Source organism: Callospermophilus lateralis, chromosome 9 (genome assembly GCF_048772815.1).
Source record: "Callospermophilus lateralis isolate mCalLat2 chromosome 9, mCalLat2.hap1, whole genome shotgun sequence".
Classification (NCBI taxonomy): Eukaryota; Metazoa; Chordata; class Mammalia; order Rodentia; family Sciuridae; genus Callospermophilus; species Callospermophilus lateralis.
In genome coordinates, this window is record NC_135313.1 from 1,498,965 (window position 1) to 1,567,859 (window position 68,895).

Here is a 68,895-nt window from a genome sequence, read left to right on the forward strand (position 1 = left end):
TGAGCTTGAACCTCTGGCCAAAGATGCTCTGTGTGCAGCACCCAGCAAGCTTCGTCCAGGGTGAGCGAACGCTGGGTGCCCTCTTCAGAAGCCAGCTGCTCTGCCAGCTCCATCCAGGAAGCAGGGAGGCAGAGCCCACAAGATGCACCCACTCTCAGAGCAGGAGGGACCTGGGCAGGACAGGACAGCGGAGGCCAAACATTCCCATGGAGCCAGGAGCACGGTTAAGAGCTACGTGTGCCCCTTGCTGGGAGTGCAGGCCCTGGGGTGGGTGGGAGCCCTCCGCCTGCGGCAGCTGAGCGCAGGGTCCCGAGAGCTCTCTGCACCTCCCCTGCAGCTTCTCCAAGCCCCAGATTATAAAAAACAACAACGACTACAAAACACAGCCATGGTCTAAAGAGCGGGTGACAGAGACAGTGTGCTGCACAGGCTCTGAATCCGTAAATAAACACAGTTTTCATCCAACCAGCCAGCCAGTGTACACCAGCCGACTCATTGTGATCATCACCACTATCCACACAACCAGCCCCATCCAGGGGACACACCGTCCTGGGAGCATGAGACACAGAGCCTCCAGCAAACCCTGTGCACAGGGCAGGACCCCCTGGAGTCCCAGAGTCCTTCCTCAGAATTCCAAAGCCCTCAGTGGCCACTCAGCTGGGAAGAGGACACAGCCACCCAGTGGTCTCTAGAGGGAACACTCAGAGCATGAGCAAGCTATGCTGCCAAGAGACCAAACCATCCCCTCTTTCCATGATGCCCGAGTCCACTAGACACCAGTGAGTCCACAGGCTACTCCACGTCAGGGGCTGCAATTCACCGAGTACTTGTGGGTCACCTGTGGTCACAGCTGGGCAATCACACCTTCTTCCATTCTGCTCTTAATTCCACATCCACACACTCAAGTCACACATCACACTGCACAAGGATGTACAAATAGGTCACAGAAAGACCGAGAAACAGTTAAGATAGCTGTGGGGTCACAGGATGCTGAGCCCAGGGCACAGGCAGAGAGAGGACTGCAGTCGCAGGGCCACTGCAGGTGGTCAGATGAGGGCGATCAAGGCACGGGGTCCTGATGCACAGGAACTTCAGAGTGTCAGCTGAGGTGTCAGCTTGGAGTGGGTCACGCATCACTGTCACAGGAGGAGAAAACGCACAGTGCTGAATCCCAAGGGACAGAACAAGAGTCTGTCATGTGGTGATTTTCCTGGGCAAGACTCGTGACAAGTGAGCAGGTGAAGTGTCAGGGTGCTGCTGTGTTCAATCTTGGGGCTCTTCTTTATATGGGTCTTGAGGGAGAGGGTTGGAACTGTGGAGGTTGATAAGCTCCTGTGTCTGGTGTTCCTACTATGAGTTGGGACGCCCACAGGTCCAGGTGCTCCTTGATAGAGTTTGATAAATTGACACATGTAAGTTAATTATCAGTTCATGCCTTCTGGGAGTGCTGGGAGATGCTGCTTGTTCACTGTACACACAAGGTGCGGCATCACCTGCCTGGGCAACTGTGCTCCATATGGAGAAATGCCTGGGAAACTGTTGCATTACAAACTGGAGGAGCCTGAGAGCTGCTGTTCCACACACCATGGAGTCACCAGGACAGGTGCAGCCTGAGGACTGCTGTCCTACACACCATGGAGTCACTAGAGCAGGTGCAGCCTGAGGACTGCTATTCTACACCATGGAGTCACCAGGACAGGTGCAGCCTGAGGACTGCTGTCCTACACACCATGGAGTCACTAGAGCAGGCGCAGCCTGAGGACTGCTATTCTACACCATGGAGTCACCAGGACAGGTGCAGCCTGAGGACTGCTATTCTACACCATGGAGTCACCAGGACAGGCGCAGCCTGAGGACTGCTATTCTACACCATGGAGTCACCAGGACAGGTGCAGCCTGAGGACTGCTGTCCTACACACCATGGAGTCACTAGAGCAGGCGCAGCCTGAGGACTGCTATTCTACACCATGGAGTCACCAGGGCAGGCGCAGCCTGAGGACTGCTATTCTACACCATGGAGTCACCAGGGCAGGCACAGCCTGAGGACTGCTGTTCTACACACCATGGAGTCACCAGGGCAGGCACAGCCTGAGGACTGCTGTTCTACACACCATGGAGTCACCAGGGCAGGCACAGCCTGAGGACGGCTGTTCTACACACCATGGAGTCACTAGAGCAGGCGCAGCCTGAGGACTGCTATTCTACACCATGGAGTCACCAGGGCAGGCACAGCCTGAGGACTGCTGTTCTACACACCATGGAGTCACCAGGGCAGGCACAGCCTGAGGACTGCTGTTCCACACACCGTGGAGTCACTCAGGGCAGGCGCAGCCTGAGAGCTGCTGTTCCACACACCATGGAGTCACTAGGGCAGGCACAGCCTGAGGACTGCTGTTCCACACACCATGGAGTCACTAGGGCAGGCACAGCCTGAGGACTGCTGTTCTACACACCATGGAGTCACTAGGGCAGGCACAGCCTGAGGACTGCTGTCCTACACACCATGAAGTCACCAGGGCAGGCACAGCCTGAGGACTGCTGTCCTACACACCATGGAGTCACCAGGGCAGGCACAGCCTGAGGACTGCTGTCCTACACACCATGGAGTCACCAGGGCAGGCACAGCCTGAGGACTGCTGTTCTACACACCATGGAGTCACTAGGGCAGGCACAGCCTGAGGACTGCTGTCCTACACACCATGAAGTCACCAGGGCAGGCACAGCCTGAGGACTGCTGTCCTACACACCATGAAGTCACCAGGGCAGGCACAGCCTGAGGACTGCTGTCCTACACACCATGGAGTCACCAGGGCAGGCACAGCCTGAGGACTGCTGTTCCACACACCATGGAGTCACCAGGGCAGGCACAGCCTGAGGACTGCTGTTCTACACACCATGGAGTCACCAGGGCAGGTGCAGCCTGAGGACTGCTGTTCTACACACCATGGAGTCACTAGAGCAGGCGCAGCCTGAGGACTGCTATTCTACACCATGGAGTCACCAGGGCAGGCACAGCCTGAGGACTGCTGTTCTACACACCATGGAGTCACCAGGGCAGGCACAGCCTGAGGACTGCTGTTCCACACACCGTGGAGTCACTCAGGGCAGGCACAGCCTGAGGACTGCTGTTCCACACACCATGGAGTCACCAGGACAGGTGCAGGCACAGCCTGAGGACTGCTGTTCCACACACCGTGGAGTCACCAGGGCAGGCACAGCCTGAGGACTGCTATTCTACACACCATGGAGTCACCAGGGCAGGGGCAGCCTGAGGACTGCTGTTCCGCACACCGTGGAGTCACCAGGGCAGGCACAGCCTGAGAGCTGCTGTTCTACACCATGGAGTCACCAGGGCAGGCACAGCCTGAGGACTGCTGTTCCACACACCATGGAGTCACTAGAGCAGGCACAGCCTGAGGACTGCTGTTCTACACACCATGGAGTCACTAGGGCAGGCGCAGCCTGAGGACTGCTGTTCCACACACCATGGAGTCACCAGGGCAGGTGCAGCCTGAGGACTGCTGTTCTACACACCATGGAGTCACTAGGGCAGGCACAGCCTGAGGACTGCTGTTCTACACACCATGGAGTCACTAGGGCAGGCACAGCCTGAGGACTGCTGTCCTACACACCATGGAGTCACCAGGGCAGGCACAGCCTGAGGACTGCTGTTCTACACACCATGGAGTCACTAGGGCAGGCACAGCCTGAGGACTGCTGTCCTACACACCATGGAGTCACTAGAGCAGGCACAGCCTGAGGACTGCTGTTCTACACACCATGGAGTCACTAGGGCAGGCGCAGCCTGAGGACTGCTGTCCTACACACCATGGAGTCACTAGAGCAGGCACAGCCTGAGGACTGCTGTTCTACACACCATGGAGTCACTAGGGCAGGCGCAGCCTGAGGACTGCTGTCCTACACACCATGGAGTCACTAGAGCAGGCACAGCCTGAGGACTGCTGTTCTACACACCATGGAGTCACTAGGGCAGGCGCAGCCTGAGGACTGCTGTTCCACACACCATGGAGTCACCAGGGCAGGCACAGCCTGAGGACTGCTGTTCTACACACCATGGAGTCACTAGGGCAGGCACAGCCTGAGGACTGCTGTCCTACACACCATGGAGTCACTAGAGCAGGCACAGCCTGAGGACTGCTGTTCTACACACCATGGAGTCACTAGGGCAGGCGCAGCCTGAGGACTGCTGTTCCACACACCATGGAGTCACCAGGGCAGGCGCAGCCTGAGGACTGCTGTTCTACACACCATGGAGTCACCAGGGCAGGCGCAGCCTGAGGACTGCTGTTCTACACACCATGGAGTCACTAGAGCAGGCACAGCCTGAGGACTGCTGTTCCACACACCATGGAGTCACTAGGGCAGACACAGCCTGAGGACTGCTGTTCTACACACCATGGAGTCACTAGGGCAGGCATAGCCTGAGGACTGCTGTTCCACACACCATGGAGTCACTAGAGCAGGCACAGCTTGAGGACTGCTGTTCTACACACCATGGAGTCACTAGGGCAGGTACAGCCTGAGGACTGCTGTTCTGCACACCATGGAGTCACTAGGGCAGGCACAGCCTGAGGACTGCTGTTCTACACACCATGGAGTCACTAGGGCAGGCATAGCCTGAGGACTGCTGTTCCACACACCATGGAGTCACTAGAGCAGGCACAGCTTGAGGACTGCTGTTCTACACACCATGGAGTCACTAGGGCAGGTACAGCCTGAGGACTGCTGTTCTGCACACCATGGAGTCACTAGGGCAGGCGCAGCCTGAGGACTGCTGTTCTGCACACCATGGAGTCACCTGGGCAGGCACAGCCTGAGGACTGCTGTCCTACACACCATGGAGTCACCAGGGCAGGCACAGCCTGAGGACTGCTGTTCCACACACCATGGAGTCACTAGGGCAGGCATAGCCTGAGGACTGCTGTTCCACACACCATGGAGTCACTAGGGCAGACACAGCCTGAGGACTGCTGTTCTACACACCATGGAGTCACTAGGGCAGGCATAGCCTGAGGACTGCTGTTCCACACACCATGGAGTCACTAGGGCAGGCATAGCCTGAGGACTGCTGTTCTACACACCATGGAGTCACTAGGGCAGGCACAGCCTGAGGACTGCTGTCCTACACACCATGGAGTCACCAGGGCAGGTGCAGCCTGAGGACTGCTGTTCTACACACCATGGAGTCACCAGGGCAGGCACAGCCTGAGGACTGCTGTTCTACACACCATGGAGTCACCAGGGCAGGCACAGCCTGAGGACTGCTGTCCTACACACCATGGAGTCACCAGGGCAGGTGCAGCCTGAGGACTGCTGTTCCACACACCATGGAGTCACAGGGCAGGAACAGCCTGAGGACTGCTGTTCTACACCATGGAGTCACCAGGGCAGGCACAGCCTGAGGACTGCTGTTCTACACACCATGGAGTCACCAGGGCAGGCACAGCCTGAGGACTGCTGTTCCACACACCATGGAGTCACCAGGGCAGGCACAGCCTGAGGACCGCTGTTCTACACACCATGGAGTCACTAGAGCAGGCGCAGCCTGAGGACTGCTGTCCTACACACCATGGAGTCACTAGGGCAGGCGCAGCCTGAGGACTGCTGTTCCACACACCATGGAGTCACTAGGGCAGGCATAGCCTGAGGACTGCTGTTCTGCACACCATGGAGTCACTAGAGCAGGCACAGCCTGAGGACTGCTGTTCTACACACCATGGAGTCACTAGGGCAGGCATAGCCTGAGGACTGCTGTTCTGCACACCATGGAGTCACTAGAGCAGGCACAGCCTGAGGACTGCTGTTCTACACACCATGGAGTCACTAGGGCAGGCGCAGCCTGAGGACTGCTGTTCCGCACACCATGGAGTCACCAGGGCAGGCGCAGCCTGAGGACTGCTGTTCCGCACACCATGGAGTCACCAGGGCAGGCGCAGCCTGAGGACTGCTGTTCCGCACACCATGGAGTCACCAGGACAGGTGCAGCCTGAGGACTGCTGTTCCGCACACCATGGAGTCACCAGGACAGGTGCAGGCTGAGGACTGCTGTTCCGCACACCATGGAGTCACCAGGACAGGTGCAGGCTGAGGACTGCTGTTCCACACACCATGGAGTCACCAGGGCAGGCACAGCCTGAGGACTGCTGTTCCACACACCATGGAGTCACCAGGGCAGGCACAGCCTGAGGACCGCTGTTCTACACACCATGGAGTCACCAGGGCAGGCACAGCCTGAGGACCGCTGTTCTACACACCATGGAGTCACTCAGGGCAGGCACAGCCTGAGGACTGCTGTTCCACACACCATGGAGTCACTAGGGCAGGTGCAGGCTGAGGACTGCTGTTCTATACACCATGCAGTCACTAGGGCAGGTACAGCCTGAGAGCTGCTGTTCTACACACCATGGAGTCACCAGGGCAGGCACAGCCTGAGGACTGCTGTTCCACACACCATGGAGTCACCAGGACAGGTGCAAGCTGAGGACTGCTGTTCTACACCATGGAGTCACCAGGGCAGGCACAGCCTGAGGACCGCTGTTCTACACACCATGGAGTCACCAGGGCAGGCACAGCCTGAGGACCGCTGTTCTACACACCATGGAGTCACTCAGGGCAGGCACAGCCTGAGGACTGCTGTTCCACACACCATGGAGTCACTAGGGCAGGTGCAGGCTGAGGACTGCTGTTCTATACACCATGCAGTCACTAGGGCAGGTACAGCCTGAGAGCTGCTGTTCTACACACCATGGAGTCACCAGGGCAGGCACAGCCTGAGGACTGCTGTTCCACACACCATGGAGTCACCAGGACAGGTGCAAGCTGAGGACTGCTGTTCTACACCATGGAGTCACCAGGGCAGGCACAGCCTGAGGACCGCTGTTCTACACACCATGGAGTCACCAGGGCAGGCACAGCCTGAGGACCGCTGTTCTACACACCATGGAGTCACTCAGGGCAGGCACAGCCTGAGGACTGCTGTTCCACACACCATGGAGTCACTAGGGCAGGTGCAGGCTGAGGACTGCTGTTCTACACCCCATGGAGTCACTAGGGCAGGTGCAGGCTGAGGACTGCTGTCCTACACACCATGGAGTCACTCAGGGCAGGTACAGCCTGAGGACTGCTGTTCCACACACCGTGGAGTCATCAGGGCAGGTGCAGCCTGCTCTCCGCACTCAGTATCAGACCCTGGGGCTCCTTGAGTGGCAGGCGGTCATTATCACTGTTGTAAAGGAGGCGGTGGGATGTGCTGGGATGTGCTGCTCTTGACACTGAGCTGCATGCTGGCCTTGTGACAGGGAACTCACTGGGGTGGGTGGTGCCTGTCATGGGTGCTCCTGCTTGAGGGCAGGAGTGTGGGCATGGCCCAAGTCCAACCAGAGCCTGGGTGATTTCCTTTCAGATTTCCTCCTCTATGCAGAACTGCCCCATGAAGTCCAGAGTTACAAGCCAGCCCTAGAGGTGCCATCGGCCCCCAGCAGGCGCTTGCTCCCACCCCCAAGGCCAAACACCCGGCCGTGGGCTCCAGGGACCCTCTCCTGTCCCTGGCACTGTCAGCTGCTCCCCTCTCACCTCTTCCTCCCCCATCAGTGTCTGGGGCCACCGCCTGGGGGCTTGTGATGGCAGCAACTGTCCTCAAGGTTTTGGATGCTGGAAGCTCAAAACAGAGGGATGGCAGGGCCCTGCTCCCTCCTAACCCTAAGGGAGAACCATGCTTTCCTGGTGGCTGCACTGCCTCTGCCCCTAGGGACGTCAGCTCTCAACCCGGGAGCTGACCAAAGGGCCTGGGTGACGCTCTGCCTTGCACGCAGTTCTGCACCTGCCTCAGCCAGAGGGCAGCTGTCTACTGGCCCCTCCCCTGTCTCCATGTGTTCTTTTCTTTCACAAGGACACTGCGGTTGGATATAGGGACGTGGCTGGGGCAGGGAGACAGAGGCCCAGCAACCCTGAGAGTCTGGGGGCTCTCACATCATAGTGCTCCTGGGGCGCTGCCGTCGCTCAGCCGGGAGCTGAGTCCTGATGTTGCTGGAACCTTCTCTGCTCTCCAGCAGCTATCACTTTGGGGATCTGCCCTGGTTAGCCGGAAGCCTGACCCTGTACTGAGGCTGCTGCCCCAACTGCGGGAACCTTGCCAGCTGTGGGGTGGGCACTCAGTGTGGCCTCCCTCTGTGTCTGTGCCGCTTGGACCTCGAGTTCCACCCGACTGGCCTTGGATTGGCGCAGCTCTTGGGTCTCCAAGCTCTGGTGTGCTTGCCTGCAGCACCCTGCCCTGTCTATCACAGCTACCTGGACTCTGACCAGTCCCCTGCCCACCAACCCTGCCCCTGTGTGCTTCCCCTCCAGGGGCCCCAGGCAAGTGACTTCAACTTGCAGGTGGCCACACCCAGCCCTTGGGTTTCTCTGGACGTTTCCCTTTATTGGCTTATCTGTGTTCGCCTTGTTGGCATTTTTTGTGAGTGAGTTACAGTCGTGGGTAATGTCGGGTCATCTTGACTGAGTCCTAAGCGCGAGAAGTATGATTGCACCACTTCAGCCCCCAGGCTCCTGTTCCTCTCCCCTCCCTGCCTTCTCCTGTCCTCCTCTCCCGGTCTTCCTCTGCCCCTTGTTTCCTCTGGCTCACAGGGACCTCACTGTGGTCCTGCATCCCACAGCCTCTCCCCCTCAACCCCTCCCTGGCTCTGCTGATCTCCCTCCTGTTTCCAGGGACCCCTACCCACTCTGCCCTGTCTTGGTCCAGCTCTGTGGCCTGCTTGCAGAGGCTTGCTAACGTCAAAGCACACCCGTCCAACCAGAAGAGCCAAGAACAGGGCCAGTCCTGCTGGGAGGGGCCAGCATCGCTGCACCCCACTGGCCCTGGTTGCACTGTCCCCGCAGCCCCACCCCGACCTGCCCTCACCTCACAGCATGCTCTTGATGCAATGGGACATGGGTCCTCCCTCCTGGGTCTGCCTGGGGCAGCTGTGCACCATCCCTCCCTGTGCCTACCACTGCCTGCCCTTCAGAACTGCAGTGGTGGCCGGGTGGGCACGTCTCGGCCTGCCAGCACCGGCCTCCCACAGTGCTTCTCCCAGCCCTGCTCAGGTCTGCTCTGGCCTCCATCTCCCCATGTTTGACCTGAGCTGCTTCTTGCCACCACTCTAGTCTATGGCCAGAAAGGCAGGGATGTGGTCGTGAGTATGGGCACACGTGTGTGAGCATGTGTGTGAAGGTGCGTGTGATCTCCGATGAGTGTGTGTGCACACCCGCAGCTCAGCCTCTCCCCCTCAGCCCACTTAATTACAACATCCAGACGCAAGCAGGCAGGACTTCCTAGTTGAAGACCTGAGAGACGAATGAGTCACCACTCTGCCCTGTTGCCGGCAAGGGCCAGAGTCCCGTCCTGGGCTGAGGCTCACCCCCAGGCCTGGTTCTGTCCCCTTCTGCTGCCCTTCCACCTGCCGTGCTTCCTCTTGCTCTTTTGCAGGTGGAGAGGATGAGGGGTGAGAACGCCACCAAGGTGGGCACCTTCATCCTGCTGGGCTTCCCCACGGCCCCCAGGCTGCAGTACGTGCTCTTCCTCCTCTTCCTGCTCACCTACCTCTTTGTCCTGGTGGAGAACCTGGCCATCATCCTCACCGTCTGGAGCAGCGCCTCCCTCCACAGGCCCATGTACTTCTTTCTGGGCTCCTTGTCTTTCCTGGAGATCTGGTACGTGTCTGACATCATCCCCAAGATGCTGGACGGCTTCCTCCTGCAGCGGAAGCACATCTCCTTCGTGGGGTGCATGACTCAGCTCTACTTCTTCAGCTCCCTGGTGTGCACCGAGTGTGTGCTCCTGGCCTCCATGGCCTATGACCGCTACGTGGCCATCTGCCACCCACTGCGCTACCAAGTCATCATGACCACGGGACTGTGTGTCCAGCTGGTGGCCTTCTCCTTTGCCAGTGGCTTCACCATCTCTGTGATCAAGGTCTACTTCATCTCCAGCGCCACCTTCTGTGGCTCCAACGTCCTGAACCACTTCTTCTGTGACATCTCGCCCATCCTCAAGCTGGCCTGCACAGACTTCTCCACTGCAGAGCTGGTGGACTTCGTCCTGGCCTTCCTCATCCTGGTGTTCCCACTCCTGGCCACCATCTTCTCCTACGGGCACATCTCGCTGGCCGTCCTGCGCATCCCCTCAGCCACGGGCCGTTGGAGGGCCTTCTCCACCTGTGCCTCCCACCTCACCGTGGTCACCATCTTCTACACGGCCATGATCTTCATGTACGTCCGTCCCCAGGCCATCGACTCCCGGAGCTCCAACAAGCTCATCTCTGCTGTGTACACGGTCCTGACGCCCATGATAAACCCCTTGATCTACTGCCTGAGGAACAAGGAGTTCAAGGAGGCCCTGCGGAAGGCCCTGGGCCGGGGTCGGGGTCTACAGCAGGATAGTCATGTTGCCTAGAAGCTGAACTGTGATGACAAAACGTGTTTCATATGGACTAATGCTCTTTAAATCATCAATGAAATTTGACAAACCTACTCACCTATTCACCATAAAGAGCCTTCTTCTTGGTGTGTGTTCAGAACAGGGCCACACTCTGGCAACCAGCTCCCAAGGGACCAAGAATTAGATGCTTCCTGCCCTGTAGTCATTGTCCCTGCCCCAAGAGAACCACTGCCCTGACTTCTAGTGCCAGATGCTAGTTTGGGTGTTTTGAAGTTTTTATGAGTGGGACCACAAAGCATTCGCACTTATATCCAGCTTCTCGGTTCACCATGACACCTGTGTGAGTCCTTGACGTCCTGCCCTTAGTGAGAATCCATGTACCACACTGCTGTCTAATCATCACAAGGCGTCACAAGGCATGCATGCATTTTACTGTTGATGGGCAGTGTTATGGGTACTGCCTATTATGGAGAGTGCTGCTGGGAGCATTCTGGTTTACATCCACGCAGTTTTGCAAACTACACAAACTACCTAGGAGAGACCTAGTCATACAGGCTGTATCTATGATTGCTGCCATGTGAAGTATACATATGGTCAGGTTTAGCAGAAACTGCAAAACTGTTTTCCAAAGTGGTATACCAAAGTGGCGTCCATTAGGGGTGCTGGAGAATTCTAGTAGCTCCATATCCCTGCCAACACTTAGTAGTACATGTATTTTTCAATTTAGCTATTCTTCTGGGGTGGTGATGGTATCTCACTTCGACTTGAATTTGCCTTTCCCCAGTGACAAGTGCCATTGAGCATCTGTGTAGCACCTAGTGGCTTACAGTCCTTTTGGATACAACCTAGGCGGTACCCATAACACTGTCTATGCCTCTTCATGTCTTCTGCCTACTTTCACATGGGTTTCTTTCACACACGGGGCCACATGCTCTGGGTTCCAGGCCTCTAGTGGCTGCATTTGTGCAGAAATCCCTGTTGGTGGGCTCGCATTTGTGTCCTCCAACGGTGCCTCTAATGAAGAGAGGTTCTGTTACTCCATGTCCAGTGTCTGGATCCCCCTTTATAGTATTTAAGACACGTTTGCCCTCCCCCCCCTCGGGCATGAAGATAGTCTCCTGCTTCATTCTAGAAGGCTTTTTGTCTTGTTTTTCATGTTTGAATGATTTTCCTTTATGGGCTGAGATGACCCACTCGTTGCTCTTGGAGTGACACTGACCTGCTCCCACACTCCTTTCCCTCTGCACTATACCCTGTCAGTAAACCCAGAGTGCATGTCTATGGATCACGGTGCTTGGCCTCTCTCCTGGACCACTGCTAGTGCTGTCCGCTGCAGCACCTGTGCCCCCTGTGGCCATTTCTGTAGTTCTGCCATTGACTTTTGTGTCCCTCAGCATGCTCTCCACCCACGTTCTTTTGATCAAGATTGCCTTGGTCGTTCTTAGCTCCTCCCAAAGAGGTGGATATATATTTTAGAATCTGCTCATCACTGTCAACAAAAGAAAAACTTGCTGGGATTTTACTGGGATTATGTTGAATCTAAAAATCAATCTAGAGATGAGCATCATCATTACAGTATCAAGACCTTCCACCTACGAAGGCACATCCCTCTCTTCGTGCACAGCTTCTTCAGTTTCTCAATGTTACTTTGTAGTTTTTCAGTATAGGGCTCTTTCAGGTCATTCTGGAATTTGAATATTTTAAAATAGTACCTTTAAATTTAAAAATTTATATTATTTTATGCTGGAACATATAATACATGTTTTAAAGCTTTCTTTTGGACATAATGATATATTTACAGGAAGTTGAAAAGAACCACACCGGATGCGCCCTGCCCATTACCAGATCTCCCCAAACGGCATTGTCTTGCAGGATGTGGTACAAGTGCTGCCAGTCCCAGGACATGGACCATGGTACAGCCTGCCGGGCTTGTCCAGGTGCCACCAGTCACACACGCACTCCTGTGTGCACAAGTGTGAGTGCAATTTTACCACCTGCACAGGTCACTTCATGGACATCATTGTAACCGAGATGCAGCGTCTCCATCACCAGCATCTGTCGCACACTATGGCTCTGTAGACGGCCCCCTTCTAGCCTCTGGCCACCATGATTTGTTCTCCTCCACATGTTGTTATTTCAAGGATGTGATGCAGAAGGAACCATGCTCCCGGCCCTTGAGACTGGCCTGTTGTCACTTCACCCATTCAGCTGCATGAATTTGAATTTGTCATCCGTTTTTTTCTGCCGAGCAGCATCCCATAGTGTGGCCTGCCACAGGGTGCTGACCCTCATAGCTGAAGGACAAGGGAGTGGCTCTGGTTTTCCACTGCTGGTGGGGAAGTGCTGGGAACATGGCTGCATATTTCTCAGAGAACCTACATTTTCATTTCTCTGGGGTAAATGCTGACTTGTGTGGTAAATCCGTTCAGATTAAAGGAAACTTGCATATTCTTCACCAGAGCAGCTACCCCATTTCCCATTGTCACGAGGCCTGTGGGGATGAATCATCTTTTCTGCATCTTCCCAGCATCTGATGCTTTGTTTTTATTTTGGCATGTGCTACATTTGTACTAATATCTCCTTGTGGATTCAGCTTACATTTCTCCCACCACCACTGAGGCTGAGGACGTCTTCCTGTGCTTATCTGCCGTCCGAATATCCTCTATGGTGCAGTGCCTGTTCACGTCCTTCCAGGTGTTCTAACTGGACTGCTCATTTCTTCATGTTGCTTGGGGCGCTCTTTACGCACTCCAGATCCAGGTCCTTGGTCAGGTGTGTCTGCAGCGCTTTCTTCCTGTCTGTACCTTGTCTTCTCATCCTCCAAAGAGCATCTCTCAGCAGGAATTTTTTATTTTGATGAGGTCCAATGTTTCCCTTTACAAATCACATTTTTGATGTCAAATCTAGGAAATCTTTCGAAACCGCTACCCTCTCTTTCCCCAGAAGTCTGGTAGTTGGCTTTTGTTGGTTTTAGGAGTGAAGTTCACATCCAGGTACATTTCCCCGTGGCCACCTTTCATTGAACTTCATTTGCACTGTTGTCAAATGTTGGTTGAGAATACATGTGATTTATTTCTAGTTGCTGTGCTCTTTCATTGATCCATGTGTCTATGAGCAGGCGGCCTCTATCAATACATGTTCTTGATGGATGTGGTTATATGGTAAACCTTAACACTGGGCCACCGATTACTCTGACTTCACCTTTTCCCCCAAATTATTGTGGCAAGGCCTTTATACGTCCACATAAATTTTGTAAGTTTGTCTATGCCTATAGAAAACCTTGCCGATGTCAGGATGGTAATCCCATATAACCTACACATAGATGTGGAAAGCACGGACAATGCCTGTGGTCTTGCGACCATTTAGAGAAGTGCAGTCTGAGGTTTTCTCTGAGTCTTTCACCGATGTTTTATACTTCTCAGCAAGCAGGCCCGTGCATTACATTTTATTTGGAGAAATTGTAAATAGTATTCCAACTTTCATTTCCGTGGTTTACAGAATGCTATGCGTGCTGTGTGATTTTGTGTTTATCTTACACCCTTACCGAACTCACCTATTAGCTCTGGGAGGTCTTTTACAGATTCCTTTGGGTTTTCTGTGTAAACAATCGTGTCCTCTACAAACGAAGACAGTTTTTTTTACTTATTTTCCAATATGTGTGCATTTCACGTCTTTTTTCCCCCTTTGGACTTGAGTGTAGATCTGGCAGGACCCTGCGCACCCGGGCCAGGGTCGCAGGGCATGGCCCTTCTCCCTAGTGCTCAGGTAGAACCCGGGCAGCGAGGTGCCACACTCCTCCACAGCTCTACCCCTGCCGAAACCGGCAGCGAGCCCCGGCCTCGGCAGAGAGCCCGCCAGACTTCCCAGCACACCTTTCGCCCGGGCCCCGCCCCTTTCGCCCGGGCCCCGCCCCTTCCGCCTTATGCAGAAGTTCTGACAGGCGCCGCGGGCACCCCTGTTGTGACGTCACTGCGGCGCGCCGGCCTCAGGAGAGGACCCCTATGCGACCGCGTCCCTTCGGTCCTTGAGCCTGGTCCTTGAGCCTGAGTCCAGCGCGCAGCGATGGCCTTGAGGCTGCTGAGACTAGTCCAGGCGTCCGCGTCCGCGCGCGGCCTAGCGGGGGGCGCTCCGCTCGTGGTGAGGCGGCGGGGCAGTGGGCAGCCTGGCGGGACAGTGGGCAGCCCGGCGGGCCGGGTCGGGTCTCTGCGCGGCGGCTCCGGGACCGCTCTCCGGTGGGGTCCTGCTGCCCGCGGCGTCCTCCGTGGCGGTCCCCAGCGCGGCCAGCCTGGTCGCAGCCGCCGGCGGAGCGCCGCGGCAGACGCGCGGCCCGGAGGCGGCGGCTCGCCGGGTCCTGAGCTCACCAGCAGCTTTGCCGGGGGCCTTGGGAAGGGTCAGGTCCCGGGCGGGGCGCCGGACACGGGGCCGTCACGAAGAGGACAGCTGGGTGAGATTCGGAAGCACGAGGGAAACTTCCCACGGTGGGGGTCAGGGAGGTGACCTCGCACGTGGAGAGGACAGGGGCAAAGGAACCGTGGCTGCAGACGCAGGAAACCTTTGGTGGACTTTGGGTGCCGGAGGCTCTGGGCCATGGCTTTAAAGGGGCTTGGCCGCGAGCTGAGGGATTGAGCGTGAGCAGAGAGGGTGCCGGTCTGATCAGGAGGAGAGAGGCGCTGGCTGTCCTGCTGTTGTGGGCCTGTGAGGGGGAGCCAGACTCCCAGAGAACCCGGACCCTCACTGTAACCTGGGCCCGGTGCCCGGCTGTGGCGGCGCGTTCTCTGGGGCGCTTCAGATTGAAGCGGTGTAGGGTATCCTCAGTGGTTAGGAGGACGTGTGCAAGGGGAAAAGGAGGTCTGTGTTGGGCTTGAGGGATAATTAATGGAATCGAAAACGGTTCATGAAAAGTCGGTTATTTGTGTTATTCTGGGCAGCAGGAGAATGGAGTCAAGGATGCTTGTCAACCTAGTCTCCTGTGCGTGGACCGGAGGTGGCCAGGTTTTGCTGTAGAGGCATTACTCCAGTGAACGTCTTTGATGTATATAATCCTCTTCCCATTTTGCTGCTGTGAATGTGTGTCTATGTGTAACTTACAAAATAGTGCATACTTTCTTTTAATTAACTAAAGCTAGGCTTTATTCAGACTTCATGAGTTTTTCCCCAGTCCATTTTCTGTCCCAAGATCCCATCCAGTGTGTCCTGTAACATCTACTGTGTCTTGGTTGTGTGGATTTCTCAGACTCTTGTTTCTGGTAACCTTGATGGTTCTGAGAAGTGCTAAGCAGGTGTTTGATTCTCAGAAACCTAGAGGGTTTGTCATGGTTGAACTTGGCTGGGAAGAGGACTGCAGAGGTGAAGGGCTACTGGCATCTCGCCAGCACACTAGGAATATGACTGTTGGTTGATGTTGACGTAGGTCAACTGACTGCTGTGCTGAGGATGATTCTCCACTGTGAGGCTGTTCTTCCCCTGCACCCTGCGTTCTTAGGAGGGAGCCCCTTTGTGCCATGCTTATGGAGCAGAGTTGTGCTCCTTCCCATGTAGAGTGTCAAGGTTGGCAATTTGGACCTCTCCTCCCTGGGTGTGTGAGGAATCATGGTTAGTCACTGCTGCATGTATTGCCCACGTTGTCCTGACTGTGTCCCTATTGGCTTCTTGTTCCTGTGACTTACCGGGTTGTGTGAATACTGCCTGACTTTTTGACACTACCTTTTTGCATATCAAAAGATGTGTAGATGGCAGGTAAGCACAAGAAAAGATGACCAAGGCATCTGTCATCTGGGAATCACAAGTGAAAGGACAGAGGAGACAAAAGCATACTTTTAATAGAGTGGTAAAAAGCCAAGTGACTGAAGCCGGAGCAGCTGGCAGGACTGATGCAAGGCAGGAATGCCTGCACAACCTCTGGGTTGTTGCTGTGCCTTCTTTTGTAACCTGTGTCCCCCCGCATCCTTCAATATTCAAGTAAATCAAGTGTGAAAAACATCTGTTTTATGTAAATTTTTTTGTGTGTTTGGTACTGGGGATTGGACTTGGGGGTCATGTTCTCACTGAGCTACATCTCCAGCCCTTTCCTTATTGAGACAGGGTCTCACTAAGTTGGCCTCAAATTTGTAATCCTCCTGCCTCAGCCTCCTGAGTAGCAGTGGCACACCCACTATTCTTAATATTTTAAATTCTCCTGTATTCTTTTTTATAATAAAGTATTTTATTATTTAATTAAGTAAGTGATTAATATTTTGTGGTAAGGGTATACCTTGAATTTTTAAGCTCCCCCTCTGTTGTTGGATAATTACATTTGCCATTATGAACAATGTTTCATCAAGCATCCTTATAGGGGATTCTTTGCACAGATGAGTGTCCCCTTAAGGTCAGGTTTCTGGTGCTAGGCTCAGTAGCCTAGGTTTAAGCACCATTAGCTGTTTATGAGGGAACTCATTGTCTTGTCCTAAAAAATCAAGTATTTCCTGTTTCGATGCATGAAAAAGTGTTTTCTCCTTTGTTGTTGTCTCTTCCAGACATTTGAATGTGTGGTTATCTCCATACCTAACACTTTAAAAATGAGCTGTGCAGCTGGGCGTGGTGGACATATCTGTAGTCTCGCTGACTCAAGGCTGAGGCAGGAGGATCACAAGTACAAGGCCAGCCTGGGCAACTTAGTGAGACCCTGTCTCAAAATAAAAAATAAGAAGGGTTGGGGGTGCAGCTCAGTAGTAAAGTGATCCCTGGGCCGAATCTCTAGTGCCAAAAGGAGCAAGCTGCGAGGTCACCCTTCATCTCTCTTACTGATGTGTAGAATGTCCTTGTATCGAGGCACATGCTGCTTGGTGTTTTTATTTGGTGGGAGATTATTTTGACTTCAGTGTGGAGGGCAGATGGAAAACGCTGGAGACAGTAGGTGAGGTGTCTCACCCTGTGCATGAGAGCCATGAGGATGTCTGCAGAATCAGGGCAGCAGGGGAGCAAAGTGACACTTTGGCCAGAGGTGGAGGGTCAGGAGTCAGAGTGGTGGTGGGGCTGGAGGAAGGAGGAGGGGAGTAAAGGGGATGCTCGTGTTTGCTGTTAGGTAGGGGATGAGTGAAAGCAGATTTATGGATTGGGGTTGGAGGTTGTGCTTTGGTTTAGGTCTGCTATCTCACAGGGGCCTTTAGGAACTGCTTTCACAGGTGTAGGGGACCAGGCTGCAGCTTGGGATGAGCCCAGAGATGCTTTTCTGGAAAGAGGAGGTGCCTTCTCTGTCTCCCCAGCCGCTTTCCTCCTGCCTTTCTCCCTCCCGCCTGCCAGTCTTCTGCCCTCCATTTTCATTGAACATGGCAAGCATACTGCAGGCTCCATACTGTAGGCTCCATTCTGGCCCTGTGCACCCTGGGGTGAGGAGGGTGAAGGCAGGCTCTGTGCACTCTGGGGTGAGGAAGGTGCGGGTGCTGGCATTTTTGCCGTTGATGGGTTTTTGGTGCTGTTAGGTTACTGATGCCTGCAGTGCTGAAGGGTCACGTGCTGTGGGATGATGTGTCTTCCAGGGACGGCTTCACACCAGTGCACAGTGCGAGCTGCGGTATGGGGCTTTGGCATTCCTGCTTGGTGAAAGGACAACCAAGAAGCTGACGGAGTCCAGCAGAGTGATCACTGTGGATGGCAACATCTGTTCTGGAAAAGGCACGCTGGCCAAGGCAATAGCAGAGAAACTAGGTACGAGCCACTGCCACGTGCAGCGGGATTCCTAGACACAGCTGTGGTCTCCTGCTGACCTCACTGTACTATCCAGGGGTGGCCCTGGGCCAAGGGAGGCCCCTTACATTTACATTTGCTATGTTTGGAGAATCATAGTGTCTCCTGTCCATGCCGGTTACCAGCTGGAGCTGGGCAGTGCAGGCAACACGTGTACTGTGAGCTGTCCTGTGGGCTCTGTGATGGCCTCTGCTGCAGAGCTGTGGTTGTCACTCGGACTCACACTGGGTGGATTGGGAGATAAGCCAGTGTCCAGTTTTCCACGGTGCCTTCACTGGTATCCAGTGGCGGCTGCCTGTGTGCACAGAGGACTCCTGTCTGGGGAGGGCATTCTTTCAGGAGGGCTCTGCCTATGGGCACAGTATGGCTGTTCAGCCCTGACGCGCTCTGGGCGTGTTGTCAGCAGCGTCTCTGTCCCCCAGGACGCACAGCGGAACTGGGGCTGATTGGCTCCTCAGGTGGCTTCAGACCGGGCTGTGTGTCCTGCAGTCCCCACGACCCCCCCACGGGAGTGGGGGTCAGTTGCGCTTCACCAGTACTTCTCCCTCAGGCCTGAAGCACTTTCCTGAAGCAGGGATCCACTACGCAGACAGCACCACAGGGGATGGGCGGCCCCTGGACGTGGAGTTCAGTGGCAACTGTAGCTTGGAGAAGTTCTATGATGACCCGAAAAGCAACGATGGCAACAGCTACCGCCTGCAGTCCTGGCTGTACGCCAGCCGCCTCCTGCAGTACGCAGACGCCCTGGAGCACCTGTTGAGTACAGGTGGGCTGCCCTTCTCAGTCCTCTTTGGGGTCCAGCCTTTACAATCCCATCACTGGTGCTTTTCTGTACAGGTGCTGGGGCAAGTCCTGTCTTTCCAGTAAGAGCAGGAATGTCTTGAGGTCCCGTTTCTGTTGCTCCAGGGTGAGGTGGACGCTCTTCCCTGTGCACTGCAGTGAGCTTCACGCCACAGTGGTGGAGGGCAGTGGGGACACGGAGGCTGCTGGGAGGAAGTGGAGTCACAGTTGGGAAGAGGGGGCTTGAGGGAAGCAGAGGTACAGTGGCCAGCACCGGGTGGTTCTGCAGGGCTGGAGCTGGCTGATCCACACAGAGCCCAGGGGAAGATAGAACTGGGGGGCGGGCAGTCCACGCAGGTGGGGGCTGCACAGTCAGGCAGGCAGAGCCAGGTGCGTGTTGCTCCTACGAACGTGTGTGTTGTGCAGCCTGCCTTTAGACATCTCTACCAGGATGGTGCCCAGCTCTCACTGCTGGGCAGGAGCTTGGATGTGACACTGGTGTTTGGGCCACTCCACTTTCATTTTGAAGCACACTTCACCCTATTTTCTGACTACCCATTTCTTAAAATTAAAATCTTTTACTTGTTGAGTGGAAACTGGCCTGTTTCCTTGTGTGCTGTGTTCATCTTTACGTTGAACACGAATGCAAGGCCCGTCCAGGAGCCTGGGTTCCACAGGGAGGAGGCTTCTGAGTGAGCAGGTAGGTGGTGACCAGAGGCGGAGGCAGGGTGCCAGGCAGTGAGGGCGTGGAGGGCAGAGGCTCTACAGAAGGCCAGGGCGCTGGGGCTCTGCTCTTCTAGAGGGGAAGGGGAGGGAGGGCTGTGCCCAGTCCCAGCAGGGCTGATTGCAAGGGCCTTGTGCCTTGAGCAGTGTGAGTGACCCTTGGGACCATTGTGACAGTGTGGCAGCAGTGAGGCTGAGAGTCAGGAGAGGGGGCATCAAAGAAGTAGCCTAGCTGAGATGGCTGGGTCTTGAGGGCCACGGCAGAGACCGGGTTTTCCTGAGGGAGAGAGGAGGCCAGTGGGAGAGTTGGTGCAGGAGTGATCCATGTGGCAGGTGGCAGTGTCCCTCTGCTGTCGGGGACGGGGCGAGGCAGGATCAGGAAGTGCCAGCAGAGGCGGTGCACAGTGGTTGTGTTTGGTGGTGGTTGGAGAATGCTGAGACGGCTGGGATGAGTGGGGGACTTGGGACAGCAGCAGATTGCTGGGCACAGCAAGGTGCAGGGACTTGGTTAGAAACAGACTCCCCGTGTTCGTGGGATGCCTCTGGGATGGCTGATGGAGTGTCCGTGGAGATGGAAGGTCACTGGAACGGAACGGAGTAATTTTTGAAAATGTTTTTTTTCTTATGAATATGACTTTGGTCCTTTGACTACATTGGCTTGGAAATGGAATTGTGAGTGTTTTTTTCCCCATTTCTAAAATGACCTGACGGTGGGTAGGACTTCCTTCTTGCCTGCCGTCTGAGTCCCGCTGCCCTATTCTCTACAGGACAAGGCGTGGTCCTGGAGCGCTCCATCTTCAGCGACTTTGTCTTCCTGGAGGCCATGTACAACCAGGGCTTCATCCGCAAGCAGTGTGAGTCCCAGCCCCCCTCCCTGGCATGCCATGGGCTCTGCCATGGCTGCCCTGGGCCCGCAGCGCCTTCGGGGAAAGACCGTGGCCTAGCCTGATGCCGCTGTGGAATGCACCTCTAAGATGGGAGCGACTGAGCTGCCCACCCCCTTCCTCCTGTGGAGTCCCGGGCACTTGAGAGCACACAGCTGACCCACGGCTGCTGACCCTCCTCCAAAGCACCCCAGCCCTGGGCCTGCAGGCTTACCTGTGCTGAGCATGCCAGTCCCCATGTGCTTCCTGAGGCGTTGGCAGGGGCCGTTTCCTCAGCCTGCCCCTGCAGCGTCCTGGTGGTCACCACAGTCCTTTCCCCTCTCTGATGTGTTGCTGCTCCACGTTTTCAGGGGCAGTGGCATCGTGTGGGGCATTGACAGTAGCAGATGAGGGGTAATGACCTCTGTGAGGGAAGACTGACTTGAGTCAGGGTGGGGTCAGAACCTCTGTAGCTGGGAGTGTATTGGGCAGTTCTTTGACCAGATCATGTGGTCAGTCTGCCCACTCCCCACCCTGTGCTGGGGTGGCTGGCGCAGCAGGGAGCTAGAGTGCGGAGGTCAGCTTAAGCGTGGCTGTTGATGAACGGGCCTTCTGGAGTGCCGCTGTGTGCCCAGCTCTGTCTTGGTGTTTGGGACATGAAGGGGCACCACGCAGGACTCACAATCCTGGGGGTGGGTGGAGCTTAGAGCAGCACAGTCTAGTGGGCGGCTGCAGTCCAGTGTCCCCAGGCTGCTGTGCAACGAAGCACACCAGAGGTGTCTGGCCTGCGGGGAGTCAGGGAATTTCCTCCACAGGGGGCCTCCAGTGGTCCCCACAGACGAGAGCCACCCAGTGGGCAGCAGGCCTCGGGGACTGCTGTGGAGGGGTACTGGAGCAGCAGGGCTGGTACCTGGTTAGGGTTAGGGGGCTGGTGACGGCTGCAGAGCCACTGGAGGGTTGGTCAGATGTAAGTGTGGAGAGGTGGCAGGCGTTGGGGTGGACGGTGCATGTGGTGAGGGGAGTGGACCGGTGCCCAGATTGGAGGAGGCTGGGCTGAGACAGGGAGGAAGGACACTGGCAGGCTGGTGGTGGCATTGTGGAGCAAAGTGGGAGAGTGACGGTGGGTCTGTGAGAGGAGGATGCAGGGCACAACGCGCCGGGGTGGGTCCCTGTCAGGGCCTCTCGGGGAGGGTCCCTGGGCGAGGCCTTAAGGCAGCCGAAGCCTGTGCTGCAGACCGAGGGCTGGGCTGGGCTGGAGGCAGTTCTGGGCCGCACGGAGGGCACGTCTGTCTTGGGAGCAGCTGTGCAGTGGGGACAGCTGAGACCAGACCTGGTGCCCTTGCCAGGGAGGTGGAGTCCTGTTAAAGGGTCCACGCCATGTGAGTCACCTGAGAAATGGGATGCTGACGAGTCAGGAGGGAGTGGGACTGGGCAGGGCAGGGGAATGTCACCAACAGTAGGAGAGCCACTTCTCCTCCTCCAGGGTCCTTGCCCTTCCTCCAGCTGTGTCCTCGCTGGCCTTGGGCCAGGGCCCATCCCCAGAGTGCATCCAGAGTGAGTTTCCAAGAGCAGTGTTTTCTTTAAAGTGAAGTAATTGCTCTCAGTGGTCCTTACCTGATCACCTGCTTGTGACTTCTGGAAGGTTCCTCCATGGCAGCGCCTGCAGAGGCGAGGGTTCCTTGACACTGTGGGTGAAGGTGGTGGTTTCACTCCACACACCGAGTGGTGATTGGTGTGGCCGGTGTGTGATGTCCCCTGGGCAGAGTGCTCTGAACAGCACCAGCTCTCCGCAGCACCGTGGCTGTCTTGTGGGGCTGGCCAGTGGGGCACTCTCAGTGACGCCTTGGTGGGATCGTCCCGCCTCAGCTGCGTTGCTGGCTGTGGAGAAGGCCAGGCCTTAGTGCATTGCTCTGGAGCCCCGCACACACAGCAGACACCTGTCACACCTCCTATCCATACGTGTGCCTCCCTCCTGCCCGGCAGGCGAGGTAGTGGGTGCAGCTGGCTCTGTCCCTGGGGTGCCGTTAGGTCGCAGTGTGAATCCATGCTGGACCTCGTCTGAGCTGAGGACACCTGATGGTTCCAGCGTGTGGACACCGGGTGGAAGGGACACAGGCTCGGTGGCTACTCTGAGTGCAGTGCTGCTGTGTGCAGTGCCCGTGGCCCTGTGGCCATCTGCCCGTGAGGGCGTGCTCAATGGCTTCAGCTGACTTAGGAGTGTACGGTTGGCACAAGGCCTGAGGATGACGTGAGCTCTGCCCTTTACTCAAGGAGGGGTGTGTGCAGAGGCCTGTCGAGGGCCACTGACAGTGGCCTCTCTTGTGCCAGGTGTGGACCACTACAACGAGGTGAAGAAGATCACGGCCTGCGAGTACCTGCCTCCCCACCTGGTGATCTACGTGGATGTGCCTGTGCCGGAGGTTCAGAGTCGGATCCAGAAGAAGGGAGATGTAGGTCGGCCTGTGGAGCCCATGTTGCTCTCTCAAGGCCACGTGGGATTCTGGCGGTCCTCACTGGGGTGACTGACACCAAGCAGGTCACAGCTGAAGAAGGTGCCCATGTGGGTGGGGGTGCTGGGCCCAGCCGGGCGCCATCTTCGGTGGGAGCTGCCTTCCCCAGTGCTGCCCAGGCCCCTGTTGTTCCTGGGCCACCCTGGCTGTCCCCGTGGGTGGGGGGGCCTGCTGAGTGCCTCCTTCCTATTGCTCTTGAATCGAGCCCCTCCCTCTTTTACCTCCTTCCTGTTTCTAGGAGAGTAGAAGGTTGCTCTCTGCCCTTTGGGCTGGGTCTCAGGTGGCTCCCAGGAGCTCTGCAGGCAAGGTGGAGGGTGCTGGGTGGGCACTGCTGTCCTGGGGCCTTTCTGGCCAGTGCTGCAGTAGGGACATTTGATCTCTTTGTTGTGTGAGGAGGATGCAGGTGGTGGCAGCCTGTGTTCCAGGGCGGTCCACTGTGTGGGGTTCAGCGGTCCCTTCTGAATGGCAGGCTCCTGTTGTCCTTTGCTGTCCCTGGTGGCCAGGGAGACTGACTCCTCATCTCTGGTCAAGCACGTGTGAGACTTGCAGTGTCCCTGCTCATCCTCTCTGTGCCTCAAGCTGCCTGAGAGGCAGCTCCTGGTATGATCAGTGATTTAGACAGGGGACATGCCCTCAGGCGGCAAAAGGAGGGACCTGCAAGTTAACAATGTTTGATTGTTTGCCAGTGGAGTAAGGTGATACTTCCCCTGCTAACATTCAGTGAGAAAATCTAGGGCATGTATTCCAAATTCTCAAGGTAACTATTTTGTTATCTTAGACAACAACATTTTGGAAATAATTCTGAAGTCAAAATTAGAGATATCAGTTTTTTTCCCAAGTAAAGTGTCAGATGGATGATATCATCAGCTGAAACGAGCACTGAGCGAGACACTCGGAGACCTCGGGCCAGAGAGATGGTAGCAGAGGCCTGTGTCCTGTCTCTCGGTGCAGGCTGTGCCTGTACCTTGGGCCTTTGGAAATAGCCCCTTCCCTGCTCCAGGACAGCTGGTCCTGGTCACCGGATGCTGGCCAGCGTTTGTGGTTCACATTTCTGTGGTGTTTATGGGGCTGGGGTTTTGGTCACATGACTGGTGATCTTCTTTCACTCTGGGCCGTAGCCAGTGTGGGCTCCCCCGCACTCCTCTAGTGCTGGGTGCCTCCTGCAGACTGGCTCTGGGAGCTCACCTGCCCTGTGCCGGGTCCTTGCTGACACACGCCCGGTGACAGCAGCTTTCCTGAGGGAGTGGCCCCTTTGTGGACAGAGCCATGAGCGTGCATCTGGTCGTGTGGTCCCATGCCTGGCTGGTGCTGGGCTGCGGGCACTCCAGAGATGCTCCAGAATAATTTTAATGTTTTCTTCTTTTTCTTTTTTTAACAGCTTTACTGAGGTATAATTTATACTTCTTAAAATTCACCCAATTTAAGGTATAACTCAATGATTTTTAGCAAAGTCACCAAATCATGGCAACTACACCATCAGCCAGTTCTAGGATATTTTTATCATTTTGTGAAGTCAAAACAGTAGGCTTAATGCTTTCTCCCCCTCCCCCAACAAGTATTCACCAGCGCCCCGGCAGTGGACAGCCGTGTGTGGGCAGTGCGGGCTAGTTCCTCACTCAGTGGGCACGCGCTCTCCTGGCAGGCCCTTGGTAACAGGACGGGAATGCGCACAGTGCATCAGACACAAGCAGAGGCACAAGTAGGAGAGAAGTGCAGAAAGAGAGCGCAGCTTAGCCCCTGGGGTTGCCAAAGGCAGGGCGTCTTGGGTTCCAACCCGGCCCCTCGTGATTGTATTCAGGATTAATACGGGGCTGGGGCTGGGGCTCAGAGGTAGAGCCCTCGCCTAGCCTGCGTGGGCACTGGGTTCGAACTTCAGCACCACATAAATGTAAAGATATTGTGTCCACCTATAACTAAAAAAAATACTAAAGAAAAGAATATAATTGACTTCAGATGATAATGGAGACGAGAGATAGGGAGCGTGGGGATGGTAAGAAGGGAGGTGTGGAGAGACGGAGAGAGGGTCTGGGACAAAGAACGGGTGCTGAGGGCAAGCTGGGGCGAGTCTAACGGCCTCCATGGTGACTATGACCTTTTGTTGTCTGTACTTGGGCCCAAGTGCAACAGCGCAGCCTCTAAGGGGCTTCCAGAGCCTGTGCAGGAAGGTCCTGCTGGGCCTCCCCTGGGACCCTGCAGGGCTCCACACCACTCAGTGGTTTGCACTGTACACGTGCACAGGTAAAAGAACAACGTCAGAATGTCCCTGTGTGAATTTTCTGCTTTTGTTTAGCCACATGAAATGAAGATCACCTCTGCCTACCTCCAGGACATCGAGAATGCCTATAAGAAAACCTTCCTCCCCGAGATGAGGTGAGCCAAGCTCGCGCCGACCGCAGGAGCAGCACTGCTCCTTCACAAACCGGTCCTCACCCCACGGCCCTGGGAGTGGGCCCTGGCTCAGGGCCGTGCTGGGGGTTGTCTAGGCGTCCAGTGTTTTTGAGCAAACATTGTAGGAGACGTTGCAGTTGATCTTTGTGAGATGATTTGTTTCATTCTTAAAATTTTGGGGGGCACAAAGAAACACCCAATCTGTGTCAGGGTTTAGCACTGGAGGGCTCATGTGTTTTCACTTCAGGTGACAACTGGACATTCCTGTCCACCTAGGAGGGCTGCTTGAAGCTCTTGGCCTCCCTGTTGGGTGTGACCACAAGAAGTGAGGTGGGGCAAGTCTCTGGGTGCTCACTCCCATCTCCAGAGGGCTGGCACCGATGGGGAGCCAGACCTCCTTCCTCTTCCCGTAGGAAAGCTGGGAGAGGCATCTTTGTGTCCACACTCTAGCTTGTCGTCCTGGGTCCCTGGGTGTCCATGTTACTGCTGTCACTCAGGTCCAGTCACAGCTGGGTTGTTCGAATAAGGCTTTATTAAAGGTCTTCAGTAGGACAGTGTACTTCTAAGTCTCATACTTCTTTAAAACTTAACCTTCTTTTGATACCTAGAAACTTAACGCTCATGTTTAAAATTTCAAAGTAATCAAAAATTGTGAATTAAACAAAGTGTAGTAATTTTGAAAAGAAGCTTCGTGTTTGAACTGAGAGTGTCTTGCTGTCAGGTGGTGCTGAGGTCACGGAGCTGTTCTTCCTCAGCCTGTTCTCTGTTTTCAAGACCAGAGGTGCCAAAAAAAAAGGCTGTTTGCCCATCTGTGCCCAGGGGAGTATGCAGAGCTGCGTGAGCCGCATGAGCAGAGACAGTGACCCCAGAATTTTTGTCCAGTCTCCTCCCTCCATGGCAGGGAGCTCCAGGGGGTCTGGTGTTGTCTAGGGGTGGGTCCTGCAGGCTGCTGGTGGGCAGAGACATGAGCAGTGGTTCTGAGCGCCCTGCCCTGGTGCACTGTGGGCTTGGGCTGCACGGGAGTGTTGCTCCTGAGGTCCCACATTCCGAGGTGCTGGGACTCTGCTGCCGCCTCTCCACATGGTGTCCCCATGGTGAAGGGGACCTGCCGTGTGGAGCAGAAGCTCAGAGCCTGACATTCACCTCGGGTTACCTCAGGTCTGGCCGTGGCTTGCTGGGCAGAGTCCCAGGAGCCGTTTCTGGGTTGTGCAGTCTGGGTAGCTTCTGAGGACGTGTGTCTCGGAGCCCTGCAAGCCAGCCTTGCTGGGACACTGCTGCTGCCCAGGCCGGCAGCCCGCCCACCCTACCTATTAAGCTGGATGCCAGCCTGGGGCGGATCCCCGTCTTTTTCTGCAGCGTCCTGTCCTCTTGTCTTTCACACACAGCCCGTGCTTTCATCAGAAACCGTGATGACCACAGCTGGCCTCCTGCAGCTCTGCAGACCACTGGGTGCCAGTGTCCCCACCACTGTGGCAGGGGCAGTGGCTGTGTGAGTGCCTTGAGGGGCGCTGTTCTCTGATTGAGCCTTTCCGTGTGGACCTTCAAGGCCACTGCTACTCCCTGGCTGTGCTGGGCTATACCTCACCCCGGGGGGGGGGGGGGCAGCTTCCCTGACTGCCCGGGGGACACTGGAGTCTGAAGATCTAGAGGTACAGCGAGCCGCCTTCCCGGGGTCCTTAGGCCTCCTTTTCTGTAGTATAACCTTATTAAATTCCCAGGTCTGTTGTGTGGTCTCTCTGTTTACAAGGGATAAGTAGGCATCAGAGACGCCCTGAGGATGACTGGTTCTGTTGGCAGAACTGGTGGCACCCATGCTGCATGGAGCTGCTTCTGACGGGCGGCAAGGATGCTCACTTGCCCCCCTCTTCATTCTGTGCTGATCCCGCCTCCCTCTGGTGCTGTCCAAGCCCACGCTGGACAGTTGCTTTGCGAATCCTCGCTCCCGGGGCATTGGGCAAACCAGGACAGGACTGTAAAGACTGCTCTGTGGTCGGGTGTGCAGGCACCCTCTCCAGGGCCTGTTGGCCTGCTGTGCTTGCCGCCAGCCTGCTGCAGGGCTGGGTGGAGCCCTGTGCTCGGGGGCACTGTGCATAGACAGTGTAGGCACACGTGTGAGGTTTCTGTGTGTCATATAGCTTATGTGTCATTTGTCAAGTTTAGGAGGATAAGGTCCTGAAGTCCTCTGTGCAGTGTGCGTTACTTTAAGCACGAAGTGTAGACCAGTGTCATGCTGCATCTCTGGGAAGGACTGGGACCTAACAGTCTTCTCTCAGAAATTTGCTATGAAATTTGACTATTTCAAATAAAATTTCAGGACAAATAGGTCACAACCTAAGGTTTCTACGTCATTTGTGCTTTAGAATCTGAGGGTGCTTTGCAGCAGTGGTAGTTGGGGGTTTTCTGGCTGAAGAGTGTCCAGTATCTGCCATGCTGGGCGGTGAAGGCACTGTAGTGGGCCTCCTGGTCTGGCTTACCAAATGGCCTGCCAGTCCGCACAGCTGCTCTGGAGGTGGACAGAGGCAGCTCCTTTGCAGGGTGAGGCCCACCTGTGTCATGTCAGCTTGCGGGTTTTCAAGCATCCAAGGCAGGACAGCCAAGGCCACTAGATGGTCAGTGAGATCTGTGGGAGGAGGCGGTGCCGGTAGCAGTGAACTCTGCCCCTTCTTTTTGAGACAGAGTTGAGCAGTTGATTATCCAGTGTCCAGATGAAGGACTGAGGACCAGGGGCCTGGGGAGCTGCTGCCTTCTGTGTGGTTTGGTCTGGTTTTCCTGGGAGTTTCCTGTGTCCCTGGGTTTTGAATTCCAGCAGTTCAGACATTCTGTACCCCACAACCTCTGCCTATTACCCTTGGTGCCGTGTTTGGTGAGGCCTGGCCACATTGTCCTCTCCTGTAACCAGAGCTGTGGCCAGTGTGGGTGTGGCAGGTGGTGGCTCATGCACCACGCCTTGGGCATCACAGACCAGGGAGTGGAGCCAGGGCAAAGACCAGCAGTTACGGCCGCCAGGCCATGGCATGTTGCTACTGCCCTGCTGCGCGGCAGGACAGCCCCAGCCTGGTGCCTGGTCAGGGCCACAGAGTGTTAGTGGAACGGGAGATGTGTGTGGCCTGTGTTGGCGCACGTGTGCACCGCGGCCCGGGAAGGCTCATGTGGAATTTCTGCTTTTCCCTGCAGTGAGAAGTGTGAGGTCTTGGTCTACAGTGCGCGGGAGGTTGAGGATGCGGAAAAGGTGAGCAGACGTGTAGCGTGGTAAGTGCCCCTCCCCGTGGTTCCCGGGTGCCGTTCTGGAGGCTCATCTACCCAGTTCCATTCCACTGTCTTTGTGACCATCAGTGTTTCGTGGTCCAGAAGCAGCATCTAGCCAGCCCATCACCTCCCGTGGCTGTGACATTTTGACTTTTTTAAAAAACAGCTTTATGATCTTAAAGTGGTGGGTGGTGAAGATGCAGAACCTTGGTTGCCAGCCTCGGTGTCTGTGTTAAACCCTGGTGAGGCTGAAAGCCGGCCTCATCGGGGGCAGTTAGTCACTCCTAGAAGCTGCTTTCCCGGGCCTGCGTCTGTGAGCTCCCTGCCAGTCTCAGTGGTTTTCAGGAACTTCATGGGGATAACCAAAAACTTGTGAAGCAGAATCATTCAGGCTGCTTGCCCTTCCAGATGCAGAAGCGTGTGCATGTGCCGTCGTGCGGCCATGGTGGGCGAGGCCAGAAACAGGCCGTGTGGGGGTCGCAGTTTGGCAAAGCCACGTCCTGAAGGGTAACAAAAAATGAAGTGGAGGAAATGGGTTAGTTTTTGAATGGTGTTGAAGCATTTGAGCGTCCATTCTGTGTCCTGTGTCACACCTACATCACCAGGAGACCAGCAAGGCGGGCATAGGAATTGTGGGACCACATGCAGGCTGCAGACTGCTGTCCTGGCAGAGGAGCTGGCAGAGTGGACACTGAGTAGCAGCCCTGCTGGGTTCCTCCCTGTGCGGGAGGGGAGGGAAGGGAAGGGAGGGGGCTGGGCGGCTCTCCCCAAGAGCAGTGTCCCCAGAGAGACGGAGCCTCTGTCCGAGCAGCTCTGCTGCTGGGACAGTGGCCGTCGTGCTTCCCCAAGCTCTTTTTGTAGTGCTGACTGTGTGTTTTCAGATTATTTTTACACCCGTGTTAGAATGTTTCAGTGGCACGCATCTTAGGAGAATGACAGCTCTGTCTCCAAGACTGCGTTGTTGTCGAAGGCCATTGTTGAATGCACAAAGTTTGTTTTTTTCCCCTTTCTGGGGCTGGGGCGGGTAGCCCCGTGGGTACACAGGGTCTCCCTAAATTGTGAAGCTGATTTTGAACTTGTGATCCTCCTGCTCCACCCTCCTGTGTGGCTGGAATTACAGGCACCACCAGCAGTTACGGCCGCCAGGCCATGGCACGCCAGCCCAAACTCTTGAAACTTGAAGGTGGTGCTGAGTCAGGCTTGTTTGGGAGATAATGGCGTGCAAGGGTTGCTGTGGAGGTGCCCGTCAGGGAGGTGTCTAGGGCAGGAGGTGCCAGCCACGTCCTGGGAGTGTGTTGACGTGGGTTCTCCTGTCACTTTGTGAGTTGGCCCTGCCTTCCAGAAGGAGCCTTGCGGGGGAAAGGGAGTCTGTCATGAGGCGGGCTGCTCCCTGGCCTTGTCCTCCTCTGGGTGCCCCTCCCTCCCCGCCTGTGAGGTGGTCCTGCACACCCCAGCTGGAGCGCTGGGTGGGCCCTCCTGGGAGGCAGTGCTCAGGCCTCCTGAAGGGCGTCCCCTGGCCCCTCTTCACCTCAGGGTGATCCTTCTGACGGGCACTTGGAGGTCACGGTGTGGTTGCATGTAGGCTTCCACAGTGGGCTCTCCCTTCACATTGGCTCTTCCTCTCCCAGGTGGTGGAGGACATCCAGTACCTCAAGTACAACAAGGGGCCGTGGCTCAGCCAGGACGACCGCACCTTCCACAACCTGCGGCTGCTGTGAGTGCGCCTGTGGGCGGGGAGCAGGGGCAGCGCTGCCTCCAAGTGCAGTGCCTGGGTCTGGTCTGCAACCAGGGTTCGGGGTTCAAGTGAGGCGTTAGTGGCGCCAGCCAGCACCACATATATTGATTTCCTCTTTCCTTCCAGGCAGCTCTTGGGTGCCTGGTTGGGTCGCTACTTATTTGGCTGCCGACATTAATTCAGCAGAGATTCTGCTCCGCTCTGCGCTGGGCACTGTTCCAGGTTCAGGGCACGTGGCATCAACGCAGAGATGTCTCCTGTGGGGTCACAGAAATAGCTGTCCTGGGTCCTGGAGGCTCTGAGGAGGGGTGGGGCTGTGTGGGCTGGGCAGCCCTCGGCACTATCACTGTGCAGAACCCTCCTGCAGAGGCCTCAGCAGAGCCAGGACTGGGCCCCACGCATCGGCCAGAGCAGGGGCAGCAGGTGGAGAGGCTCTGAGGCAGGAGCGAGCCCGGGGTCCCAGAGTCTGGGTCCTGCCAGAGTCTGGGTCCTGGTCCTGCGACCTCTTGCCTTCCCTGCTGGCCTCCTGCGGTGGTCAGCACACGTGGGACTCCCGCTTTCTCCTGTGTGGGCCACGCCATTCCTGCCCCCAGGGTCTGCTCCCGCAGCCTTGAATGGGCTCTCAGGGCACTGAGCGTCTTGCTGGCTCACAGCCATCTTCACGGCCTCGTCGCAGCCGTGCTCTGGCCTCCGTGGGTGGACTCCAGGCGGCAGGAGGCCTGTCTGTTGCACCGAGGGCCTTGGCACAGGAGTCACACAGAAGCGCACTTGGGTGGGAGATCTGCGGCCAGCTGTCTTCATCGCTTTTAGGACCACAATTCCTGCAAAGCTCAGCAATTAGTAAAGAAAGTGCTGTTGATTTTGATGACTTATAAATGTGAATAGTTAAATCATAGCAGCAGGGCTGAGCTGGGTACGTGGTATTTGGGGTCTGCTTTTCATTTGAAGTCCTGGCTGCCACCTGGGCCTTTCTGGGTCATCTCTGGCCATCTCCTAAGAACACATTCTCAGGGACCTTGCCCTTCAGCATGGCAGCCTCACTCCCCTTGGCTTTCCTGGGCCTATCTGGGGCAGGGATGGCCTTGGTGCATGGTCCTCTCACCTTGATCTCAGAGGGACGTGACGGTGGTGTTGAACCCCGACTTGAAGAAAAGACCACTGACTCCAATTTTAAATCAAATTAAAGCAAGCTGGTATTTGTGTGCACAGGAGCAGGCCAGGACTGTCTCTCCTGAAAACCCCGGGCTGCAGACCAGCCCCCAGCTCTCCAGGGACACGATTTTATAGTTGCAAAGTGGGGGGTGTCTTGAGAACTTAGAGATAATGGGGTTCTGACAGTCATGGTACAGAGGCAGAGAGCAGCTTAATGATAGACGTGGCATGATAGTTCAAGGAAGGGAGCAGATTCAGATCCCCACATCAGGGTTTGTGAGGCCCCCTGAGGTTTCAGAGAGGGCTGTCATCTGGTCAGGCATGGGGGAGTTCAAGGCACGGGCAGGCATTCCAAGCTAGAATTTATAGAATTTAGAAATTGCAGGAATTACAGTGAAGCAGAAACTAACTTTCCATGATTTTGTGACAAGGTGGCTCCCAATCTTAAGGTGGAATTAGGCTGGGCTCCTCAGGTGGCTGCAGAGGTGGCCCTGTGCCTGGTGGCAGCACCTTCCTGGTGCTGCTGTGTCATTGGCCCTTGATCTTGGTTGTGTGGGCAGGACCTGCGGGAGGTGAGTGAAGCAGTCCTCTCGAGAGCTCCAGTGGGTCGGTGGCTCACGGCACATGTAACTAAGAGGTCCCCGATCCCGCAGGGCCGAGCTGGGCGTTGGTTGAGCTGAGCTTCCCTCAGTGTCTCTGGTGCAGGGTCACTGGCAGAAAGGACCAGTGAGTCTGCCGAGTCCCTGTGCTCCCAGCACTGTGCTCAGTGGTGTTCAGGTCACAGTCGTGTTTAGGAGTCCAGATGAGATTGGGTCCTGTGTTCGTCACTGTCAGTGAGACCTGTCCCCCAGTTAAGGGAACGGGTGCTGGTATAGCAGGCGTGGGGAGGCCACAGGCAGGCAGATGCGGCAGGTCCACTCCAGGCTGTGGTCCTGGGACCTGTCGCTCTGCATAGGAGAGTGGGGAGCTAAAACTCCGAACATCCATCCTTGTGCCCTAGCAAAGGGAAGTCTAGGGTCGGACCCCAAAGCCAGGCAGCAGAGCTTTGCCACAGTGGGGGTGAAGTGAGGCCCGGGCACAGAGCGCCCGGGGTGGGCCCTTCTCCTGCGGAAGCTGCAGGGGGCAGCGCTGCTGCCAAGCCTGCCACTGTTTGGCATCTGCCGGGAGAACTGGCCCCACCGTCCAGGCCTCATAGTCACGGCTCTCTCCTCCCCAGGCCCCCGGGAGGTCCTCTCCTCACTGTCACTAGGACATCCTGCTGGGGGGGGCGCTGCTTCCACAAGACAGTCCCAGGTTAATGACGGTGCTGCCTTCAACGACGGGGAGATTAACTTAGTGCTCCTGTGCGGTTGAATTGTCCCTTCTGAAGTTCCCACAGAAACCCGTGGCCTAGGTCCTGACCTCAGGGTACTCTTGGCAGACCCCGCCAGGAGCCAGCTCCCTTGGCCGCTCCTCTTGGCGGGTTTCCTAGTTGGTCCCTTGCTTCCACCTATTCACCCCGGGGCTGGCCCACCTGCTGCTGTGTTCCAGGTACTGGATTGTTCATCAAAGGAATCCAGAGAAGCCTGTGACCTGCCGTGGTACTGGGCCACATGTCACTGCCCATTACCAGTTAGTACTTAACAGCTTGACCTGTGGTGCCTGGTATTTTCATCTGTAAACTTTGGCACGGAAGTAAAAGGCTAAGCTCTATTTTCTGAAGAGAAAACAAAACTGCTCTCCATATGAGTTTTGTATGTTGTCCATTTCATGGACTCACTGCCCTTGAAAACTATCTTAAGCCAAGTAAACACAGCTTCTGTCTAACTAGGAAGGTCTGGGAATGGAGCTCAGTGGTAGAGCACTCTGGGGTCCAGTCTCCAGTGCAAAACCCAGTAATACAGAGCTGGTCTGAAGGACTTGGACGGCGCCTGTCTTGGGCACCAGGTTGAGCCAGTGTCCATCGCAGGTGACCACGTTCTACAGTGGAGGTGCACAGCCCTTAGCACCAAGCAAAGGCACGTGGTATGAGGGGCTGTGAGGCTGCATCTTCCTGGCTCACTCTGCCCTGTCTGCTCACTGCCTTGTGGACACCTGCCAGGCCAGCAGCTGTGAAGCTGAGCTTCCCAGGGTGGCTCACTCCTTTCTCCCAGGTCTTCGGGCCTCGCTCCAGATCCAGTGGTTGTCGGCTGCCACTCTCCCTCTGAATGCCCTGGGCCATTGCTTCTGAGCTGAGTGCCCTGTATGGGTCTCTGCCCGCTCCCCCGTGGCTGTGCAGCGAGCAGTGTCCTGTCCCGTATGCCCGCTGCCCCTATCACCTCAGTGTCCTGAAGCCTTGCTTGGAATTGAGTAGGGGCTGATTCCCACTGTAGCTCGTCATCGTTTGTGAGCCGTGAGCTTTCTGTGGAGTAAGGGAAGACTTTAAAGGAAGGTCACCTGGGCTGACGGAGCACTCGGGAGTTGAGGTTTGTGGGCAGAGTGCCCAGGCCCCACAGGGTGGAGGAGAGCGAGACACAACTGCCTTGCTCCCTCAAGGTCCAGGCTCCCAGCAGGAGGCTGTGAATGGGCAAGTCAGGCTCAGGAGAGGCAGACCCATTCGCAGCCAAGAGCTGGGCACAGAGGCTGAAGCCACACACAGCACCTGCTGCTCCACAGCGGCCAGGACGCATGCGTGGTCCTCACCGTCTCCTGGATGCTCACCTTTTATAATGGCACGAGCATTTCCCTGTTTTTCTGAACGTTCAACAGTCTGACTTTTCTAATAGCTTCCCCTCGTGCCCTGGCTGAGGGGCAAGGTAGGGGGCACACCGCTGCCCGGGGCCAGGTCTAGCCTTGGTTGCTCTCAGGAGGGAGGAGAAGTGTGTGCCACAGAAGCTGTGTAGCCACGGAGCTGAGTGTGTTCTGTGTGGCCCTTCACAGGAAGGGCTTGTGACCCAAGATGCAGTCTAGTCTGTCCACTTCTTCAGCATCTTTCTGGTTGTTTCTACTTCTTCATGTCTAAAACATAGTAACCAACATGCACATTTCTGGTTCACTTCTGGTCTGGTTACTTCCTTAACACATAAAGGGGGTTACCCAGTCAGATTGTGCAAACATAATTCATGGCCCTCCTGTGTTTTCCTTGCCTCCTGTGGCCTGGCTGCCCTTCTCTGCAGCTTCCCAAGGTGGGGCACAGGTGGGGCGTAGGTGGCACTTGGACCCCCTGTTCTGGACCCCCGCTGTGGCCACTGCAGCCAGCGCTGCTCAACTGCATCTCTCCAATTTCTATAAGTTGCTTTTTAATTTTCATGTAGTTCAAAATGAACATCTGACCCCTGGTTTACTCAGAAGCGTGTCGTGGAGTCACGCCATGCAGGACCTCCTGCCCCTCGGTCCTCGAGGTCTGATTTAACTGTGGTGTGGCCTGCAGGTCTGCAGGGCGGGTGTCGCCTCTCTCAACCCTTCAGGTGTTCTTGGCCAGGCATGTCCTCACCTTGGTCAGTGCCCCACCGAGCTCCAGAAGGGCGGTTCTGCCTTGGAGAGGTCATGTGGGTGCTGGCGGGTGGAGCTCTGAGTCCTGGCTGGCCATCGAGTCCTCATGGCCCTCCTGGGAGGGGGCTTGAGTCTCCAGCAGTAGGACCAGGTTTGTCCCCTTCTCTGAAGGCCATTGGTTTACCCTTTGTTCTATGGACTGTGGTTGGGGTCCATGTCTAGGGCTTCGTCGTCTTGTGACCACCCACTTGTGTGTCCTCTGTGTGCGAGGCTGCTCCCTGTTCTCGGCTCTGCTCGGCCTGAACTCAACAAGGGACTCCTGCTCTGGGGCTTGGGCGTGAGTCCTTCCTCTGTCCTCTGCCTCAGCTTGCCCGAGTCTTGGTCGTTTCCCTGCGGACAGTGGCTGATCTCGTTCGTTTGCTCCTGCACTGCCTGGTGTGTGTACTTCCCGCCTCTGGTGAGTGGAGGTGTGTCTGGGTGGTACCTGATGCTGTCCTGCTTCCTGCTCCGAGTTCCTCCCTGCCCGCTTCCTGACCCACTAGCGTTCTCTGTCCACATCGCGCCCTCTCAGGCCTGGACTTGAGCCACTGAGTGTGTTCGCCTGGAGCCACTCCCACGGCTGCCTCACAGCACCGCCCAGCTCCCCTGGCTGAATGACCTGGCGCGGCCAGCACCATGTTTTCGTAAGCTGACACCTACGGGGCACTGTCACAGTTGGCCCGTCCTTGCCTGGGCTCCGTACCCAGGGATGCAGCAGGCAGTGGACTAGACGTGGCTGGGCACTGTGACTGCTGGACATGTGCGAGTTATCCCTTAACCCTGAGTGCGTGGCCTCAGGACTCTGCTAGCCTTCACCTGGACGATTGCAGTTTGTCCCCTGTCGTCCCTGAGCTGGGTGGCCTGAGGACTGTGCTAGTCTGCACCTCACCTGAGGCGTCCCCAGGTGCACAGGGCTGGTGGCGGTGTGGGGGAGGATGTGTCCGGGCTTCCTGCCAACTCCTGCCTTCCTCTGTGAGGGACTTGAGCCCCCTCAGCTGCAGGTGTCCACAGAGCCCTGAGACGGCCCCCGGGACGGCCCCCATGGCTACCTGGATGCCTGTAGTTGATTTGCAGTGCACTGGCCCTTCCTTGTGAGGACGGTGCAGCAGTAACTGAGCTCCTGACGGTGGCTGAGCTGTCCGTCTCCTCCTGTGTCTGAAGCCCCTGTGAGTGTCTTGTCCAGATGCTCGGTTTGTGTGCCCTGGTTGCTGCCCCTCGAGGTATGTCTTCCCAGCCCCCTCCCGCCCCTCCTCCTGTGGCTGTCCTTAGTGTCCTACCGTCCCTCTGAATGTGCAGCTGTATCATGTGCACTCTATTGCAGGGTACGTGGAGATGTGCTCTGTGGCTCAGACCTGGAGACTGCGGGCCCAGGGGCAGTTGTGGTCAGCCTCTTGCTTGTGCTGCAGGGGCCGGAGCTACCGGTGCCCTGGGCAGGTGACGCCATCTTGCCCTCCCTGCACTGACCTGGCCTCTACCTGTCCTGTGTCCCGTTGGAGTGGTGCCTGACTGCCTCTCTTGCTTCTGCTGCCTTTGTGGTCTGTGCCCATCTGCATCTTGCTCTCCTACCTGTTCAGTACATGCCTCTACCAGGCTAGTGTCCAACATAAATGTCACAAGACCTGCTTTTTCTTTCCAGAATCTTTCGGTGGCTTGTCCTCGTCCGGTTGTAGATCCAGATTTCATTTTCTAGAGTTGACCCAGAACCCAAGGTGTCTGCCTGGCTTGGCTGCCTGCACTGAACCTGCCCGCCCCTCCGCCCAGCCGTGGCCTGCACTGAGCCTGCCCTGCCCCTCTGCCTGGATGTGGCCTGCTTGTCCTGGCGCGCTCTCAAGCCTGTAGAGTCGCTTTCTCCTTTTCTCCCTGGCTCTCCTGACTGCCTGTGGGCGTGTGTGCCCCTGTTGGCTGGTGCTGATTCTGCCAGGCAGAGCGTGAGCCGGCCGCAGGAGGGGTGCTGTCCTGAAGCCACAGCCTCGGGATGTCTGGCTGGCCCCTCTAGTGATGATACCTTGTCAGTTTCTAAATGTCTTCTGAAATGCTTGTTGATCTTGAATTCTCTACCATGCCTAAAACAATTATTTTAGTAGTTACTTGGTCATCTGCTTATCAAACAGAAGGACCCTGTAACTGCCCCTCTCATACGCCACAGCGTCCAGTGAGTCGTCCTGGTTCAGCTCGCTGTGGTCTGGTCCTTTCCTTTTCCCCTATTCCTTGTCCTTCCCTGGACATCTTGTGACGTTTTACGATGGTGTTGTCTTTATTTTCCTTTGATCACCGTTTCTGAAGTGGACATCGTGACCAGTTTCTGCGATGATCATCCTAGATGTTTTGTCCAGACCGGCTGAATGGCCAGTCCAGAGTACTGCGGTTCCGCCCGAGCCACGGTGTAGGTGTGTGATCCGCTGTGCATGCCCACGCTGAGGGGCGGTGACTGGCTTTGGTCTGGCTGGCCCTGCGATCCCCTCTGTGGTCCACTACTGGCACCTGCCCAGTGGCCCTGGCCTGTGAGGAACGTGGTTCCAGCGGGGCGCCCCATGTGCAGGCCTCTGCCTGGCCTCCCTGCTTCCCAGAGCCCAGGCCTCCCACTCCTAGCTGCCCCCAGCTTGGAGCCCTTCAGCTTTGCAGCCCGTTGTCCCACACTGCAGAGGCTTGGGGTCCCCGGCGCAAGTGCGGTCTCCCTGTGGAACACTGTGGGCGGGGTGAGCCGGCTGCGACCTAGGAGAAAGTGGACTTTCTGGTGATTGGGACACAGTTTGAACCATAAAATCTTATTTTTCATCTTATTCTTTTCTGTCTTCCAGTCTCACTCTTTTCTTTTGATAACTGCAAACCACACTAACGCAGCTTTTCTTTTTAACTTGGACGCTCGGCCTATGATGATGGATTATTCTGTCAGATGTTGGTTCTTAAAGTACCGCCGTGCTTGTGCTTCCCTTCGCTGTTTTCCTCTGCATCTGGAGAGGCTCCTGGTGTCTTTGCTCCTTGGTGGCACCGTAGGCCAGCAGAGGCGCAGGCTTCGGGCTCAGTGGGGCTGCACCCTGGCCCTTCCCAGGTCCTGGAACCCAGTGCTGCCTGGTTCCCGTGAGCTGGGGCAGTGGCCATGTGTGGCTTCCCTCATCTTCAGCATCCTGAGAAGCACATTCTCTGGAAGATTCTCAGGCCAGTGTGCAAATTATAATTCTGCCAAGTCGGACGTAGATGGCACCATTGCTTTGTGTGCTCCCCACGTTTGCTGGTCAGTAAGTCCTTCCAAATTTTTTAGCTTTTTCTTAGGGTTTTCAACTGTGGAGAAAACCAAATCAGCCTCTAGTCACCATGGTATTTGTTAATGTTTATGTGAACTTCGTTTTTATTTGAATCTTTTATTGTGAGATGGCTTTAGAAAGTTACGCAGTAACAGGTGTAGAAGAGTCGGACCTGTGAACAGTGAGGAGCTGTGTGCTTACCTGTCACTGAGGTGCATGTGCACAACTAGAAGCCCCACGCAGCTGGGAGGGAGGGTCCTGTGCTCTGAGGGCTCAGCAGCACCCAGGTTGCGTTTCTGGCAGCCCAGAGCACAGCCACTTTGTGCCCTTGCAGACTTCCCAATACACTTGCCTCAGTTTTTAAAAATATTTGATCTTTTGGCAGATAAAATCAACTTGACATTAAAATTAAGAAAGTGATCTTACCTTTGAGTGTGTACATGGTAGCCGTTGCCCAGCCGAGTGGAACTCCCCGTGAGCATCGAGGGGCACCAGCAGACATGGCTGTCAGCATCAATACTGGGAATGGCATTGGGCCTTTGGGTTGTGGATTGCTTACAAGTGACAGTTTGTATGAGGACACTCAGGCCCTGCCTGCCGACCACGTGTACTCAGCCTGCTGTAGCTACAGTTTTTGGTTCTCTGTGGCAGTGACACCTGGGGGCTCCGTGTCCCCACTGGGTGGTCTGTCTCTGCTGTGGGAACCAACTGGGGTTCACATAGCAGGCCTGGGTCACTTGTCCAGAGCCTGGCCAGGGTCAGCTTTGTTCAGTCTCCACTTGAGCTGTTCTTCCACTACTTTTATAGCTCCCCATGGAAAAGTGGCTGTTGAAAATAATTATGCTCTCTGCTCTAAACCTATAGGGGAGGACTTCAAATATAGTGGTAATATTCAGACTTAACTTGATTTAAAATAGGCCTATATAACAAAATATAAAGATTTTAGCATTCAGCAAAATTACATGGTGAAACAAGGAGAGTGCCCTGTGACTTGAGTTTGTTGGTGCCCAGGAAGGGAGAAGTAGATCTTTCACAGGCCGGACCACGAGGTGCCTGTATGCCCCAGCTGCACGCAGCCTGGACTTTGCCTGCAGATGGTTGGCACACACACAGCCCTGCCTGCTGGCTGGTGAGCTACAGGACCCAGTTCTTCCCGGGTCTTGTCCCAGGACACATTCACGCAGAGCAGAGCGCTGGGGTGCCGTCCACTGGCAGCTCTGTCCATCTGCCTTGTGTACAAAGCACACCAGGGCTCCTTTTTAAATGTTTCCAAAGGCCATTGTCTGCCAGCCCTGAGGCTTTTTAGAGGCTCCCTTGGGTTCTTGGGGTGACACAGCCCCAAGGTCTTGGCAGAGAGGCAGTGCCCGGGATGGCTGCATGGGAGGGAACCCCTGTGGCTGAGGCCACAGCTCCTGTGCAGATGCTTTGAAAACATCAGTGCCTGCCGTGTGACACTCGTGCTTTGTGACACTCCTCTTGATGGCTTGGCGTGATCCCTGTCGGTCTTGTCTTGCAGGGTTCAGGACAAATTGGAGGTGCTGAATTACACGACCATCCCTGTCTATCTCCCGGAGATCACCATTGGGGCTCATCAGAGTGACCGGGTCTTTCGAGCCTTCAGAGAGGTGAGTAGGAAGCCTGAGGGCCAGCCAGTCTGGGGTGGTAGTGGCCGCAGACACCACGTCACTCCTCTGAAGAGTGGCTTGCTGCCTTGCCCTTCTGCAGTCCTGCTGGGGTCCTCAGGTGGAGGCAGGAGCAGCCGTGTTCTGGTGGCCCCGGCCGCCTGGCATACAGCTATCTTGATGCACACACATCCTCTGTTCCTGTGCCACCATCTCCTTTCTGCTGTCACCTCACTCTCATGTCTGTCTGTGAATCATGAGGCTCACGTTTCTACACAAGGGCCTCCAACCAGTGGGAGCACCGTGCCTGACATTGGACAGGAAGTTGGGGTCCAGCCCATCCCACTCATCCTGTCTGTGATTTCCACGCCTTCCAGTGGATTGTGTGTCCCCGTTGGCATGGAGAGTCATCCCCAGCCAGACTCTGTGGGAGAGACAGGGGCCAGCAGGAGAGCCCGGGCTGCTCTGGTCGTTGGCTACTGGCAATGTGTGCGTGATCGTAGTGGGGTCTGCACTCTGAGCTGAGCAGGGGACCCGGGATGGGTTTGGAGAGGGACGCTTCTGCACTGCTGTGATTTTAGGTGGGTGCTGAAGGTCCCCCGAGGCGCGGAGGGTGTGTGTCACCTCCCTTGAGGCACTGACTTGGCTCCATGCCTGTTTTTCTGGGGAATGGACCCTTGAACCCAGGGCCTATGCGTGCCAGGCACGTGCTCTACCCTGATCCATGCATCTCCAGCCCATCACTTTCTTTTTCGTGAATTCTTTGGGTTGTTCTGACGTGACTTCTGCCAGTGTAGACTTGGGGAGACGTGCGGCCCCGCAGACCCTACCTGCACACCGTGGCCCTGCCGCTGCTCCTGCTGTCCTGGTGCCCTGCAGGGTGCCTGCGCCGCTCCTCCTAAGCAGGCTGTGTGGACCTGCAGCTTCCTCCTCGGGCTCCTTCCGCCTGCCACCGCGAGGAGAAACTGCCTGCTGCAGGCCGCGCCCGCCCTCAGCTCTCCAGCTTCCGTCTTGCTGGCCTGGGAGCTGTTGCTGGGGCGGGGTGTTGGCCGAGCTACCCTGTGGGCGCTGGGCAGCTCCTGGTTGCCTAGCGGCCACTCCGACTTTAAAACTTTCTTCATTTGATGTTCACGTGGCTTCCAAGCTTCTTTAATTGATGTTTATTGGGTAGCTTTTCTATACCCTGTAATTTCAGTTTCTCTGTGTGTTTATATTTAATGTAAGTACCTTATAAAAAGCTTGTAGGTGTTTTTAAATCTTTTGTTACCTGAACATTGTTCAGATTTAATGCAGTTCTTGATAAATCTGTAAATAGCTTGTCTTGCTCTCATGGTTTTCTTACCTCTTGAGTGCTGTTGTCCCTCTCTGGATGAAGCTGTCCTCCTGCCCTCGCCCCTTCTGTTGCCTGCTGGTCCTCATCCTCCTCACAGCTGGCAGTGACTGACCTGGAGAGGCGGGCGCTCCTCTCTGGCTGCCTGGAGTCCCATGGTGCCTGTGGTTCTCCTGACTTTGCAGCGCTGCTCGGCCCTGTGTCCTCGGTCTGTGCCCCTCCAGCCCTCAGCCGTGCTCTGGTGCAGTCGGGGTTGATGTGATGCTCAGCCTGTGTCTTTGCCTTGCTGTGGCTCACACCTGCCTGGCACCTGCTTCTGTTCAGGATCGCTGGCCTTCGGCCTAAAGAATCCTTTGCAGATAACAGATTCTCACATTTATTTAAAATGGCCTTTAGTTGGTCTTCATTTTCTTTGTTTTATTTTGGAGCATCAAACAAGAATAGAAAATTAGCTTTTCCCAAACCACACTGCCCAGTTGGCAGAGTGCCACCCCTGTATCACACCTCCTCCCTGGTCAGTCACCCCATGGACGAGAGCTTTGTTCTCTCTGATGGGCACCGAGGCTGGAGAACTCTGTTTGAATGTGTCCTCCTCACAGGCACAGACGCGTCCCCTCACCAGCCAGCAGCCGTCCTGGTCCAGTAGAGCAGGCGCATGCCTGTGCTGCGTGCTGGGCCACCTGCCACAGACCTGGTCAGCCCTCCAGGCCAGTGCTGTGACTCAAGCAGAGACCCTGCCAGGCCTGGCTCCTGGTGTCCTTGGTCTGCACTAGTTCCTGGGGCTTTGCTCAACGTTCAAGGCCTTGACACTCAGGAGGACCCCGGGACTGTATTTTGAACATCTCTCTGTTTGGTTTTATTGGCTGTTTCCCTTGGTTAGGGTGATTTTCCTTCTCCCTGTGGGACTGTTGGCAAACTCCTCGCCTCCCTTGAGAGTGGCATCCTCACTATGAGGTCACCCTGTGGCCTTTGGTGGCCAGTGCACCCTGGGTGCTTCGAGGCTGTGCAGGAATTCTCCCTGAGGCTTCGCTCGGCTGTTGGAGCAGCCATTGGATTCTGGGTTGCGTTGGTTGTTAACAAGGTGGTTGCCGCGCTGTTCGGCTTTTCCAGGTCTGTCTTTCCTCCTGTGGCTCTAGGTAGTGTCCAGTCTGAGGAAATGTTTCTCCTACTGCACTGGTTTGTTCCTTAATGTGTCTGTGTCATCATGGACCGCCCCTCACCCCAGGCTCCTGTCCACTCAGCTGCAGTTACCTGTGTCTGCTGGGAACAGTGTGTCCAGCCCAGCGTCTCTGCTCCAGTGTGACCCTGCAGGGTTCTTCTAGTGCCTGTGCCACCGTCTCAGAGTGGGAAGCCTGGTTCCATCCCCGGTGTGGTGTTTCCTTGCTGGATCGATCCATGTGTGTGACAAGCATGCCATCTCCGCTGCCATGCTGGCCTGCCAAGATTGCCACCGTCTGTCCCAGCCCTAGCCGGGCAGAGTCACTTTACGACTGAATTTAGGGAAGGAGACTCTGATTCTTGAAGAATACTTGCACTGGGTGCAGACTCCCACAGTGCTGTTTTTCCCAGCACTTACAAACTTTCAGTATTTCTTAACTCTGTCCTTTGCGTTTCTCTTGAGAAGCTGGCTCTTCTCCCCTGAAGATGCCTTTCTTCTTTCTCTGGCAGGGTCTCTTCTGTCAAAGAGGTTTCTGGGTGGCTTTGAGCATTGTCCATGTTGTCCTTGCCCTTGGTGGGTGTGCGTCAGCTTGCTGTGGCCCAGCACTCTGCTCTCTGGCTGCTCTTGGCTGTCAGATGACTGCCTTCCATTCCCTCCTGCTCGCCTTTCAGGGGCCTGTCCTGCCCTGTCCCTGTGTCCTGTTGTGCCCCTCCCTTGTTTCTCAACATGCTCAGCCTAGGAGCAGGGCGCAGTGGTGCACACCTATAATCCCAGTGGCTTGGGAGGCTGAGCCAGGAGGATTGCAAATTCAAAGCCAGGTTTTCTCCCCACAACTCAGCGAGACCCTGTTTCTAAATAAAATACAAGATAGGGCTGAGATGGAGCTCAGTGGTCGGGTGCCCCTGAGTTCAATGCCTGGTACTGCGCATCCCCCCCCCCCCCCACACACACACAAAACATGCTCTACACTGTTTCCAAGTTCCTGATCATCTTTTGAGCTCTTTCTAACCTGTTGCTAGACCTACATTTCTTGCATCTTAGTGTTTTGTTTTAATTGTAGTCAATTTTTGTTTCTAGAATTTCCTGTCATAATTTTCAGTTTTCTGCTGTAACTGTTTTGTCGTCAGTGTCTTGGGCGTCCTGGTCCCAGGTACAGTGAACTGATAACTTCAGCGTCTTCTCCGGGGTCGGCAAACCCTCGGGTCTCTTGCCCCTTGTTTCTGGTCACTGACTGCATGTTTTTTCGCAGTGTTCTCCTACGGTGGCTGTTCATCCTAAGACTGTGCAGGTTGCGCGAGGCTTCTGGCGGCATGGCCCCCGTCTCTGGCAGGCGTGGGAGGCAGAGCAGGTCCCAGTGCGTCCAGGAGCTGAGCAAGGGAGCTGGTTCTCTGGGTCTGGTGTGTTACACTTGCTCTTCCTGAGAGGCCAACTTCAGGAGGGTCCCTTCTTTTTGGTGGGTCCTGAAATTTTTGACTTCTCTGGGTTGGAAAGCCCTGATCAGTATCTGAGAGGCTGCTGCTTGTGGAGGTGGACAAGCCCTTAGGTGGCAGGCGCAGGCTCCGCAGTGCTTTCTCCTGGGACCCGGGAGCCCTCCTGCCTGGGGCTTGTGAGCCAGGTCCTTTCTGTAGGAGTGGTCAGGAGCAGGAGCTGGTTGACCAAGCCAGTCACCCAAACTGGCCTCTTAGCTCTCTTAACCAGCTACAGGGAGATTGCTTAGCATTTTCTTATCATTATTGTGTTTTGTCCAGTTTAACTTGTTAACATAAAAGAGAATATTATTGGGCTTGTGATTTTAATTTAATGTTGAGAAATGATAAAATTTTTAATCAATGTTTAAATGATTGGGGAAATCTTTTTTTTAAAATTTGTACATGTTTTTTAAAACAAGCTGCATTTTTTGAGCAGTTTTAGATTTATAGAACAATGACGTGGATGGTGGACAGGCTCCTCTCCCCACAGTGCTTTTCCACATCCTCCAGGTCGGGTGCAGAGCACGTGTTGTTAGTGAGGCCTCATGGACACCTCGCTGGAACCTGAACCTTGGGTCTCCCAGTGTCCCCCAGTCCAGGCCTCCCAGCAGGAGTCCCAGGCCTGCAGGCTCCTCTGGGCGGTGGCCTCTGCTTGGCCTTCCCTGACTTGGGCACCTTCGGCTCCAGAATGAGCACAGCGGGCATTTGTAGCACAGCTTCCGATGGCTGGCCGGGCTTTTCTCAAGGTCGGCTGGGCTGGGCAGGGGTCGAGGTGCCCTGTCAGTGTGACCGTCACTTGGCATCACTGACCACCTGGTCCCTGGAGAGTAGCTCTTCCCTCTTTCCAGAGAGTCGCTGCACGGTGTGGCTTCATATGTGCCTGTTGGGGAGAATTGTGGGACCATTGAGAGGAATGCTTTTTTTTTCTTTTTTTTTTTTTTAAGGAAATTCAGTTGCTTGATATTAAAGATTCTGCTTCTCTTCATTGATAGCATTCCCTCTGGCCACTGAGGACATAGTGAGGATTGTCCCAAGTGTCCCCTGGAGGTGGCTTGTGGGGTGTGGCGATGAGCAGTAGAGGGCTCTGGGGTGCCTGAGCAGTGCTGAAGGTCTGGGTTCGTGGCTCCACACGTGGCTTCCCTGGGTGGGCAGCTGCCCAGCTGTGCTCCGTCTTGCACAAGAGTCCCTCTGGTGAGCTGCAGCTGGCTGGTGGCCTCTTGGTGGCCTCGGCAGACAGGTAGATAGATGCCTACATACCTGGCCTCCCTCCTCCAGCACCCTATGGAGGTCCATGTGTCCCCACGCTCAAGAGGCAGAGTCATAGGGCAGCTTCGTTCTCTGTGGCCATCCCTTCAGACAGGCCACATATTAGGGACAACACACCCCACTGCATTAAAACACATTGTTTAATCCCCAGCACCACAAAAAAAGAAAAAACAAACCCTTAGCCATCCACCTCTTCTGCCCTATTTTCCTTCCCTGGAGGCAGTTCCAGGGCCATGGAGTGGAGAGGCTGTCCTGCGGGCGTCCCTCCTTAGTTGTTCTCAGGTCACAGTGCTCCTCCTTGTTCCTGTGGCTCAGCTGGGACCTCAGGCCTAGGCAAGACTGGAAGCCTGGGGCAGGGACCATGCAGATGGCAGTGTGCTGGCCTTGCTCTGAGAACACCCAGTGGAGGCTGCTCTTCCTGCAGACCCTCACCTCAGGCCAGCAGAAGGACACGCTGTCAGGTTGCTCTTGTCAGGTCAGAGGCTGGGCTTCTGAGGTTACTGAGGGTTACTGTGAAATTGAATTGCTAACCAGATCCACTGCCGTTTTCCACAATGACATGTTAGGAGAAATAGTAGATAAAGATCTGAACAGAACAGAGCCTTTTAGAGAAGGGTTGGGATTTGCTTCATGGGCGTTTGGTTGAGTGGCTAGGAAAGTAGAATCAGCCCCTTGGCAGGGGCAGAGGCAGTGCTGGACCTGAGGCCCCATGGACTGGCTCTTCACCTGGAGCTTGCTGCCTGAGAACCATCCTGCCCTTGAGCACAGGAAGCGGAAGCGAGCCAGGCCTGCAGCACCTGCAAGTGCCAGTGGTGGGAAGACCTGCAGTTGTCCCTTCCAGAGCCTGCAGCTGCGTGGGCACCTCTCAGAAGAGGGCATTCCTGATAATGGCACAGGGGTGTTCCATGGCCAGCTGTTTCCTGGAGCAGGAGGAAGGCAGCGGGGCCCTGGGCACCAGCACCTTGGAGGCACTTGCTCCCTTGTTAGGAATTTGTTTTCTTTTTTTGGCACTGGGATTGAACCCAGGGACGCTCAACCACTGCCACATCCCCAGCCCATTTTTTATTTTGAGATGAGATCTAAGTTGCTGAGATCCTTGCTAAGTTGCTGAGGCTGGCTTTGAACTTGTAATCCTCCTGCCTCAGCCTCCTGAGCCACTAGGATTATAGGTGTGTACCACCAGGCCCAGCAGGAACTTTTTTAAAAAGGTAGAAACACATGGGTTTTCACCAGACTCCACCAACAACAGGAGTCCTTTATATAATCTCAGTTAACATTAGAAAGACAAAAGAACTGCCAAGAGCACAGCTCTAGTTTTGTGAGAAGCTTAAACTTGGGGCGTGGAGGAGGCAGGTGCTGAGTGTGTCCTGGTGCACCCCTTCTCTCCCGTGGTCGGGTCTCACAGTGCCTGGCGCTGGCTCTGCTTGGGGTCTTAGAGACGGAACCATCTTTTGCTGCCCGTCCTGAAATTGATTAATTAGTTTAATGTTGTTATCTCTTTGAGATCTTTCAGACTTTTTTGTCCTTGGGAGTTTTGTAGCTGAACAAACAAGATAGGTCTTGGTTTGACTTTGTTTATGGCAGTGCCTTCTGAGTCTTGTTTGCAAGACCTGCTCCTGGCTCGGGCTTCCGCTGCTGGGCTCCTGAGTGTTGAAACTGCATTCCTGCGTGGTCTGTGTTCACCTGTGGTTCCCAGGCTCCTTCACTTTGTCCTGCCTTGGTTTTCCTTGCTCTTACTCTTGGAGGCTCATTTTCCTCCGTTATGGGACTCTGGAGTCTTGGTTCCTCTTGGTGGGGCCTCTGCCCTGGGCATCGCCTCCTGAGGAGGACTGGCCGGTAGAATGTAGAAGCCCGTCACACGCAGGGTGCTCAGATACCACCTTGCCTTGGTGTGAGTGTGTCCCAAGTGCCGTGTCCACTGCTCGTCCTGCGTCTTGAGCTAGCTCTGGCTGCCCTTCCCCAGGTTCCTGTGCCCAGGATTGTGGAGCGACTGGGAGGACAGCCACCTGGCTCTCAGCCAAGCCCCAGGTGCAGCCCCCAGCGTTGCCATCTTGAGCTCCCCCTTCAGTCTCTCACCCCTCAGCAGATGTCTGGCAGGTCTCCAGCATGGGGTGATGTCGGGGTGCAACAGGCCTTGTCCAGGAGCCTGCATCCTCGTGGGCAGCAGGAGGCATCTGAGACCAGGCCAGTCACGGGCTGCTTGCCGAGAGGCAGCACTGGAGCTGTGAGGAGCAGCCCACCTCAGGCAGGGAGCAGGCGGGCAGTCTGCGAGCAGGAGAGCCTCCTGCCCAGGAGCGTGCTGAAGGCATCCAGGCAAGGCCAGGAGGGCCTGCGGCTGCGGAGAGGACTGGTGCTCTCAGGCTGTGGGCCCACCCAAGTCCTCCCTTGCAGCCGTGTGTGTGTTGGACGTGACAGGGCCAGGGTGGAGGATGGGAAAGGTTGGGAGCATCTCCCCAGTTCTGGTTGGAGATGCTGAGGCCTGAACGTGGCCCGAGGCCAGTGCCCTCCTTCTCCCCAGGCCTCCCTCTTTGCGCAGCCAGGTCTGTTCTTGCTTTTCAGGTTTTCAAAACTACACAGACCATGGGCTTCAGGGTCGGTGGGGAAGCTGGGGGAGCGGCCCAGGCCTGGCGTGGCTGCTTCCTCACCCGTGCGGTGCTTACTCACAGACAGCACTGGAGTCCACTGAGTGGCTACTCTGGCTTTCAGAGAAGGGAGGTGGCTCTTGATGACAGTGGACGCGGGCGAGGGTTCTCTGGGGCTGGGTGTGCTCACTGTGGGTATCCCACTGACTGGTTTAGCTCTGCCAGCTGACCAGCGCAGGAGCCCATGAAGGCTGGGCCAGCTGAGCCCGAGCCTGAGCAGGTTGGGAGTGAGCTTGTCACGAGAGGAAGCTGTTAGTCCCACTTCCTGCTGCAGGAGTGTAGCTAGACCACCCACGAGGGCCCCGAGCAGAGCCTGCAGGTGTTGGGAAACGTCCCGGCTGGTGGGGAACAGGCTAGCCAACTCCCGCGCAGCCTTGGCCTAGTGACCTGCTGTTGCCAGGAGGTTCCAGGGTGTGGGCCTGGTTCTGACCGAGCAGGCTGCCTTTCACACCGTGCTCGCTCAGCGATCGCAGGAGGGTCACTTCTGCCCCTGCAGCCTCACGCTCCCCAGGCCTCGCTGCGCGGGCATGCCTCTCCTGGCCTGCCCAGAGGAGCAGTACTGCTGCTGCCAACCTGAGGCTGCCGGGGAGGACCAGCTCACCGAGTGCTGGACAGGGGCCGATCCGTGGAGGTGTGTGCAGAGCGCAGCTCCCGTCCCAGGCACTACGGGAGGGTCACAGCCAGCAGGCCCATGCAGGATGCTGCTGTGACGACTGGGTCATCACAGACGGTGGGGACGGTCTCAGGAGAGCGCAGGGATCTGCAGCCACCTTTTACTAGCTTGTCATTTTATTGTTTTTAAAGGCCAAGACCTCCTGAGTGTGTGTAAGGAAAGAGCAGATGCCACTGGTTGGAGTGCAGGAGGTGTGAGAGAGGGACCGGACAATGGGTGGGATGGGGCCTAGGGCCTCATCTCTGGGCCCAGCAGAAGGGCAGGGCCACGCCAGTGCCAATTACTGCTCGTTTTATACGACCTCCAAGCTCCTCTCCAGAGGGGTGCAGGGGTTCAGGGGTGCTGCGCAGGAGAAGGACTCACTGCTTCCTGGTGGTGCAGGGCGTGTAGGCTGGCGGGAGCCTTCCCGTGGCCCCACCACAGGACCTCGCTGGCTCCGGGTTGAAGTTTCTCGTCCCCTTGTTGGCAGCCACTGGTGCACATGCAGGGCAGGTCGAGCCGCTGGGCTTTCTACAGTGTTCACACTCTTGTGTCAGCACCGTTTCCAAGGTGGTGGAAGCATGTGGTGGCCAGAGTGTCTGGAAGCAGCTGGCGCCACTGCGGGGCTCGGCACCACTGCGGGGCTCAGCGCTCTTGGGCCACACCAAGCCGTGGCACCAGGCCGCCATGCTGGGCCGCGGAAGCTGCCTTTTCCCAATCGCTGCACACTCAAGTGGACAGTTCAGATAGGCTGTCCGGGGAGGTAAGGGCCTGGTGCCCGCACCCCAGCAGTGTGGCTGTGCAGGACCAGGACACAGAGATGGCGTTGATGGGACTCTGAGCCTCGGGTTCCTCCACCTGCTGGCATCGTGGCTGGGGGACTGAATGCCGGCAGAACATGGCAGTTGGGGTGAGTCGGCCACCCTTGACTGGCAGGCAGAAGCTGCAGCTGTCTCTCCTGGCCTTCAGTGGGAGCCTAGGGAGCGCAGCGTGGGGACCTGGACCTCCCACTGCTCTGTGGTGGCGGAGTCGAGGTGCTGAGGCCCGAGTCTCGGAAGGTTCCCGCCAACCCATTGCTTAGGCTCTGCAGGTCTTGCCTTTGCTTGAACTTGGACCCCTCTGTTTGGTGCAGTGGTCTGCATCGGGGGGCCTCTGGAAGGGGCTGCTGCCCTGGGGCTGGCTGCACAGGGGAGTGGTTCTCCCAGGAGCTCGCTTTTTCTGCTTACCCACTCAGTCCTCAGGCCCTGGCCCCTTCACCGTTTGTCCCTGCAGGACAGCTCCCAGGCCTTTGAGCTGCCAGCACGAGCCCTGCCTCTCTGTGCACTCACCTGGTGCCTGGACGCTGCATGGGGACACAGATGCAGGCACAGCCCGTCCCTGCAGACCTGCTGGACAGGAGCAGGGCAGCCGTGGGCATGGCATGGTGTGAGGGAGGAGGTGTGGTGTGGTCCCAGGGCCTGGGGTCTTGACCCTCAGGATTCTCACAGGAGAAGTGAAGTTGGCCCAGCAGGAGAAGGTCAGGGGCAGCTGAGGGCAGGACTGCTGGCCTGAGGGCATGGGGCTGCTTGGTGGCCACCTGGTGGTGTGTAAAGGGGAGGGCAGCAGGCCAGCGGGGCATGCTGGTGCTGCTGCAGGTTGGTGTGAGAGGCTATCTAAGCACCGCCAGAACGTGTCCCTGCCTTGCCAAGCAAGGGCGTGGCCAGCCTGCAGGGCGGGGTTAGGAAAGGTGCTCAGGATGATGGACTGGGACGAGGGAAGATCCCAGGGCAGATCCCAGGGCTGTTTCGAACACCTCGCCGGCTCTGGGAGACCTGGGAGTGAATCCTAGAGGGCAGACAACAGAGTGAGGCTCAGAAAAGTTACTGGAGGTGACAGTGCAGGTGAAGGTACAGGGCGGTGGCCCAAGACTTTCCCAGTAGGAGGAGTGGCTTTGGTCGTGAAGGTCAGGAGACATAACCCTGGGCTTATCTCCAGGACGGCTTCAGCTCCGTCCCGTGTGGGTGCCTGGGCCAGGTACACAGGTCAGTCTGGTGCCCTGGCTTGTAGAGCTGGCAGGGGTCTTGGAAGGGGCTGTGTTTCGAGGTGGTCACAGGGGAAGCAGGACCTGGCAGAGGCAGGGGCTGGCACTCACTGCTGAGTACCATGGGCACCATGTTGTGGTCACAAGGAGGTGCCTGTCCCTCCCACTTGCACAGGCGTGGTCAGCATGCAGGTACCTGGGCGGTGCGTAGCCCCTGGCCTGCCGCTGCAGCAGTCGTCCTGGGTAGGGAGCGTTTCCTGCTCTGCTGACGTGGGCACAGATAAGCAACCAGAGACTGCTGCAGAGGACGAGGCAGCTCAGGTTTTCATAGGGGTGGTTTTGTTTTGTGTCTTCATGGGTCCTTTGACCTTGGCGTGTTTGACCAGTCCTGCCACTGGTCTGGCTGGAGTGCTAGAGGCTCTCAGTGTCTGTCAGCTTCCAGGTGACTGCCCCGTGCCTGGCCACTGTGCCTGGGGATCCAGGACTTCACCCCAGGTGGCACTCAGAAGAGCAGGAGGACCTGGGATCCCCGCAGTACTTGTTAACAGGTCTCCATCCGTGACCTCCCAGTTCTGTGCTTGGAGCCGTGCCTACTCGTGGTCATGGAGAGCCTGAGCCCTGTCAGCAGGCCCGCTTTTCACAGCCACTTTCCAACATAAAATCAGGCCACTTTTCAGTTTCGCACAGAGCTGCTTTGGGGCCACAGACTGATTGGTCTTTGTCTCCCTGACTTGGTCCCTTCCCGCCAGTGAGGCCAGGGGCTGCTAAGAGGCCGAGCTCCTCCTGTGGATCCAAGGGCCGAGGCGGTGGACAGGACGCAGAGTCTTCTGCTTTCTGACCTGCTATTTTTTATTTCTTGACTATCTCAAGTTGTGTCATCCTCGGTCTCAAATCCTCCTTTACCGCAGAGTTGTCTTTAATACCTCCGTTGTGCTGACACTGCGGTCTTGCCATAGGGACTTCACCGTAGTGGACTCACCTGCAGTCAGCAGTGGGTACCAGGAGAGTCACCGAACCTGTAGAGGAAGACCACCGCCCGTGGTGGTCGGAATGTCCTCGTGGCGTTCAGCCCAGAGCTCCCTGGGAATCTGGTTATGAAGTCAGAGTCCAGATCTCAGCTAGAGCAGGGCTGGGAGGAGACGGCTCTGCCTGCCTTCATGCCTGCTCTGCAGAAGCCCAGCAGCTGGCATCAGCCTGTCACTTCAGTCACCCACACAGGAAGTTAGCACAGGAGGGTGGGTTGCTCGCCTCTGCTGGTGACCGGGTGTGAGGTGTGCTGAACTGAGTGGGGCTCGGCATGGCCTGGAGGTCCAGAGCGTCGCTGTCCGGACACACGGCAGGCGTCTGTGGGCGCTGGGAGGGGCTTGCTGTCTCCAGCGTGTGAGCAGGTGCTTGGGAGCCCTTCTGCCCGTCACGGCTGGTGCCAGTTGAGGGGTGAACACTGGGGTCTGCGCCGCCGTGGTGTGCATCCCATGAGCGTCCCAGCGACAGGTGGCCTGAGTGGCAGACAGAGGGTGGCTTTTTGAAACTTGACGTTGACAGAGGAAATATTTCTCTTGAAATTGACTGTGATCCTGACTCGTGGAGAACAGTAATAGAAATCTTAGGGAAATGGCACACTGAGGAAATGGTCAGCAGTCTCCATGATGTTATTTCTTACAATTAACTACAGCGTTCGGAGCAGAGCTCATCTGTGTACACGTAGTGACGGAGACAGGAGCTGACCAGAATCCCCGCGTCCCTCAGAGGCCCAGAGAAGGCAGACCCGCCGTCCCTGACGCAGCCCTTTCCTGCACGCAGCTATGTTCAGTCCTGTCTCCTCTGCACTCCCTGTTTACAGGAGCTCCACTGGGGTCCGTCCCTGTGTCCCTGTGTGTGACACCAGCACTGACTGTCCTCCAGGAGGACTCTGAACAGGGCTGTGGGTGAATGCCCCGTTGTCCCCGAGGTCCGGCCTGCGGGCTGGGGGCAGCCCCCACTGCCCGGTGCGCTCCTCCTCACGCAGTGGCCAGGAGGCCCGGGTCTCCCTCTCCTTTCCCGGCCGCGTGTGCTCTGCCCTGGGCTGTTTCGGGGGCCTGCTGGCTGCTCTCCCAGCGGCTCCGGCTGTGCCTCTGGCTTGCCCTGGCGGTTCCTGCTTTCCACTTCCATGGGCACCGCGCCTGTCGTGGCCTCACGGGCACCACGCCTGCCGCGGGTCTCAGTGGGGGCTCTCATCCTTGTTGTCTTTGGAGAGTCTTGAAGGGGCTCCTAGCCTCGCATCGTCCGCACATCCCTGCCATCTCGGGCCTCGTGCCTTCGTCTGGACCCAGGTGTGGTCAGCACCATATTCTGTGAGCTGGACGGCCTCTGAAGCAGTGTTCTCAGGGCATGGCATGGTGACAACTGCTGTTGACTGTTGTTCATAACCACGTTCCTTCCTGCTCCACTCGGCACTGGCAGTGACCTGCCTCCAGGTGGTGTGTCCCCTTCCCACAGCAGATGCCCACTGCCCGGGGCGCCTGGCTGCTGACGGGAAGTCTGCGGTTGCTCTGGTCCCTCTTCCTGGCACCCGCGAACCCTCCCCTCTGGCTGCTCCTAGAGCTTCCAGAGTTGGGTCACGTGCCTCGTGCTGCCTCGCTGTCCTTACCTTGGGTGGGGTCCCTCGGTTTCCTGGACGTGCAAGTTGCTGTCTCTGAACTTTGGGGGCCTGCTGGGCAGAGCTCTTGGGGTGCCCTCCCTCCCCTTTTCAGACGTGTGTCCTCTGTCCTCTGGGGTGAGTTTCACTGTGGAAGGGCTTCATGTGGGGAAGTGCCCAGGGAGGGTCAGGGAGGCGCTGAGGGGGCGGGAGGGCCTGGGGACGAGCACATGACACAGCGGTGTCAGACGCTCACAGCCCCAGGGGCTACGTGGAGGTGGCTGTTCTGAGGAGAGCCAGACTCCTGGTTTGCACATGGGGCTCGGGAAAGGCCGCCCTCTGGGGCGGGGTCTCAGTAGGCCCGCCCTCCCCTCAGCACCAGAGCATGTGAGTGCTTCATGGCAGCCACCTCCATGTCCCAGTCCCCTGTCCATCACCTGGCACTCCTGCTTTTCGCCTTGGTTAGGGTCTCGTTCTGGGTCTGAGACAAGCGTTGGGGTTTCTGGTGGGTGGGGGGCTGCTTGCACTGCAGTGTTGAGCCTGTTTGGATGGGAGTTTCAGTTTTGGGGGTGTCTGGGGCAGCTGGTCTTCGGGGGACAGTGTACACACTAGGATTGGCCTGGGTTCTCTCTTCCTGCCCTGTGTGCACGGAGAGGCTGGTGGTGGGACGCTGACCCGAGTCCTGGGCAAGCGGCTCTGGTATGGACGCCACTGCTGCGCAGCACCAGCTGCAGTGATCTCCTGCCCACGGTCCGGTCCGTTGCTGGCTGTCAGTGGGTGTTCGGGTCATGATGGGGAAGCCTGTTCGCAGACCCTGCCCCTCCTGCATTTCCCCCAGTGACACCTTCCTGGTGTCTGTAGGAACGGGGGGGGGGGGGGGGCGGGGTGCTGTCTGTCCAGGTCCCCACCTAGGGTGGTAGGCCTGCAGGCGGGGCAGCATCCCGCAGCTCCTCCCTCAGGCAGAGTGAAGGGGCGAGTGAAGGGGCGCAGGTACGGGCACCAGGGCGCACACTGCACTCTGACACTGGCCACTTCTTCCTCCCCAGCTGCCAGGCCGCAAGTACCGCCCCGGGTACAACGCCGATGTGGGCGACAAGTGGATCTGGCTGAAGTGAGCGGCGCCCACCAGGATGTCACGGCATGAGGACGCCTCTGTCCCGTCCCTCTCACGGACTCCACGGAGCTGTGCAGCTGCGGGATGCAGATGGCGGTGAGCTGCGCGGAGGGGCCAGCAAATGCAGCCCACCCAGTGCAGCCTGTGGAGTTTGGGAAACAAGTTCCCTTGCCAGGCCTCGGGCCTTCTGACTGTGTTCTGAAATTGTCACTGGGGCGGGGAGCGTCATTTGCTGTCAAGGTGTCCGCCCAGCTCCGTCAGCCACGGTGGCACGCTGTTCCTCTGACTTGAAGAAATAAAGCCGTTGCTGTGGAGTCCCCTCCGCGTCTGCGCACGCCTGTCTGTCGCACATGCGCGTCCCCTGGGGTGGGAGAGCGTCTCTGGGGAACAGTTCAGGTGCTCAGTGGCTTCAGTACTGGGCAGAAGAGGACATTTCCTGATGGAGGAAGTCCTGTTGGCCTCCCTGCTGTAGAGCACGCTGAGGATGCATGCTGCCTTCCTCCCTCCTCCCTGCCTCCCTCCTCCCTCCCCACTTACTCCCTCCTCCCACTGTCGTCTTGCACTCCTTAAGCTTGAAAAGTTTGCTGGTGGCTTTTGTGCTGGGGTCCAGATTTAAGTGGCCACTGTTTTGATCATTGGACGAGAGCGCGGCCAGGCATTGGGCCAGGCCTGGAGTGTGTCTTGGTCTGAGCACCGTGAGAGCCCCTTCAGGTGAGGAGGGAAAGGGAGACGGGCTGTACCTTCTTGGTGTTGCCAGTGCTTGCGTTGGGCCTGGGTGGTGGGTGGTAGTGCCTCAGAGCCAGGAGGGCTGCGTGTGGTCAGCCCTGCACAGGAGCGGAGTGGACCTGGCCTGCGGGAGGCCACAGGCATGTGCGTTGACCTGTGCTGTCCCCTGCTGCAGTGTGGCGTGTGCAGCTCGCAGTGCTGAGGAAGCCCATCGGCTCCGTCTTCTGGTGTTGGGTGCGCATGTCAGGCAGAGGAAGGCCGTCAGACAGTCCAGTCTCCTCTCCACTGGGAGGCCCTGAAGAGGTGGCCACGGATGCCCCCACCCCTCACTTTGGCAGGGCACAGGGGCTGTTTTCACAAACTCTTAGAGCCCTAGACACAGCCGGGCTGAGGCGGGCACAGGTTCCGGCCTCCCTTCCCCGGGGGATCTCCTGCTCTGAAGCCGAGGAAGGAGGCAGGCGTCACCCAGCGTGGGGGCCGCGGCCTGCACTGGGCTGCGTGTGTGGGCACGGTGGCTCTGTGGCTCCCCGAGTCCTTTCCTGGCCCCTGTTACATTGTGGAACCAGATGGTTAAGAACATGGAGCTGCTTAGAGGACGTAAGACACGGTTCCTTTGGTCCACCTCGAAGAGCAGGACTCCCATGCCCTGGCCCGGGCAGGGTACCGTGTGCTGCCCACCCAGCATCCAGCTGTGGGGATGGCTGCCTGGACCTGACAGGCACTGTGGCAGGAGCAGACTTGGGTACCAGGTGCACCACCTGAGCTTGGGGCTCCGCAGCCAAACAGGAGACGCCCTTGTACTGTCCTTTCCGTACAAGCTCCTGGCCGCTAATGGGCTCAGAATCCCTGAGCTTCTAGCTGGCTGGACGTATTGGAGCTGCTCTGCTGTAGGAAAGCACACCCCGGGCTCGTGGGCAGGTCTGCAGGGCAGAGCCTGGCGGAGGGCTGGAGAGCAGGGCCACTCCTGTGCATCTGTGCCTGCTGAAGGAGGCCGGTGTTTGGTGCCCATGTCAGAATCAGGTGAGTGGCTTAGGGGTCCCCTCTGGGTGTACAGGAAGCTGGGCACTGAAGGCCCGCTCCCAGCAGATGCAGACCAGAAGTCAGCAGGCGTCTCAGCAGACACCACCCGCACCACGTGGGACTTCACCAAGGAAAGCCCATTGAGAGGACATCTGTGGCCTGGGACAGTGGGCCTCCCCATCATCGGAAGGCAGAATACTGGGTCATGCTGGTGAAGCCTATTCGCAGGCCCCGCCCCATCCCCAGATACTGCAGTTCCCCCAGTGACACCCTCTCCATGGCACTGGGCGTCCCACCCGAAGCCCACAGGCTGGAGAGCCTCAGCTCCAAACCTGCCCCAGGAGTGGTGAGGCCACACCCTGGCCACCTCCACCCAAGAGGCCCGGGAGGCACAGTCACGTCCCACCTTGGGTAAGGTGCTCCTTGGCATGCACTGTTTTCTTAATGGTTTTGAAAATCTTAACTAAACTTTGTTGTGATAAGAACGCTTCACGTTTCACACCTGAGGGTCTTCTAAGTGGAAATCCTGACGCTCCGGCTGCATCCAGGGCTGGCCACGCTGGGGAGTGTCCTCGGTGGACGTGTCCCCTCTGAGGCTGGGCGAGCGGTTCCCTTCCACTCCCTGGCTTTCAGTTCTTGCCAGATGGTTTCCTCTGGCACGCTCACCTGGTGACATGTGAGTCCCCCAGAGCTCAGGCGTCCCCAGCGCTGCTCTCCGCACAAATATCATCCTCTCAAGAGGAGCCACTGCATTCTAGGGAGAGCCCAGGCCAGCCCCAGCATTGGGCCAGGTGAACCCAGCAGAGCCAGCCTGTCAGGGCTGGGAGGGCGGGTGGGCCTCAGGGCACCAGCCCAGGGACAGCTGGGGAGGGACAGGTGAGCCCCAGAGCACCAGCCCAGGGACAGCTGGGGAGGGACAGGTGAGCCCCAGGGCACCAGCCCAGGGACAGCTGGGGAGGGACAGGTGAGCCCCAGGGTACCAGCCCAGGGGACAGCTGGAGAAGGCCAGGTGAGCCCACCAGCCCAGGGACAGCTGGAGAGGGCCGGATGAGCCCTGGGGCACCAGCCCAGGGGATGGCTGGGGAGGGCTGAGTGAGCCCCAGGGCACCAGCCCAGGGTACAGCTGGGGAAGGCCAGGTGAGCCCACCAGCCCAGGGGGGTGCTGGGGAGGGCCCAGTGAGCCCCAGGGGAGGGCTGAGGAGCTGGCCATGGCCAGGTTGGGAGCATGGACACAGGTGGGTGTGCTGGTGCAGCTGCTGCTGGGTGGTCAGGGAGAATCCAGAGTTAACCGTGGAAGTGACCTTCAAGGTCTCGTCAATGGAGGGGCTCAGAGCTCATTGAGAGGGTTGCAGAGGGTAGGACTAAGGAAAGGTGGGGACCACGGGCGGCATGCAGATAGCTCAGGGTCCTCTGCCTGGGGCTGTGCTTCCCTGGCCCCTAGGGAGTGCATGAGACCAGGCGCCTCCTCCTGCTCTTAGCTGCTGAGCCGCATCCTCCTGGCAAGCAGGGGGAAGGTGGTGGCGTTTCTACCCCTGTCCTGCAGTGGGAGGAAGTGGTGGGTGCCCAGCGTCCACCCTTCTGAGGGACTGTAAGGAGTGCGCTGGCCCCAGTGGGTCCAGCGTCAGCCTTTGGTCATGACGTGGAGACCTGAGCCATCTCAGTCTTGCTGTTGCAAGCGAAAGCGAGGCCAGGAGGACAACTCCAGGTGCGGGGCTGTACCCCGGACCTGCCCGTGGACAGCCAAGGGACACGTGGCCACGCGGCATGTGCTGTTGTGGATGCCCTCACCTGTGTGGCAGAGGCCTCTGGCCTTCCTGCTGCTCGTGAGTGACGATGGCAGTGGGCTCTGGCAGTGTCCGTGGGAGCCAGTGACCGGCTCTCCTGCGTTGGCCTGGTGTATTCCAGGGCTGCCCACCCAAGCTGTACATGGGTCCCTTCGAGTGGCCGGCCTGCCTGTCCCTCTCCTGGCAGCTGGCCCTGCCCTCCTCTGCCCTCCTGGCTGCAGTGCTCTGGCAGCGCTGGGTGCTCTGCCGCCCTCAGGTTGCAGCCCAGGTCACCTCGCCAGGAGCAGCATCCACAGACAGGACGTCCAAAGCCTTGTCCACTGTGGCCCTGCCTTGGCACTGTGACCGTCCCCTCCCCACGTCCCAGCTCAGAGTCTGTCAGCTCCCCTCACCCTGCCCCCGACTTCTGCACTGGACCCTTGTCCCAAGGCCCAGCAGCCCTCACAGCCAGGCCCGTGCAGAGCAGCGGTCAGATGCGGTGGCTACTCCTGGGAGGACCGGTGGTTCACACTTCTCTGTGTGTCCCACCCTGAGTCCTGGTTCCCGCGAGCCCCTTAGACAGGTGGGGCTCTGCCCCCGAAGGAGCTGACCAGCTGGTCCTGCAGACACTCTGACACCCTGGCAGCAGGACGGGCTGAGGACAGGGTCCTGGGCTCTGGTGGTCCCATGTCAGGTGCTGAGTGTCCTTCGTGGGACTGTTTTGCAGGATGTGTCCCTGACATCGGTGGTCAGCACAGCATAGTGAAGACATGGCCAGCCTTGGACTGGTCCAGGCCAGCTCTTCCCAGCGAGGACAGATATGAAGGCCATTTCTGTGTAGTCTTAAGTGGCTATAAAGACCCCAGACGTGCCTCTTAACCGTAGAGCAGCCTTTTCTTTCTCCCCTGGCCAGATGGTCCCCACTGTGGGACCGGCTCATGGTGCTGGCGCCCTGGTTCGAACGCCCCTTCCTGACCACGCAACCTGCTTGCCATAACTCAGGGCTGGCGAGGGATGGAGAGTGCAGACGGCACAGCGGCTCCAACTCCTGGGTCCTGATGTCCCTCCAGACAGGCTCCCGCGCCCAGCCCTGCTCAGCTCATCCCACATGGACACCCCAAGGCCCAGCACAGCTCACGGGGTGCCGAGGGGCCCAGGGAGGCCTTGGAAGGGGCCTGACCAGCAGTCCCTGGGCAGGGTGCTACCCACACAGGGGCACCTGGGCTCCTCACACACCTCTGCCACCTTCGCTCAGTCGCTCTTCCTTTCAGAGCTGACCTTTTCCTGGGGACTTCCAGGGTCGGGGTTTTCGGGAAGGGGCAGCTGAGTCCCCCTGGAAGTCCAGGCTTGGAGGGGGCCTTCCTGGGGGCGGCAGGGCTGCTTGGGGGAGGCTGTAACCTCCTGGAGGAGAGATGGGCGGAGGAGAAGGTGCCAGAGGCCCCAGCCAGCCGGTCAGCAGGAAGACACTGAAACAGCCTCTGGAGGAAGACCTGGGAGTGGGGACCCCCCATAGAGTAGGGGACAACACACGTGGACAGACAGGCATGTGGCGGGGTGGGAGGACAGAGGCGGCAGAGCACCTGGCTTAGCCAGTGTGTGCACTTGGTCACCCCTGAGGGGCCGGGGGCCTGCAGAGTGCCGCAGGCCATGCCCCGAGGCACAGCATGGTGGGACATGGGCTTGGCCAGGACCCCTGCCCTGTGCAGCGGACCCCCAGGGAGCTGCGGCAGAGGACAGGTGCTCTCTCCTTGGACAGCTGCTTTGCTGGACTGGAGGGAGCCGTGTCTGGAATGGGCACCCTGTGCTGCCAGGGGACAAGCAGGGCCTTCCAAAGCCCTGTCCCCTGATGTCAGGACCCGCCCTGAGCTTGCCGCTGCGGGCCACAAGTAAGCCAAGGAGGGGTGACGCTGTGACTTCCTCCCTTGGGGGACACAGGAAGGCAGGTTCGAGGGTCTGGACCAGCTGGTCTGGAGTCCTGCAGTCCTGCTACAGCAGGGTCTCCAGACACCGCCCGGAGGAGACGCATTTGTTAAAGGAATCAGCTCCTGTGGCCAGGGAGGCCCAGAGGGGCTTGACCCCCACAGTCCTGAGGCGAGTCCCCATGTGAGGGCAGGTGACAGCCCAGTTGTCCAGGCAGGCTGACCAGTGCCCCTCCCCATCCCGGGCTCTCCAGGTCCTGGCAGGCTGGGTGAGGCCATCCACCCCTCCACAACTCCCTTGCTGGCACCATGAGTGCCTGGCCGAGCTCTGGGCACCTGCAGCCCAGCCAACGTGAACTGTCCTGTCCCCTTACTACCGTCCTGCAGGCCCCTCGAAGCTCGCTTGTCTCCTCTGGGGTGAAGGCTGGTGGTCCTTCCCACCCAGCGTCCCTCCTTACCAGCACTCTCTGGGAGGGTCTGCTGAACCAGGCAGGGAGCCCTGCGGTGGCAGCCTGTGGCGGTGGGGGGACAGCCACGCTGCCCGGGTAGCTCTCCTGCAGGAGGCCCTCCAGCCAGGCCCCCGGAGGTGCTACAGGGACCCAGCAGGACATGCAGGCTGGGCACCCAGGGCCTACAGAACCATTGCCAGCGTGGGCTCAGCTTGCTGGGCAGGGAGCTGAGGGGTCCCTGGTGCAGGGCTGGCCTGGGTGCCAACCCTCCTGATCCCAGCCTCTGCCGCCTAGTGCCAGAGGACGTTGGGCCTGGTTCCAGGCTGCCTGTCCCTGCAGCTGCAGCCCCAGGGGGACGCGAGTGGGCAGGCAGCCCCAGACAGCCTCCCTCACCAGGCCCGGGAGGAGCCAGGGAGGCGCCTGCGCAGAGCCTCGCTTCCCACGGGCATTTCCTCTGCACCCCAGCCTCACGACAGTCACACCACACCCTGCTAGCCCATCCCATGGGGCGGGGAGCTAGCCCCCATCCAGGGGTCTTCGCTGTCCCCCCTCCCGACAGCCTGAGGTTCAGAGGAGTTGTGCAGGACACCCCAGACACAGAGCAGGGGAGCCCACGTCTGGGGTTCAAACCTGGGCTGTGTGGCCCAGCCAGGGCTCGCGCTCTTGTCCCTCCCTGCCTGCAGGAGCTTCATGCAGATGCACAGCGCGAGCCAGTGTGGCCGTGGTCCGTCCTTCAGGGCCTCAGCGCCATGGCCCGGCTCAGGCCCTGTGGGCTGCGGGGAGCTTGGCCTGATGGGTCCTTCCACACGGGGCCTCCACTGCCTCCCCCAGGTGCGTCTTCTCAGGCAGCTCCTCCCAAGGCCTTGCCACCCCTGGCCCCGGAGGCCCTGAGGGGCCCTGGAAGGCCCACCTGTGCATCTGAGGGTGAGGCTGCAGGTGACTGCACAGCGGCCCCTGCCAGGAGGCCACCCCCCACAGGCCGGCAGCACTCCTCCCGCCTTCTCCCCAGCGGCCAGCCGGGTTGATGTGACCCCCGCTCTGGCCTTCCTGCCAGGACCCCGCAGTCCGGGATTTGCAGAGCCACAGGTGCTGCCTGCATCAGCTGAGGGGCGGGCAGTGTCTGCACGGCCAGCCACGCCCTGTGGCGGTCCAGCTCCTGGGGCCGCAGGCCTGGCTCTGCGTGGAGCACTCAGAAAGGGGGCGCACAGGGGGCCACAGGTGCCTCCCTCACGGGGTGGCGGGAACTCCCTGGGGATGAGGTCAGCATGGGCTTCCACTGCTGAGGCCACCTCTATGTGGGGCAGGGGCAGAGGCTGCCCCTGAGTCCCTGCTGCAGGCTCCCCTTGGGCACTCTGAGTTGATCCTGTCTCCTGGAGACCTGGGCTTCCTGCTGGACTGTGGTTCGTTTTTCTTTGGGGGTTATCCTGAGAGGCCTTTCTGTGGGGCCACTGACAGACGCTGATGCTCACGGGGGAGGCGTCCAGCCAGGCACTCCACCCTGCACCGACCAGTGGTCTCAGCAAACTGTGCGTTTGTGGACATTTACGAATGCTCTCGGGACAGTTACAGCCCCAGGAACAAGGAAGTCCCCCACAGCTGGACTGTGGACATAGAACAAATGTCCCCAATTCTGGGTCATGTCTCTCCTCTGGTTTCTGAATGACCCATAGTTACGACTGTGAGACAAAAACATCGGGGGCTGGCATGCCCAGCCTTGGCCTCCCCATGGACCTCTCAGTCTGACCTCCAGGCTAGGGGTGACTGGCTGAGCACTAGGACCTGTGGCCTCTGCAGGGGAGCTGTCCACCACACACCCACTCCTCATCTGAAGGACTCGCGGGGGCAGGGCTCATCTGCTAGCTGCGCAGGAAGGGAGTCACGGGGTCTTGCCACTCTCAGGACCAAGTCCCCTCCCTGCCGGCCTCGTTGTCTTCGGGCCCAGGGATGCAGCTCGGGGAGCGTCCCTCCCACTGCTGGGGCTTGGGCTGCTGTTCTTTTCGACCTGGCTCTGAAGGTCTAACGGCCCCTTCCCGGCACGTTCAGACTGTCCCCAGCCAGATGTGCTCTTCAGAGCCCAAGGTCCAGCCTGCTGCTGGGCTTGCAAAAGCAACATCGGAGACGGCAGAGTGACCAGACGTCTGTCCTGCCCTCCCCTAGCAGAACAGAGGGCAATAAGGAAAAGCTGAAAAAGATTCCCAGAAAAACAAGCAGAAGATCCCGCAGTGCAGCAGAGGGGCCACCAGCCCGGCTCCCCAGCCACTGCTCCACCCCAGCCTCGTGGCCAGTGGCCAGGCCTGGGCACTCTGGCTCGGGCTGCAGATGCAGAGCTGGGCCGCGAAGCCGCTCTGCAGAAGCATGAGCCCCCTCTGGGGGAAGCCACACTCGGACGTGGCCGGGACCTGGAGCCATGCCGGCCTCCCCTCAGTGCTGTCCAGCCAGCTCCTGTCCAGAGCAGCTCAGGGGATGCGGAGGGCAAGGCCAGGCCTGGGCCAGTCTCTAGCTTCACTGAGCCCGTCCTGCCCCGTCTTCTCCTCCTCCTGCCCCCACCACCCCACGGAGCAAGCAGCCCGGTGCCGAATTTGTGGAAAGAGGTGAGGACTGGTCAGGCAGTGCATCTGGAGACGTGGAAGGCAGGGAGGGACAGCGTGGGGGGCCACTGCCAATGTGCACGGACCACTGCAGGAGTAGACACGCAAGGGAGGCCACGGCGTGGACGGGACAGCAGAGTGGAGGTGCTCTCCACGGACTTCATGCGTAATGTCAGAGAGGGCTTGCAGACACCCCAGGGGCCAACCGCAACCCCAGAGTCCACCAAAGGCCAGTAAGTAAGCGGCAAGCGCCTGAGAGCCAGACGGGCAGGCTGCAGTCAAACTCTGAGTGCCAGCGGGGGGCTTGCTCAGGGCCCACCCACATGGCCCCGGGGCCAGGGGCTCTGCATGTGGGAGTCACCTGCTATAACAGTGAGCTGGGTAAGTGAGGTGGGGACAAAGCCGGTGGCTTCTTGTGAGGGACTCGCTGTCCTCGACCTGTCAGGATGGACACAGGAGAGTTGCCACCCGACAACTGGAGTGGAACCCGTCCCCGTGTGCGCACGGTCTGGCCCTGTGGTCCGCAGAGCCAGTACCTGCCTCTCTTCCCGGGGGATGCTTAGGTCCAGGAGGCTGCGCTGGGCAGAGGGCTTCCCGTCTAGAAGGCAAGCTGGGCACTGCCATTGAAGTACACCTGAAGTGAGGGGGCACCACGGGGACGTGCGGGTGGTGCTGCTCTGTGGCCGTGGCTGGGAGCAGAGGCCCTGGGACTTCCCCTTCGTCCTCCATGGAGTGTGGCTGCTGTTGGGGGGCTCTGGTGCTCAGCCCCTGCTTGCTGGGGCCCTGGCTCCGTCCCGCCCCACTCAGCCCCTTGGGCCCTGGGTGGTTCTGGCTTCGCCTGCAGTGTGTGTGAGGGCCGAGGGCTCCGGACCTGTTAGCCCGATGCCCCGGGGCCTTCCTCTTGTGCAGAGACACTGGTCGGCTCACTGGGCTGCAGCCTGTCCTTCTCTGGGGACTACTCCAGGGGCTGACGCAGTGCTGACCCTTCTCGGGCGAGCCAGGCCTGCCAGGCCCCCGGTCGGCGTGTTGAAAGGTCCTGACCTAGAAAGGGACTGCCCTGGATCCCGGGAGCCGGTCCTCACACCATCTGCCCCTCCTTCATTCAGCGTGTCTTTTCCTCTCTCTCAAAGACAGTCACGAGTCTACTTCCTCCTGAAGTTACCTGGATCCCAGTGTCCCCCTGGGGAACCGCGTGGAAGCCACACCCTGCGGAAGCGCTGTGTTGCGGCCTGGCGGCAGAGGGCGCCATCCCCTTCCCAGGCGGAGCGCAGAGCAGCTGGTGAGAGGCTGACCCCTCCTACCACCTGAGCTGGGAGGCTGCTGAGGCCTGGCTGCCGTGATGGTCAGCACTGCCTGCTGTGCCCAGGGCCGCTGTCCAGCGCCTCCTGGAGGGCCTGTGGCCCATGGCTGCAGGGAGCTTTGCAGTCTGACGTCAAGGGCAGCGGACCCCTGCTGCCCCCATTCGAGTGTACTTGGACACGTCTGGCCATTTTCTTTCCGTTGCCTGCCCACATCCTTTGCCCCTTCTGGGCTGGACAGCTGCCCTTTCCTGATGATGCAGAGTCCCCTTACCTCCGGGAACTCAGGCATTGGGAACGTCTCCCCCCATTTCCTGAATCTCTGTGTGGCCAAATCCTTTTGATAAGCTTGTGTCACTTTTAGCTAAAACAAAACAAAAAAAGTCACTTTTTAAATAACACAGAAGCAGTTGATAAGCACAGCGAGCAGAAAGGCCCGACCCAGCCTCGGGGACAGCAGGCGAGCCACGGCCACGCAGGACTGTCCGCTGGGACGCGCTCCCTGGGCGTGTTGGTATTGCAGCTCCGTGTTCCAGGGCCCTGCTGGCCTTCTCCCGCCCCCAATGCCGCAGTGGTGGCCGGCCAGGCTCGGGTCGAATGAACCACCCCCTGCCGAGTTGTGGGAAGACACCTGATGGCTGGGTGGCCCAGGGCCCTCGGGCTGGAACCCTCGACCCCAAGCCAGCACCTCCCCCACCAGCAGGACTTACCGCGATCCTCCCAGGGAGGGCAGTGCCATCAGCTGGGGCCTAGCTGGCCACAGGCCCCCAGGTGCTATCCCCCCTGCGCGTCTCCCTGAGCTCTGGAGGCAGTCATCTGGGGCACCGCGTCCACACGGAGCAGCATCTCCTCAACTGAAGGGCGGGACCGGGGCGGAGTGGTCCGAGACGCTGCGGCCCTCTGTGTGGGCGTCCGGAGGCTGCAGAGCCCTGAGTCTGTGCTCAGGACCCGGGCCGCTCCTCTGGGCTGCTCGGACAGCCTCGCACCTCTCCCGGCGCCCTGCTTCCTCAGGGTGGCTCCACAGGCCTCGGCCTGGGCCCGGGTGGCAGCTGGCCCAGGGCAGCCTGCAGGGAAGCAGCTGTGGGGAAACAGCTGCCCAGGGCAGGGACGCTGGCCTGCAGGAGGCCCCCAGCATGGGTGACCTCACAGCCTCTGACCGGAGCAGACCTGTGGGTCAGCTGGCAGCCGAGGCCGAGGGCATGACTGGGCACACATCCTCGATGTCCAGGCCAGCAGCCCCCTTGGTGACATCCAGGCTTCCCCAGCGTCTGCACAGAGTGGCCTCAGAGGTCCTGGGCGCCAGCCCGGCCACTCCGCGTCTGCAGCCGCTGCCCTAGGCCAGCCAAGTCGCCATGTGCTCTCCGGGGTCTTCAGCGTAACCTGCTGGGCCTGTGAGTGCCGCGCCCGCGGCCAGGAATCCCACTCCTTGACTCAGGAGGATCGCGCTCGCCCACAGGTGCCCGGAGCAGCCACAGCGCGTCCCCAGGCCGGGCACAGCCCACCTGGCCATCCACAAGACAGAGCTCGGTGGGCCCTGCAAAGAAACAGAGCCAACGCAGGCCACAGGTGCCCAGGCCGGGATGGCCGTGCCCAGTGAGGAGCCAGAACAGAGGCCACGGGGTTAGGGTTCCACCTGAAATGTCCATTTTGCAGGTCCAGGGAGACCAGGGCTGGGTCAGTGGTTGCCGTGGAGGCCTGCTGACCAGAAGGCTGGCAGGATGGGGTGCGAAGGGCTCGGGGGCCACACACACCACCTTGCCATCCGCTGGGCCGAGCGTGGGTCACTCCAGGACCCCCCTGCCGGGCCCCGGTGTGATCCTGAGTCCACTCCCACCAGTGCTGGAGCGGGGTCCCTCCTCTCTTGCTCACGAGGGGCCTGGGGCCGCTGGGGCTTCAGGGGAGGGCAGCAGCCTGACGTGTGTAGAAGGCTCTACTCGTGCAGAGAAGTTTCAGGCTCAGGGCACCTGAATGGGAGGTACAGTTCCCGGTGTCCGTCCCCACCGTCCCCTGTCTCCACCAAGGGAACCTCCAGGTACCTGCCACCAGCCGAGGAACGGTGGCCCACTCCTGCCACGTCGGGTCTTTGCCCTCAGCCCCCACGCTTCCCCGCCTGCGCGCGCCCCACCCTGCCACAGGAGGGCGCCTCTGCCCCGCTCAGACCTCCTGCACGTCCAGCCTGCTGCAGCCCTGACCTGGCAGGTCAGGAAGACCGGCTCTGGGCCTTGGTGGTCATCCAGCAGCTGTGCGGAGGGGCTGTGGCTGCGGTCGTGTGTGGGGCAGGAAGCCTGGCCACGGTCTCCATGGTGCACGTCCTCCACTTCTGTCCTCTGCTGGGAAAGCCTGCGCCCCCCCGCGTGCTGGCCCCCGCCCCTCATTTAAGGAATTTTATCTGAAACCAGCGGAACCACGTTGATTTACCCAAACTTCCCCATCTCTGTCCCCCCTTTAAAGCTGATGACTCCAGGGTGTGTCAGGCCAACAGGTCAGCAGCTGTCGCTTTGGATGACCATCTCCTCACCCAAAGCCCCTTCCCCACTTGCCTGAGGAGGTGGGGGAGGCCCGTGTTGGATGGAGATGGTCCTCAGGAGCTTACTGAATTAACCTTTTTCCTTAACCCCATTGCGTGTTCTTGGCTTGTTAGGTCCTTTTCTAGTCACAAGTAAACAGACTTGGGGTTGGTGACACCAACTGACCATATGCCTCCATTAGACTCTGTTCCTACACCCTCCTGAGCACCCTGAGCAGGAGAAAGGGCTGGAGCCACAGCAGCCCTGCGTTAAGGAGAGGCCCAGGGCCTCGCCCAGGGAGCAAGCTCAAACACCCAGGCATGCTGGACGGACACCAAGGAGAAGCCTTGTCTGTAGGAGAAGCAGGGACGCAGACCAGGGAGGCCCCGGAGCCCAGGGCCGGTGGCTGGGCGGGGAAGGAGCTGGGACAGTGTTGCCCCTTCTTGGCGTGTCACGGAGGGGCTGGCTGTCCTGACGTTGGCCTTCCCGTGTGACCCAGTCACGCTCACTCAGTGTGCACTTATTGAGTACCTCTTTGCGCCAGACACTGGCGGGGTCTTCGGAGCCCGGGGAAGGCCCTGGTGAGCCTCTCCTGGTGCCTCGGGCTCTGGAGTGGAGGTCATGGCAGAGGCCGCGGACGCCATGACCAAGGTGCTGGGGGAGGATCGCGGGGGCCTGAGAGGAAGGAGAGGACGCGGAGTCGGCAGAGTGCCCGTGGAGGGCAGGGGGGGGTCTGCTCAGGATGCGAGGGCCTCTGTGGGCAGGGCTGGAGAGCCAGCCGGGGCCAGGTTGTCCCTCACAGCCCCAGAGGGAGCCCAGAGCCTGAGGGTAGGGCTTCTGAGGGGCAGGGACTTGGTCCCAGAGTTGGCAGTGGCTGGAGGGGACACCGTCCCTGACCGTGGCCGTCTGAACCGGCCACGGTGCCAGCGCCTGAGGAGGCCTGCGTCTCTGTCCTCTCCAGGGGCAGCCAGCCTGCTCACAGGCCGCAGTGGACGGTCCTGCAGGGGCTGCCTGGATCGCAGGGAGCACTAGCCCCATTTAAGGTGGACAGTTGGACCGAACAGATGGGGGCTGACGGTGGGGACGGGCTGCTGGGAGCTCCGGGCAGTGCCCCTTCCCCTCGGTGCTCCGTGGAGACAGCTACGCACACTGAGGACGCAGACACACTGGCGACACTTCCTGTGGCCCCCGGGAGCCGAGTGACCGCCACGGGTGCCCACCGGCCTGGGCCTGCCCTCTGGGCAGTGGCCCCTCGTGGAGGGCAGAGGCTCACCTTGAGAGGTGGTCTGTGAGAGGCCACGCCGCCTGCTGGCCGCCCCGCCATGGCTGTGGCACCCGAGCCTCAGGGCTGCGTGGACTCCGCCTTCTGCAGGGTTGACCACAGCAGCAGCCTGTGGCAGGGGAGTGGGGGCTCAGAGGGGCCGCGGAGGCCACAGCTCAGAGCGCCACAGGCCCCTGTCGACCCTGGAGACCCGCACTCCACTGGTGGAGTCCCTATGAGGTCAGCCATGTGTATGGAAGGGGGTCTCCCCAATGTGTGGGGAGGCCACGGGAGGTGGGGACATGCCCCACCTCAGTCCCCAGAGAGTGACCAGTGAGGTGCGGTAGGTGTTCAGGACCTGCCTGCGTGGGGGGACCTGTGGGCGGCTAGGGCCACCTATCAGGGCCACCTGGCTCTCCAGCAGCTGTGGACGCCTGGGCAGCACCTGGGCAGCCAGGGCCCTGGAGGAGGAGGAGGGAGGACAGAGGCCCAGGTGCTCCCATGGCACTGCCCCTCAGCCCCCAGGCCCTGCCACAGGCCGCAGAGAAGCAGGGCACTGCGGACAGCAGGAGAGGAGAGAGGCCCAAGGCTGGGCCACGTCCAGGGGCTACACGGGGAAGGGCCTCGGACTCCGCAGAATGGACATAGCAGATGGCTGGTGAGAGAGCTAGCCGCGGTCCTGGCCGAGCGCAGGGCAGGAGGGATGGGGTGTGTGGTCACTGCTGCAGCCAGAGCCACTCGGGGTCATGCTGAGCCGCTGAGGACCAGGGCACACAGTGGGCGGGAGGCCGAGGGCTCATGGGGTGTCCGCGAGGAGGGAGGGCCCCAGTGAGGTGGAGAGGAGCTGGGAGGTAGCCGTGGGGGCACGTGGGCTGGGGTCACGTGGGCAGGGTGTCACGAGGACGGGATGTCACGTGGGTGGGGGTTCCACGTGGGCGGGGGTCACGTGGGCTGGGGTCACGTGGGTGGGGTGTCACATGGGCGGGGGGGTTCCATGTGGGCGGGGTCACGGGGGCGGGGGTCACGTGGGCCGGGACAGGGTCCCGTCAGCAGGAGGGCGGTGCAGGGCAGACAAGGGGCAAAGGCTGCTGCTCGGAGGGCGTGGGGCTCCGTCCCCAGGAGTGGCCACAGGGGCCCGGGAGCAGGGCCAGGGCGGGAATTCACTTCACAGAGGCCACCCGAGGGCCCTGC

General features: G+C 58.3%; 2 protein-coding genes across 2 annotated transcripts; both read left to right on the top strand.

The window, feature by feature from the left end:
• Positions 1–9,493: 9,493 nt before the first annotated feature.
• Positions 9,494–10,450, top strand: LOC143407230 (olfactory receptor 6B2). Its single transcript, XM_076866386.2, has one exon. It carries the CDS (start codon positions 9,494–9,496, stop codon positions 10,448–10,450), a length of 957 nt encoding a protein of 318 aa, XP_076722501.2.
• A 3,963-nt stretch (positions 10,451–14,413) lies between these two features.
• On the top strand, positions 14,414–54,492 carry Ndufa10 (NADH:ubiquinone oxidoreductase subunit A10). The gene is made up of 10 exons (XM_076865605.1): positions 14,414–14,572; positions 17,950–18,118; positions 18,708–18,923; positions 20,428–20,514; positions 22,852–22,973; positions 25,324–25,403; positions 28,596–28,650; positions 30,296–30,381; positions 39,802–39,910; positions 54,106–54,492. Exons 1-10 carry the CDS (start codon positions 14,498–14,500, stop codon positions 54,172–54,174), a joined length of 1,068 nt encoding a protein of 355 aa, XP_076721720.1. The 5' UTR covers positions 14,414–14,497; the 3' UTR covers positions 54,175–54,492.
• Positions 54,493–68,895: the final 14,403 nt, after the last annotated feature.

Coding starts and splice junctions, on each gene's coding strand:
- LOC143407230 (XM_076866386.2), top strand. CDS start 9,494: ATGAGGGGTGAGAACGCCACCAAGGTGGGCACCTTCATCCTGCTGGGC.
- Ndufa10 (XM_076865605.1), top strand. CDS start 14,498: ATGGCCTTGAGGCTGCTGAGACTAGTCCAGGCGTCCGCGTCCGCGCGC. Junction 18,119..18,707: donor GGCAATAGCAGAGAAACTAG/GTACGAGCCACT, acceptor CTTCTCCCTCAG/GCCTGAAGCACTTTCCTGAA. Junction 30,382..39,801: donor TTCCACAACCTGCGGCTGCT/GTGAGTGCGCCT, acceptor CTTGTCTTGCAG/GGTTCAGGACAAATTGGAGG.